The sequence below is a fragment of the Rhipicephalus microplus genome, unplaced genomic scaffold, assembly GCF_043290135.1.
Source record: "Rhipicephalus microplus isolate Deutch F79 unplaced genomic scaffold, USDA_Rmic scaffold_186, whole genome shotgun sequence".
NCBI lineage: Eukaryota > Metazoa > Arthropoda > Arachnida > Ixodida > Ixodidae > Rhipicephalus > Rhipicephalus microplus.
This window is the reverse complement of record NW_027464757.1, coordinates 85542-157630: the sequence shown is the minus strand read 5'-3', so window position 1 is coordinate 157630 and position 72089 is coordinate 85542. Positions and strand designations below refer to the sequence as shown.

The 72089-nt window shown below is 45.0% G+C and overlaps 1 long non-coding RNA gene and 1 pseudogene across 1 annotated transcript; both read left to right on the top strand.

The window, feature by feature from the left end:
• Window positions 1–44652: 44652 nt before the first annotated feature.
• On the top strand, window positions 44653–45547 carry LOC142791751 (uncharacterized; annotated as a pseudogene).
• A 409-nt stretch (window positions 45548–45956) lies between these two features.
• LOC119169784 (uncharacterized) lies at window positions 45957–46889 on the top strand. The gene is made up of 3 exons (XR_012890388.1): window positions 45957–46149; window positions 46219–46685; window positions 46760–46889. It is a non-coding gene; the product is annotated as an uncharacterized LOC119169784 (long non-coding RNA).
• The last annotated feature ends 25200 nt before the right edge of the window (window positions 46890–72089 follow it).

The following is a 72089-nucleotide window of genomic DNA, read 5'->3' as shown; positions in this document are numbered from 1 at the left end:
GAGAAAACCGCAAGTGGACATGGAGGAGCCCTAATGGCGTAAATAAGAACGAAATAGACTTTATAATGACTGCACACCCAGGAGTCGTGCAGGATGTGGAAGTGGTTGGCAAGGTAAGATGCAGTGACCATAGATTGGTACGGGCTCAAATCCGCCTAGACTTGAAGAAGGAACGACAGAAACTGATACGCCAGAATCCAATCAATGAGCTAGCACTGAGAGGGAACGTACAGGAATTCAGAGTGTCACTGCAGAACAGGTACTCTGCTCTTAGCGAGGAAACCAACCTTAGCGTAGATACAATGAATGATAATCTGACGAGTATCATCACGGAGTGTGCAGTGGAAGTTGGAGGCAGGGTAGCTAGACAGGACACCGGCAAGCTTTCCCAGGAAACGAAGAACCTAATTAAGAAGCGTCAAATCATGAAAGTGTCAAGTACAACAGACAAAGTAGAAGTGGCAGAGCTTTCGAAGTTGATTAATAGACGTAAAGTATGCGATGTAAGAAGGTATAACATGGAGAGAATTGAGCACGCTCTGAAAAACGGAGGAAGCATCAAAGCAGTGAAGAGAAAACTTGGGATAGGCAAAAGGCGGATGTATGCACTAAGGGACAAAGAAGGCAAAATAACTACCAATATGGATAGTATAGTTAAAATAGCGGAGGAGTTCTACAGAGATCTGTACAGTAGCCGAGACAACCACGACCTTAATACTATAAGAACTAGCAGTAACCCAGACGACACCCCAGCGGTAATGATAGAAGAAGTCAGGAAAGCTTTGGAGAGCATGCACAGAGGCAAAGCTGCCGGTGAGGATCGGGTAACATCAGATCTGCTGAAAGATGGAGGACAGATTGTGTTAGAAAAACTATCCACTCTATTTACGAGGTGTCTCCTGACGGGAAAAGTACCAGAGTCTTGGAAGAACGCTAACATCATCTTAATACATAAGAAAGGAGATGACAAGGACTTGAAGAATTACAGGCCGATCAGCTTGCTCTCTGTAGTATACAAGCTATTTACAAAGGTAATTGCTAGCAGAGTAAAGGAAACATTAGAATTCAATCAACCAAAGGAACAAGCAGGATTTAGAACAGGCTACTCAACAATTGACCACATTCATACTATCAATCAGGTAATAGAGAAATGCTCGGAGTATAACCAACCACTATATTCAACCAACCTTCATAGATTACGAGAAGGCGTTTGATTCAGTGGAAATATCAGCCGTCATGCAGAAACTACGGAATCAGGGCGTAGATGAAATATATATAAACATTCTGGAAGAAATCTACAGGGGTTCAACTGCTACCATAGTGCTTCATAAAGAAAGCAACAGAATACCAATAAAGAAGGGTGTAAGGCAGGGGGACACAATCTCCCCAATGCTATTCACTGCGTGCTTACAGGACGTTTTCAGAAGCCTAGAATGGGAACAGTTAGGGATAATAGTTAATGGAGAGTACCTCAGTAACCTGCGCTTCGCCGATGACATTCCAATGGTGAGTAACTCAGGGGACGAATTGCAACTCATGATTACGGAGTTAGACAAGGAGAGCAGAAAGGTGGGTCTTAAAATTAATCTGCAGAAAACGAAAGTAATGTACAACAACCTCGGAAAGGAGCAGCACTTTGCGATAGGTAATAGTGCACTTGAAGTTGTAAAAGACTCTGTCTACTTAGGGCTGGTAATAACCGCAGAGCCTAACCATGAGATTGAAGTAACTAGAAGAGTAAGAATGGGGTGGAGCACATTCGGCAGGCACTCTCAAATTATGACAAGTAGATTGCCACTGTCCCTCAAGAGGAAGGTATATAACAGCTGTATCTTGCCGGTACTTAGTTACGGAGCAGAAACCTGGAGACTCACAAAGAGGGTTCAACTTAAATTGAGGACGACGTAGCGAGCAATGGAAAGAAAAATGGTAGGTGTAACCTTAAGAGACAAGAAGAGAGCAGAGTGGATTAGGGGACAAACGGGAGTTAAGGATATAGCTGCAATAAAGAAGAGGAAATGGACATGGGCCGGGCATGTAGCACGTAGACAGGATAACCGCTGGTCATTAAGGGTCACCAACTGGATTCCCAGAGAAGGGAAGCGGGGTAGGGGGAGACAGAAGGTTAGGTGGGCAGATGAGTTTAAGAAGTTTGCGGGTATAAACTCGCAACAGCAAGCACAGGACCGGGTTAACTGGCGGAACATGGGAGAGGCCTTTCTACTGCAGTGGAAGTAGACAGGCTGATGATGATGATGATGATGCCGTCAAATTGAAGACTAGGTTGTATTTCTTGTTGACATGCTAGCTGTCAAAATGATCAAGAACACTGCCATTTCTATATGGCAACATGCTGTCAAATTGACGACTGGGTTGTATTTCATATATACATGGAAGACGTCAAAACTAAAAAAATACACCGTAATTTAGAAATGACTAACTGCAGTCACATTGACGTTCAAATGCTTGGAAATAGAGCTGCCAAGATTTTCCCGTCATTTTGACGAGATTTTTTAACAGTGTGCCACCGAAGCTTCTCTTCCCGGAAACCTCGCCTATTCAATTGGCCGCTCTCCAAGCACCAAACTTCTTCGCTGGCAGCACGTCGGCTTCCCATCTGTTGCCTTTGTCTCACATTATTCTTCTGCTGGTAGCACCAGCCTTCACCCTTCAGGCTGACGCCCTCTTCATCGCCCGTTTTGTCCCTGACGACAAAAGCGTTCACCGACACGGCGAAATGACCCTACGCACACTTGTGAAAACTTCTTTTTCTCCTGCCCACGCACACTGGCATAAACTGTCATCTACTGATTTCCCTTCTCCGCTGCTCGCTTAAATACCTTTCCCGCTAGAATTTAAATAACTAATTGTTTCGTCCGCGCGATGCACAGCCAAGGCTGGGGAAAGAGCGAGACGTTTCGAGGACTGTCTGCGACTCGTGACGCAACTCTACATCACCACGCCCCTTTCCACCCAGATATTACCAGGGCTTGCTTGGCGGTCGATGTGAAGAGTTTGGTCGACGAAACTACGCTTTCGAGGGGGAGAGACAGCGCGCCCAGGGAGTCTGGATGCTTGTTCTTTCTTCTCTAGCACCAACCACAAGGCGTCTCTCCGGCGCCCGGCACCATCACTGTCGCCAGAACTCGCGGTGCGCTCTTTTCTGAGCGCTCGTTTGTGACACTACCCCCCCCCTTACGAATATTATCTCATAATATGCAGAACCACACAAACGAGTGCAAATGGTCACCACACAATAAAAAGTGCGTAACACAGACCATCGCTCGAGGCGCGTTACATTCACAGCAGAACACTCGATTGAATGTACATTGTAATGCAATTTTACAGCACATGTAATATAACCACAGGTACCTAAATACACTCCATCACACATTTCAAACAACTCAGACATACAAAGGTTTGTCTCTACAACAATTGTACAATCATATCAATAACATCACGTCACCGACACAAACACTGACACTTGTGACACTGGATAACAACAATAATAACACAACCTATTGCACTCAACACTGCCAAACACATTTCGATTCGACCTCAACACCTATCTTGTGTATTTCGAGCTTCGCTTGCGCCCTTTGTTGCGATGCTCGCTCGATCTTTGTTTCTGTTTCGACGAGCCCTTTCAGACGAAGGTATCTGGGGCGGCATCTGAGCCATCGTTGACACTTTATACACCGTTAAAGGGTCATAACGTTCAAGCGATCTTATCTGGGTATTCACCAGCTTGTTCACGTCCTGACATTGGGCCTGGTTTGCCGACTCCACCGCGTAATTATTGTTGGTCGGTTGAGGTCGTTCCACCGCAATTTCAGCTGCACGGCACGTTCTCTGGTTCAACATGATTATCTCCTGATTCCCTTTCTTTTGCACCGCGGCTTCACCTTGAGCTTGGGTATAATCCTTCGCGGGTTGCTCTTTCACTGTATCTCACGGTCCCTGTGCCGGCGATTGCTCCATCTTCGGGTCTTCCCCCAGATCAATCGCTCGGCCCTCGCGGCCCGTAAATGTTACCGATGATGAGGTCGTACAGAGGGGTCGTTATACATAAGGCGGCAACCTTCCCGCTGAAGTAAGAGGTTTAAACCTCAATCTTTGCTTTGGAAAACATCCAAACCGTGTACTGTCAATTACGCAAACCGCTTTAGTTTTGCCTGTTAGTTCGCTTTCCCGCACCGAGTTTCTCTGCACGAGAACAGTTGAGCTACCAGTGTCTCTTAACACTGTAATTTCCTTGCCCACAATTTTTTAGTTTTGTCTGTTAGTTCGCTTTCCCGCACCAAGTTTCTCTGCACGATAACAGTGGAGCTACCAGTGTCTCTTAACACTGTAATTTCCTTGCCCACAATTTTTCAGGTAGAGTTGGCATTCCCTTCGTAACACCGGTTGGCCGATTTGTCAAAACAACACGCACAATAGGTAGTTTCTCCCCATTTTTCAACTACACGAATCCGTCGGTGACGTCATCATCATCGGCTTTCGGTGCCGCTTGCACACAGGCTTCTTGGTGAGTTTGAGTCGCCTCGTTACGACATGCGTGTGCCTTGTGCCCGGTGTGACCACATTTGAATCATTTTACAACCGTAGCGCTCGAGAAGTTAGTTCGACAGCTGTTAGCGCGATGACCCACTTATTTACACAGAAAACATCGCACAACACTCTCCGGTGCAGGCTTTTTCTGTTAGGGTGCCAATTTCATCGAATATTCGGGAGATTCCTTCTTAATTTTGGGCAGATTTGTGCCACCTTTTTCTTGCAAGAATTGATCAGCCAATTCAAGCATGTCTTCAAGTGACTTAGCTCTCCTTTTTTTCAAGTACAGTGACAGGCTTGGGTGGCAATTGGTAAGAAATTGCTCTCCGATAAAGAGCTCTTTCAGCTCATTGTACTTCTGTGCTGTCCCTGAAAGTTCGATCCATCTGTCGAAATAATGGCCAAGCCGGGCGGCGTACTGTGTAGCCGTCGCACCATCAGCTGGTTTTTCTGTCCGAAGTCTGTCCCGGAAACCTTCAACAGTAAATCTAAATCACTTCAGTAAAACAGCTTTCACCTTTGTATAGTTGGCTGCATTGGTCGGTGTCAGCCTTCAGTACATGCTGAGCGCTTCGCCAATCAAGCAAGTACTCAAAGCAGTTGCCTATTGATGTTCCGGCAAATTTTGGCTTCTTGCAATCGTCTCCAATCGGTGAAGGTACGCGTCAAGGTTGTCTTTCTATTCGTCAAACGCTGATTGATTGATATGTGGGGTTTAACGTCCCAAAACCACCATATGATTATGAGAGACGCCGTAGTGAAAGGCTCCGGAAATTTCGATCACCTTGGGTTCTTTAAGGTGCACCCAAATCTGAGCACACGAGCCTACAACATTTCTGCCTCCTTCGTCAAACGCTACGAGCAGCTTGCTTGGGTTCAAGCGGAAGCCATGATCTTCCCTTTCGCTGCTTTGAACTCTAGCCTGCAAGGCAGTTTCACTTCGCTGTCAAACGGAGCCGCTCGAGTTCCATCTCGTGCTGCCACTGCCTTTCCCTTTCAGCCATCTCCGCTTCTTTTTCTTCTTTCAGCTATCACTCCTAAGCCTCTCTTTCTTTTTTCACCCTCTCTGCTGCCAACCTCTCTCTCTCCAACTCAGCTGCTTTTTCTTCCTTGGTCCTCTCGGCTGCCAACCTCTCTCTCTCTCTCAAGCTCTGCTGTTTCTTCCGCTTTGGCTCTTTCAACCGCCAACCTTTATTTTTTCAGCTCAGCTGCGTTTTGTTATTTGGCCCTCTTAATTCTTTCTTATTTCTTCTGGCTCACCCACTTCCGTAGTTCGGTGCTAGAAAAACCTATCTTCTCACCAAGAGCTACCAACTTCACGAGATCTATGGTGTCTGGTAAATAAAACCTTGCCGCGTGCACAACACATCTGCCTAAAGCAGTCTATCGAAACACTCTCTGCACACTCGTTAACGAGAACACTGAGCTACACACAACAATTGTTCTGATATCACAATAAATGACTCGAGGCTTTTTTCACTACTTTGGACACACTGTGCACTAAAAAGGAGTGCTGTTTCGGACGCCAGAATAATTGTCACAGATCCCATTATTGGGGAGGCGATCACCGGGCTAATGCCAAGGGCCGAAGTATCCCCCCTGAACTGTACCACGAAAGCGCAGACAATTCAGAAGTGGTCCTATTTGGTGTGCCAGCGGATGGCGGTTGTGGGCCAATTAACGAGCCAGAGCTGAGAGTTGATAAACAAAACAAGATTATATTCTCAAGTTTGGCCTATCAAACGATACACAATCATGTACACTCGGCAATAGTACATTACAAAAGTCTACCAATCAAACAATGGACTACCCAATACAACCAGCTACACTCGAAACAACGGACACAACCAACAACAAGCGCTGCAATGCAAACGCATGCATCAAACCACCAAGACACCTAAAGAGTAAAGAGTTCGAAAACTTATTCAGTCCAAAGTCCTAGGAACAAAGTGTGAGTTTCTTTATTAGAAAAGACTTACTCAACGTACAGCGCGGTTGTCGATCCGCTGCCCCCGAAGTTTCTCTTCCAGGAAACCTCGCGTCTCCAATTGGCCGCTACCCAACCACCAAACTTCTTCGCGGGTAACACGTCGGCTTCCCACGCGTTGCGAAATCAGGACGCGCCTTCACTCTCTGGCGGTAGTCTCACACTATTCTGCTGGCAGCACCAGCCTTCACTCTTCAGGCGGAAACCCTCTTCATCACCTGCTTTGTCACTGACGGGAAAAGCCTTCGCCGACGACACAGCGGAATAACCTTACGCATACTTGTGCTAACTTCCGTTTCCTGCTTGCGCACACTGGCGTAAACTGTCTTCATCTCCTGGTTTCCCTTCTCCGCTGCACGCTTAAATACCTTTCGCGCTAGATTCCAGAAAATTTTAATCGTTTCGTCGGCGCGATACACAGACAAAGCTGGGGAAAGAGCGAGACGTTTCCAGAACTGTCCGTGACTCTTGACACCGCTCTACATCACCACGCCTCTTTCCTTCCAGATATGGGGGCGGAAATGTTGTAGGCCCGCGTGCTCAGATTTGGGTGCACGTTAAAGAACCCCAGGTGGTCTCAATTTCCGGAGCCCTCCACTACGGCGTCTCTCATAGTCATATAGTGGTTTTGGGACGTTATACCCCACATATAACCATCAATCATTCCTTCCAGATCTTTCCAAGGCTTGCTCAGGGGCCGATGTGAGATGGTTGGTAGGTGAAACTACGCTTTTGAGGGGGAGAGATAGCACGCTGGAGGAGTCTGGATGCTTGTTTTTTCTTCTCTAGCGCCGACCCCGAGGCGTCTCTCTGGTTCCCGGCACAGTCACTGTCGCCAGAACTCGGCGGGGCGCTCTTTTCTGAGCGCACGTCTGCAACAACGGAAAAAGCGCACAAAGTTCTTCCGCGAAAGGGCTGTGCATGCAACGGCATTGTGCTAAAAAAACACGCGAAAAAACTCCTCAGGAGGAGCATGGCCGCCATGCCAAGGTATGCGCAAAAGAGCCAAAAGTGCTCCCGCGAATGAGCTGCGTACGCTGCGGCATAGCACTCGAAAAACACGCCAAAAAACTCTTCCTGAGAACCACACACCAAAAAATAACGACTAAAAAGGGTGTCTTTCTGTCCCACAACAATAATCATCATCAGGCTTGCGTGCGCTTCCTTTCTTGAAAACTCGGCGCTGACCACTTTCCTATCGATAATGCAATGTAACCCTGATAATGAACCTGTCGATTGTGACCAGAATGTACCGGGCGTGGGGCAATAGCGCAAGGATGGAACACATTTTAGATGTCCATTATTGTTGTGGGACGAAAAGACACTCTTTTTACTCGCTCTTTTTTAGAGTGCATGACTGCCATGGCACGGTTTGCGAAAAAACACCAAAAGTGCTCCCGCGAAAGATCCGTGGACGCTGCGACATAGCGCTCGAAAAACACGAGAAAAAACTCCTCCGGAGGGGCATAGCCGCCATGCCACGGTATGCGCAAAAACGCCAAAAGTGCTCCCGCAAAATAGCTGCGGACGCTGCGACCTAGGGCTCGAAAAACATGCTCATTCCTCCTGAAGAGCGTGGACTCTGTGGCGTGGTACGCGGAAAAAGTGCGAAATGCGGTTCTACGAAACGGCCGCAGAGGCTACAACGTAGGGCTCGAAAAACTCGCTAAAAAGCTGCTTCCAGGAAGCACGGATGCTCAGGCACGGTACATGAAGAAAGCGCCAAAAGAGCTGCTACGAAGGAGCCGCGGACGCTGTGACATAGGGCAAGAAAAACGCGCTAAGAAGCTGCTCCCTAAGACCATAGATGCTTTAGCACGGTGCGGAAAAAAAGCGCCAAAAGAGCTCCTGATACGACGTAGCGCACGCAAAACACTCATTTCCTGTCGAGGAGCTGTGGTGCAGTGCTACGGTACGCACAGAACACACTAAAACCCATTTCCTTCGTAGCAGCCACCAACACGGAGACATGACACATGAAAAAGCTGCAGCCATTCCCAAATGACGCCATAAATCATTGTTTATTGATGCGACTGCCAGGTACAATCAAAGAACCCTTCTTCAAAAAATTTTTTAATAACTTGCCACTACGATGGGGCTTTTAGGTCTGCTCTTCCTCCGAGAATCCGGTCGAACAGCTGGGAATAATAAAGCTGAAGAACTTGTTCATTGCTTACTTAATTTATTAAATCAAGTCATCACTACGCAAAATCAAACAAAACCATGGGCGCTCCACTGCACTGCCAAATTTTGCCCACCGGAAAACAGAAGAAACATTTGTTTCCAAAGAGCGTGTGCGCAAAAGTTGATCACAACAAAGAAAAGGCCATAAAGTTACTTCTCTGTTAAAAAAACCAAGAAGCGGTTTTCCTGGTTTTATAAATCATCAATTGTTTTTGACCTTCATCGACTAAATCAGATGCTATTATGACGCCCGTGGTTTCCAGAGCCGTCTTCCATTTTGTGTATACTTTGCGCTGCCATGACTCCTTCAATCTAGATATAGTATATCAAAGTGCATGTTTTGAATGTATGCGGAACAAGGACAATTGGAGTCAGAGTATACAAGGCAAGTGGTCCAAGTGACCTCGTGTTTTCAAGCTCGAGTCCTCATGAACTTCTTGTCAAGCTCTTAGTGCAAGCTGGATTACAGTAAATGCTCATTATTTCGACTCGCCAAAATAGGGAAAATCAGAGGGTTGGATGTGCACTTTGTAAGCGGAAGTCTTGTGCATATTTAGTGGCACTAAACTCAGTTTTGTTGATTTGCTACGATCCTCAAAGCATTCGGCTTGTGAGCCGGCACAAATGTGAACACTAGCAGCAAAAGCAGCGTTCTCGGATAGCCTAAATTGCCGCAGGCTTACGGAAAGGTGAGGTCGCCAACTACAAGTGCGTAGTGGCACGTGATAAGGTTTGGGTTCAAATCAAGTTTTGAAGTAGAACACGAGGGCTCCTATTGTTCACGAAGAAGTGAATCACGAAAATCAACACGTTTGCTCTGCTCTTATACAAAATAGTTACTGGACATACGTCTTTCTCAACAAAATTGGAGAACATTTATGTATTACAAATTCCTTGTTTTCATTCCACTATCGGTTTTTCAGCACTTGGTCAACTTGTAAAGTTCTTCCAGTCTTCCAAATTATGAAGTAGCAACATTTTATCGCACACCAAGAAAAGAAAAAGGCGTCCTTCGGCTAATATTTTAATAATGTTAGACTCGCATGTATGGCTCTCTTTAGAGAGGCACACCGACTCTCTTGAGTAAATAATCACGCACTGAGTTTTTTTTGACGGCCGTGTTTTCTACAATTTTTCTAGAGAGAGTCGACGTGCTTTTCTAAACATATACACATGCAGCTCTGACATGTATAAAAATTGCCCGCAGCTTCCCTCGGGGGAACACTGAGGAGGATGCGGAGCATATAATTGGTTAACGGGGTGTTAAAGTGCGACTTACTTGGGTCGATGTCTAAATTGGTTAACGTGGTTGTGAAATGGGGTGTTAAATTGCGACTTACTTGGGTCCTTGGCTAAATTGGTTAACGTGGTTGTAGGAGGGGGTGTTAAATGAGTGAACACGTACACACGTATGCGAAAGGGCGGCGCTGGTCGAAGGGACGTAGATCATTGTGTTTGTGGATTCGTTTGAATTCATTTCACCGCGACCTTGGACGTCGACGCCCCGTACAAACCAACCGACGAGCGGCAACTGAGCGAGCGAGCGCCGACTTTGAGTATATATACAGCGCGACGGCGCATGCACTGTCAGCTGTCGAATGTTCGAGAAGGGGGAGAAGCGCAACGGCGCATGCGCGCGCGTCAGCTTCCGATGTTCTCGAAGTGCAACGGCGCATGCGCGCGCGTCAGCTGCCGATGTTCTCGAAGCGTGACGGCGCATGCGCGCTACATTACACAGCTAGCGAATGTTCGTGAAGAGGAGAAGCGCACGCGGTGTGTAGAGGAGGAAGGGTGCACAGATGGTGGAGGAATGAAGCGCGCGCGGTGTGTAGAGGAGGAAGGGATGCACAGATGGTGGAAAAAGGAGGAGGAAGCTTGCGGACGGCGCCGCACTACAAGCCTCGAGTATTAGATGCTCCGCATCTAAAAGATAGTGAAAGTTCTAAAAGTGTATAACCAATCTCTAATGTGTGTGTAAGGGCTGTAGAAGCTTACGACAACGTACAGACAGTGCTCCGCCCTAGTCTTCCCCGTGCTGAAGTTTTTGTTCATTCTGAAACCATAAGTACGTTCTCCGCACTTGGCTCAACTTTCCAGCATGCTAAGAGTCCCATGAATTCACGTGTGCAGAGACGACTTTGCTTCCCCGACGATGTTGTATCTTACTGGCATCGGCCATTTTTCGTGCTTACTGGCGGAAACGTTTTTACTGCCGTGAGCATACAAGAACTTCTGGTTCTCACAAAAAAAAGAAAAAAAACTTTTGGAAAGCATAGCAACTGCTTATATGGCAATGCATGGCAACATACAAAGTATATTGCGTGCAAAGCTGAAATTCACCAATAGAGCGACAACTACCTTTTTTGATAAGTGTGTAAAGAGGTTTATTGGGCGAACCAAACAGGCAGGTGGAAGATTCGAGATAGTGACAGGACGAGGAAGATGGAGGAGCTAGAGCGCCGATCTCGTGATGCCTTACTTTTCAATGATGCTTGTTGTTCCCTTTTGTTGTCATCATTCCTTCATTATAATTGCCCCCGTCGAGAAAGATGAAGCCATCCTGGCGATCTAACAGGTGGGAACGAGCAGGTGCAAGTACCGCTTCAAGCGGTCCACATGAACAATATCGTGTCCACGCCGACGATGGTCACCGAGTGGCGTAAGTGGTTCAATGGCGTAATTGACGGGCCATGTGCGCTCTACCACGTGGTATGGACCATGATAATTTGAAAGTAGCTAGGTAGACAAACCAGGTGCACAGGGTGGTACATACAGCCATACAAGGGTTCCAGGGGAGAACTCTGTGGCAAGAGGGTGGTCGTCATCGCGGGCCTTTTTCTGGCGTTGCTGGTCAGCCGTAGTAAACTGCTTCGCTAGTTGGCGGCATTCTTCGGCGTGACGGGCGGCTTCAGACACGGTCGTGCACTCAGATACATCTGGTGCGTATGGCAGCAAAGTGTCAATTGTGTGCGATGGTTGACGTCCGCATAGAAGGTAGAATGGGGAAAAGCCGGTGGTGACTTGGGAAGCGGTGTTGTACGCGTAGGTCGCAAACGGAAGAATCAGGTCCCAGTTCGTTTGGTCAGATGCCACATGCGTCGCGAGCATGTCATCCATGGTCCGATTAAACCGCTCAGTCAGGCCAATCGTCTGAGGGTGGTAAGCAGTACTCATCCGGTGTACAATATGGCACTGACGGAGAAGTGCTTGGACTACGTCGGATAGAAATACACAGCCCCGGTCACTGAGGAGCTCGCGAAGAGAGCCGTGACGCAACACAAACCGATGGAGGATGAAAGATGCGACGTCCTGAGCGGTCGCCGTAGGAAGAGCAGCGGTTTCGGCGTACCGTGTCAGGTGATCTACAGCAACGATAGTCCACCGGTTACCTGCTGTGGTCAATGGCAGTGGTTCATAAAGGTCGATTCCGACGCGATCGAATGGGCGGTCAGGGCACGCAAGCGGCTGTAGTGGAGCTGCTCCTGCATTCGGTGGCTGTTTTCGTCGCTGACACTCGTGGCAGCCGTGAATAAACTGTCGAACAAAAGTAAACATCCCACGCCAGTAGTAGCGCTTCCTTAAATGTTCGTAGGTCTTGAAGTCCGGCGTGAGCACATTGCGGGCTGGAGTGAAATGATGCACAGATTGTAGAGCGCAGTTTTCGGGGAATAACGAGCAGCCACTTCCTGCCTTCTGGTGAGTAATTGCGTCGGTACAAGAGGCCACCTCGAATGGTGAAGTGCGAAGCCTGGCGTCGCATTGCTCGAGTGGTGGGATGTGTCCGTACCCCAGATAAGACGTCCAGAAGCAAAGTTATCCATGGATCGTCCCGCTGTGCAGAGGTCATTGTGTCGATGTCAAGAGCGGACAGCGCGTGTTCTATAGAAGATATAGAGGCAACCTCAGCGGACAGTGGTGATCGTGAGAGCGCATCAGCATCGGAATGTTGGCGACTGGAACGGTACACGACGCGGATGTCATACTCTTGAAGTCGCAGAGCCCAACGAGCAAGACGACCTGATGGATCCTTCAGCGACGACAACCAACATAAAGCATGATGGTCTGTAACTACAGCAAAGTTGCGGCCATATAAGTATGGGCGAAATTTTACAATCGCGCAAAGTATGGCTAAGCACTCTTTTTCGGTAACACTGTAGTTTACCTCAGCCTTGTTGTGCTCTGCTGGCGTAGGCGACGACATACTCAGGAGATCCAGGCTTGCGTTGAGCGAGAACTGCACCGAGACCGACACCGCTGGCGTCTGTATGGATTTCAATTGCAGCCGTGGGATCACAGTGGCGCAATATAGGCGGTGATGTCACAAGACGGCGAAGAGTGGTAAATGCGTGATCATATTCGGAAGACCACGATGAGATGTTGGCACTGCTTGAAAATTTAGTCAAAAGGGCAATTATGGAGGCAAAGTTGCGCACAAAGCGATGAAAGTAGGAGCACAATCCTACGAAGCTGCTCAACTGTTTTAAAGTCGTCGGTTTGGGGAATTCAGCGACAGCGCGTAGTTTAGCCGGGTCGAGAATAACGCCATTCTTTGATGCGGCGTGACCGAGAATGGTGAGCGTCCGAGCGGCGAAGTGGCAGTTCTTGAGATTCAGTTGGAGCTGTGCATTCTTCAGGCACGTGAGGACATGTTTCAGGCGTACAAGATGTGTTGTGAAATTGGGTGCAAAGACGACGATATTGTCGAGGTAGCAGAGGCATATGTTCTATTTCAAACCCCGCAGAACCGAGTCCATCATGCGCTCGAATGTGGCCGGAGCATTGCAGAGGTCGAAAGGCATGAAATTGAACTCATATAGTCCGTCCGGCGTCACGAAGGCTGTTGTTGGACGATCACCATCTGCTAAGGGCACCTTCCAATACCCCGAACGCAAATCTAACGACGAAAAAAACTCGGCAGCAGGTAAGCAATCAAGGGCGTCATCAATCCTGGGAAAAGGGTACACGTCTTTGCGAGTGATCTTATTTAAGCGCCTGTAATCAACGCAGAAGCGAATTGTACCATCCTTCTTCTTAACGAGAACGACAGGTGATGCCCATGGACTTTGGGAAGGTCGGATAACGTCGCGCTTGAGCATATCGTCAACCTGTTCGGTGATAACCTGACTTTCCGTGGCGGAAACACGGTATGGTTGCTGTCGTACTGGCGCGTTGGAACCTGTGTTGATGAAGTGAAAAAAATGGGAGTTCGACCAAGGGTAGTTTGAGCAACGTCAAAGGATTCGCGAAGCTGGTAGAGCAGCTGAAGGAGCTCAGAGCGTTTAGATGGCGATAGTCCGTCGGCAATCGATGAATCAAAAAGCTCGCAAGGTGGTATATTGGAAGGGTTGAGGGTACTGATGGCGTCGTAGTCACCGGAACAATCTGGTAGCATAGTAAAAATTTGTTCGTTATCAATGGCATGCACGTGTCCAAGAGATTCACCTTGAAACAGTTCGACGGGATACGGAGGGGGATTGATGAGGCAAAGAGCACTGTTTCCTTCAGAAATACAGAGGGTTGAATAAGGCAGAAGAAGTGATCTTCGACTAAGGAAGAGGCTTGATGGCTCAAAGAATGCAGCTTCGTTCCTAATGCCGTCACAGAACACGGGGAGCAATACAGCTGCTGTCGGAGGAATTTCAGTGCCTTCTTTTTACGACGAGTTTGTGTACGGCGGGCTAAATGCGGCTGGTTGGTTGGTCGTAAAACGAGAAAAGTTCAAGCTCCGATCTTGCACAATCAATAACGGCATGGTTACGCGACAAAAAATCCCATCGGAGTATGATGTCGTGTGAGCATGACGAAAGGACAATAACCTATACAGTGTAGTGGTCCTTCGCGATCATCAGTCAGACAGTACAGGCGACTAAAGGCTGAACCGGGTCCCCATTCACTATTTGCAAGGACATCGTATTAAGAGGCGTCGTCACTTTTTGGAGCTTGCGCAAAGTTTAGCGTCTATCACGGAAACGGCAGCACCGGTATCCACTAAAGCATATGCTCGAGTACCTTCTACAAAAACTTCGACAATATTCGACGGCAATGTGCGAGGACTTGAGCATTTCAACAGCGCAGTTCTTGCCTCCTGAACTGTGGCGGTTAGTTTTTCTCGTGTTAAGGAGCTGGCCGACGACGCATGGGTGACTGGGAGCGACGGTGGGGTGAAGGTGAGCGACCAGACATAGTACGCGGACATTCCCATGAAGACGAGCTTGACTGAGAACAAGAATTTTCCAGACGAGAGGGAGGAAGGTCCATGAAACTGTTGTGTGTCCGGGCGTCTGTGTATCCTGGCACGCGACGACGGCAGTAACGGACGAAATGGCCAGGACCACCGCACGCAAAACAGATGGTCCGGTTATCGCGCGTTCTCCAAGTATTGGCGACGAGGGTAGCAGCCCATGCGGCAGACGGGTGAGTTAAGGCTGTGGTGGCAATGGGAGGAACCCAGGCGGTGGACGGCTGAGTTGGGGCTGAAGTATACGGCAGTCCCTGGAACAAGGGGGTGTGGCTGCCGCCGCTTTACTGTCTCAGCGTAAGTAAGAGGCGCGGTGACGGGGGGCTGCTGCAAGGGCATCGGCATAGCCTCGGAAATCCGCTCCTGGACCACATGTCGGAGCATGGGAGCCAATAGTGGTGGGTGTAGCAGTGGCTGTTGCTGCGAGAGCTCCTGGCGTTGAGCAAAAGGCAGCAGAGGAAGCTGCCGAGCCACTTCCTCTCGCACGAAGTCTTTCATTTGTACGAGAAGGTTTGTCTGGTCAGTCATAACGTCCAGTGCGGTCACTGGTTGGATTGTCTGGAATGAGCATCGCGTGTGAGCTCGTTGCCTCCGCAATTCATCATAGATTCGGCACAAAGTCACTACTTCTGCCACAGTGCTAAGAGACTTCGTGAGAAGCATCTGGAAAACGTCATCGTCAACGCCCTTCATAATGTGCTGTATCTTCGCACTCTCGCTCTAGGAAGTGTCGACGCGCCGGCAGAGATCGATCACATTTTCTATATATGATGTGAAAGTTTCACCTGGCTGCTGTGCCCGCGTGCGCAGACGTTGTTCGGCGCGTAGCTTCCGTAAGGCAGGATGACCAAAAACGGTACATATTGCCTTTGAAGGCGAATCAATTCGCGAACTCGGTCTCGTGATTCGTATACCACAGCTTGGCCACGTCGGTGAGGTAAAAATTGACAGTGCCTAACTTAGCAACGTCATGCCACCTGTTGGGTCAACTGACTTTCTCGTATGACGACAGCGAGTCCTCGACGTCCTGGTCTTCGGTGCCCGCGAAGATCGGGGGGTCTTGCTGATGAACCGGGCCGGGACAACTAGCGGCCGCGAGAGGTATTGTTTGTTGGGCAGCGTCCACTTGCATGGTCGACGGCAAGGTGCGGTATCGGAGTTCCAGGTTGTAGGCGACGTGGTTACCCAGCACGATCCACCAAATGTAAAGAGGTTTATTGGGCGAACCAAACGAGCAGGTGGAAGATTCGAGATAGCAACAGGACGAGGAAGATGGAGGAGCTCGAGCGCCGATCTCGTGGTGCCTTACTTTTCGATGATGCTTGTTGTTTCCTTTTGTTGTCGATATTATTTTATTATAAGTGTAGCAATCAATTCATTTGATTGATATGTCGCGCTTAACGTCTCAAAACTATCATATGATTATGGGAGGCGCCGTAATGGAGGGTTCCCGAGATTTCGACCACCTGAGGTTCTTCAACGTGCACGCACATCTGAGCACATGGGCCTACAGCATTTTCTACTCCATCAAAAATACAGCTGCCGCAGCCGGAATTTGATCCCGCGACCTGCGGGTCAGCAGCCGAGTACCTTAGCCACTATACCATCGTGGAAAGGCAGGTGTAGAAATCGAGTCAAGGATGATTAGAAGCACACTTGTGCTTTTTTACGTATGGGTGTTCAACCAGAATAATTGCAATTGTGTTCTCACATGTGCGGCTTCTGAAAAATCGAGCCCGTCTTGAAGGTGTGTTTCTGAAAGGTATTCAATCAGCACAGCAGACTACTTTTGCGATAGCGATAATCACACATGCATTGTTTTAGAGCTTGAGACGATACTATGTCGTGAAAATGTCTCATACTTTTCATGTTTTTGGGTTCGTTTTTCATGTACAGTGCTCGCAGATTGAAACATGGCTGTTTTTATTATAACGGCTATAATGAGCGATTGCTTGTGCTAATCGCATCATGTCGCTGCAAATTATCGCCGCTTAAGGTAAGGTTGGCTTTGATGTAAGCTCTTCTGTTCGAATTGAGCTGACATCGCACGACCTTTGAATATTGCAAACGAAAGCAGGGGCCCTCAATTATCGCGTTTCATTGCATATAACTTGTATTACGAAAAACCTTTCTTCAGTTTCCCCACTTCGCGGAATAACACAAAGGTGGGTTTTAATTACCGGCCGTGTAGACACAATCCTATAGAAGCCAACACTTACATGATGATGATGATGACGATGTGTTAGGTTCAAGGTCCAAAAACCACCGTATGATTATGAGAGACGCCGTAGTAGAGGGCTCCGTAAATTTCGACCACAAGGACTTTTTTAACATGCACTAAAATCTGACCACATGGGTGTACAGCATTTTCGCTTCCATCCGAAATTCCGCCGCCGCAGCCGGGCTTCGGTCCCGTGACCTGCGCGTTTGTAGCCGAGTAACTTAGCCACTAGAACACTGCGGCAGGGCAACAATACTTACATATTAAGGGTTTGTAAAGCTTTCAAATAAAATGCCAGTGGCTCTGAAAGCAGAAACAGGACAATTGTTAGAGAATGAAAATGGACAAAAGAACGAGCAACTAACCGTAATCGTCGCTCGAGAAAAAGGCGTTGATGAATCCGGAAATAGGCAGCGGACTGAGCAAAGTGCCAGTTGAAAGTAGCTCAAATTCCGCTTTGAGCGCGGTAAATATTATTTGCACTCGATAAAAAATATGAACCGCCAACATCAACGCGTACCGTAATTAACTTAACTTTTGTAAGCTAGCAAGACACCTAACTAAATCGCAGTGGTCAATATCGCATATACTCAGCGCGTAGTCAGAGAACGTCTCCACAGGATGCTGCGGCCATTTTTGAAAGGGTCTGTCGGTGCTCGAAAATTTTGAGCCAACTAAAAATGAGCCAAAGGTTAAAAAAAAGTCATTCAAGTTTACCTGCGCTGGCATTCAAAGCACTTGGGTGATCAACAACATTCGTCAACATTGTCCTGCTGATTAAACGTCAACGTCTCTAGTATGCCATATCCCAGGACTTGGGAGTTCCACAATGAATACGTTCATTGTGGGGGGGGGGGTATGAATGCGGATATCCAGAGTGGTAAATTAGAATTCAGCGTTAGCTTTAAGTTTTTACTAGTAGTGCAGGAGGGGGCCCTCCTGTTAAAATATTTTATCCCGAAATTGTCAGCGAAAGGAAGGCTGAATTCGGTGCTCAGTTTGAATATTCGGAAAAGTCATAAAAAAGAACAACAATAGGTCTAGGAGGTAAGATGCAGCGTTGGTCTCCAGATAAAACGGGGTTTCTTGAAGGTGCACCTAAATCAAAAGACTACGCTGGTGTTTCGGCATTTCGACCACAATGGGCTTCTGCTACGCTGGAACTCTTCTGTGGGGAAACATGCCGAGAAAGATAACCCTTGTTCGAGCTTGTCAACCACCTATTGCCAACACTGTGGGTTGATATGGGTGAGCCATTTGGTGATATTTCATGACGGTGTGTCACTGCAGTCGTTCATTCTACTTCATTCGCAGATAATTGATCGGTGATTTTGCGCAAATGTACTTGCCCCTCTTTAAAGAGCTTCCCTGTAGGCCTTTTTTTATACACCCTACCCCACCCCCACGGAGTACAGCGTCGTTCATAACGCAAAAGCTGTGTGCCAGTGATAGATATCACCGCAACTGATTTAGGCCAGTTCCTTTGTTTTTTTTTGCCACCATCATTACAATACGCCAAAACCACAGGTACAAAACTGTGGTGGCTCAGGCTGGCCTGCGACGAGACATGCAGAGTCCACTGTGCTTGCTAAGCAAAGACGAACCCAGAAAAGATTGCATGGTACGCCAGCCACCAAACAGTGGCATTCACGCATGTATTGCATCTTTGACCCAGCTGCGTACCATCATAGCGTTCAAAACTCCATTCGCCCTAACCAGAGTGATCCCGCTCTCAATAAGCAAAATGTGGATGACTTGGATAGCTTTAAATTGTCATTTTACGCAATGAAGTCACGTCTCGCTTTTAAGGCTTCGATATATTTCACTGTTTTCCTCTTAATATACATGTTTTTACCTATATATGGGCCATTATCAAATTGATGGGCCGCCATATTTTCATACTGCTACCACTCATTTCGACAAGGCATGGCGCACACAAGCTTGAACACAGGTGGTGTGTGCTTCGCTTAATTGCATTGTGACCGTCCTCCTTCGAGTAGCAACACATACACTTTGCATGTTGGGTAAGTAACGCTTGTTGCATGGTCTCGCCGGTACTTCGTAAAAAGTCCTCGAAGCTCTGTGTTTCACGTGCAACCTTTGTTGCCAGCACTAGTGCACTTTCCCGTCGGCGTTCTAGCCTTCCATTCGTAAAAGTTTATGTGTTGTTGGCGTTACTGAGTCCTCATGAAAGTGGTGGCTCTGCGGACTAAACGCTTATATTTGTACTGTACGTGGCATCGTCATCAATGGACGATCTCCGCCGCTTTCCTCACTGAGGCCACAAATCTCAACAGCTGACTTTCATAACAAGCCATTACTTCAACATTTGTCCTTATACGCTATATGTCTTCGCAGTTAATTACAACTCTTTCGGCGACAGGAATGAAAATCATATGACCTGTCTGCGGCACTTCACAAACCTTTCTCCTCCCACAGCTATTTCGCGAAACACTTCAATTTGCACTCTTCAATACCAGGTGACTCAAGTCGAGCTTGATTGACTCTCTTGCTGGTTATGACTCTTCGTCACTGCACGGATGTAAAAATATTTTTCCAACAAAAGGCTCACATTTCGTGCTTGCTTAGGTGCAGCCATGTAGCCCTTAAACCAATGCTTATGCACAAGCGGAACGTGGGTTGTCTATCTCATCGTGTCGTCTATTCATCTTGCATTCGGAAGCGTACATGTCACAATTACAATTTTCAATTATCCCGCTTCAGTGGCCACTAACCATAAGGCTTCTCGTCTCTCTAAAATGCGACCCAAACAAAATCAATTCGTTGATGGCAGAGACGAACACCACGCCGATACAAAACTTCCTTAACAATTTTGTTTGAGAAGGACGGGGGCTCGGGACATCAACTGCCCTCCTGTTTTGCGAAAAAGTTGTTGTCTGGGCCGCAGGAACGCTTTGTTCACGTAAGCAGCGAAATCTCTTTTCGTCTTTCCACTGACGCTCGCAAGAAAATGTGGCGTCATGACCGTCCACCAATTCACGCGAGGTAAGGTGAAACTTTTTGTCATTATGGTCATGGCACGTGACCGGCCTTAATTCGTCGTCACTGTTACACCCACCGTCAAAGCTCTTCTGAATTACAAGGCGACAGGGAACACGAAATTTCGCCTTAGATTATCCGAGTTCTTCCTGGTCGAGGCTGTGGCGGCTGCATTTCCGATGGAGGCGGAAATGTTGTTGGCCCGTCTACTCAGATTTGGGTGCACGTTAAAGAACCCCAGGTGGTCGAAATTTCCGGAGCCCTTCACTACGGCGTCTCTCATAATCATATGGTGGTTTTGGGACGTTAAGCCCCACAAATCAATCGTTCTTCCTGGTCAATGGTCGCACTCGGCACACCCCGCTCGAATGCGCGGCTAATCGAACAGTTTGGCTGCACATCATATTGCAATTCGTCAATTGTTTTTTTTTTCTTTTTGTTTTGTAACTGCCAGGAGCTTCTTTTGCTAAAACGGTCTTACTCTGAGCCATTCACTTATTTGGCACATGCCGTGCCTTGGTGTAAGTAATCATTCCAAAAAGAGTTTGTTGTTTCTTGACTCATTTGACTTCCGACAACAAAAATATGTTTGTTCAATCTCAATCCTAGCGAGCATCCGAAATTATGCTGAAATGAGTTGCGCACATGCGTCAGTGAAGTCACACGCTGGTTCAGGTTTCGGGCGACCAACGAATCCGCTCTGTTTGTATACGCTGAAGTACACAACGTAAGTGCATACTTGTGGCCTCATTTCAAATGGTAAAAATATCACCGTGATACTACTTCTGGTGCACGCTGATGTATTCGTGAAAGAAGGTGGGCATGCCACTTCGGTCGCATAGTACATGCAGGCTAGCCTTCACGCAAAGTGACACATTCACTGGAAGTGACAATCTTAAAATGTGGTTCCTCGGCCACTGGACTTGTTAACGTAACTACGTCGCAGTATGGTGTCCTAGTATTCTCCCTCTAGTTACTGAAAAAGAAAGCCTCATTCATCAACTCGGTACTGTCAATCAGTCCAGCTCGAGCACTTACAAGCCGTCCGTATTTTCCGAAACCCAAACCCGTCCATTGCATGAGATGGGCCACCTTCTATATTAAAGTTTCAAATGCTTACGACAATAAAAAAAAAACAGTCGGCATTCGCTATCTTTTGCGCGACTGTTATGAAAACTACAATACCGACACAGTAGGCTGCCTCGGCAAACAATCTTCTTTACCGTCGATGGAGTGATGCCATCAGCTTGCCCACGTCTGTGAACGTTATCGCATTTTTCTGAGTACTATCTCGCCAGTGATAACTTGAATTCCTTAACATGCCCACCTGACCTCCATTGCCGTAAATGGGACATTGTGCAAAACTACCGAAATAAACGTAATACTGGGAGTCGTTCATCCTCACTGCTCTTCTCACAACAGTACTGTTCCTTCGTAACATAAGGCAAAATTGGTAATTTTTTATCTTCAGCACGTCGTGTCGCTGCCTCAAGCGTACACACACATGCTACCAGTGACGACGGCTCAAAAAAGCATCCGGTTTTCGTTAGGCGTGGTTCTTGCGATGCGCAAAGCAAAGGCACCAAAACCCATTCTTGCCAGTCAGCGTTAACACTAAATCTTGGGCAAATGGCACTCGTCCAAGTTACCACTCATCGTATCCGCGTTAGCCAATCCCTAACAGAGAGAAGAAACAAGAGGAACATTGAATTAGTATAACCAGGCCGACTAACAATTACAAACGCTCCTTGATAACAGACAGGCCTTACCTCGCAGCGTTCGTAACGGTCGAGTTCCAGATATGTCTGTCGCTGCTGTGCGCAACACTGTGCGAGCGGAACTGGCTCAAGCTGTTATCAACAGCGATCAATTCGTCGGGCCAGCCTCGCATGATGCGCCGCGTAATCGTCGCGAGCTTGCTCGGCGACGAGGTGGCACCAAAGCGCATGCGCATGAATGCATGGCCAGAAGAATACGGTTGGGGCCGATGACGTAGTGGTACAAATTGCCATAGGACGTGTTTCTGCTCCCGTGGAGACAAATCGTGCCGAGGGCGGACCACATTCACGGCGACGCCTTGACGCAAGATCGTGCACCATCCCATTTGGGCAGGAAGGCCGCAACGAGCGCAACCCCAATGTGCAAGAGGGAGCGTTCGAGCACATTCAACATTTCTACTGGTAAAAAAATTAAAAATATATTGCAAAAATCACAGCATATTCACGGAGTGAATGCTGAGAAGTGGGTCGAAGCATCCATTCGTCTGTCTGCCTGTCTGTCCGTCTGTGCGTGTGTCTCTGTCTGTCTGTGCGTGTCTCTGTCTTTCCATGTGTGTCTCTCCGTCAGTACGTGTGTCTGTCTGTCCGTCTTTCTTTCTGTCCCTCTGTGCGTCCATCTGTCCGTCTGGCTGGTTAGGCCTGACGCAGGGGAAGGTTAGACTAAGAGGAGCTTCGCCCGCAAAAGGCGACGCGATCTCCGTCCCCTGAATGTCCCAGGTTTGTTTGGGAAAGCAAGCGTCGTCATGAAAGATAGGTAGTTTAGACACTAATAAAATAAGGGCAAATCTCCAAGGTGGTCTAGTGGCTAAGGTACCCGGCTGCGGACCCACATGTCGTCGGATGGAATCGCGGTCGCGACAGCCGCGTTTTCGAATGAGGCGAGAATGCTTGACGCTCGTGTTCTTATACTTTGGTGCACGACAAAGAATGTCAGGAGGTCAAAATTTCCACAGCCTTCCACTATGACGTCTTTCTTTATGATGACTTTATTTTGGGTCTTAAAGCACAACAATTGTTAATGTATGTGCACAAACATTCAATGCTCACTTTCGTTACTATAGCAAAACGCTGGTGTTTATGAAAAAGTGTGCGTACGTGTGTGCGTGTATTTGTGTGCATGAGTTAAATGTACCATGTGCGTGGGTTGTTCACACAAAATAGTACCGCAAAAAAAAATTTTCCTGAGCTTGTTGCTTGCCGCACGTGAAACACAAACCCATGCCTGCTGTGAAAGCTGAACAGGCAAGATGTCACGCTGCTAAATACCAGGGCGTGGATTTCCCTAGTGTCGTTTGTTGAGCTCAGCGCGCACGCCTACATTCGAACTATTCTTTCCTCACACTTTCTTTTTGGCATCGTTTCATCCGTGCATCTTTTGCTAAGTGTATCACGTGTTGCTTGTTTTTTTTTATTTTGACTGCCGTATTCTTTTGTTAGCGCTCTTGTGAAATGTGATACGTGAAAACTTTTTTTGTTTGTACAAGAAATGTCTATTGGTGGCGAGCTTCAAGTGCACTGGCTTTTCTCAGGCATTGAGAATTATTATGCGCAGTTTAACGTCCCAAAACCACCATATGAATATGAGAGATGCCGTAGTGGAGGTCTCCAGCAATTTCGATCACCTGGGGTTCTTTACATGCACCAAAATCTCAGCACACGGGCCTACAAAATTTCTGCCTCCATCGGAAATGCAGCCGCTGCAGCCGGGATTCGATCCTACAACCAGCGGGTCAGCAGCTGAGTGCCATAGCTACTGACCCACTACGGTTGGGCTCTTCTCGGGCCTATTTAATGCCGGTTTGCTGGGTTTCTTTTTGTTGTATTCCAAGAAATAAAATATACTACTACTACTACTACTACTACTACTACGACTACTACTACTACTATTGCTACCGATACTAGCACTACTACTACAACTACTAAAAGTGATATAGCTTGGGGCTCTCCGTCCTATGAGCGCAATTAATTTATGAAATAAAAGCTCCTATATAAACTGACTTCTAAAATTTTGAGCAAACTGGGTAGCTGTAATCACCTGAACCAAACGATTGGGAAAATTTGTGCTACATTTCAACACAATTGTATTATTACTTCGTGAGTGTTGATTTGAGTAGGCATTAAACTTGGATACGTTAAGCGCCTTGCATTATCTAAGTCAAAACATTCTGCGAACAACCCATTTCGTAACTTCCTATTCACCTCTCCGCTCTAAAGTTGAAACATATTCAATCAACGTTATTAAATAATGAGCAGTTGTAGTAACAAAGAAATACTGCCGATTCCGATTGATTGCGGAATTTAATGAATAGGGTTAGTTTGCCCCATTTCTGGCTAATCCCAGCGAGTTGCTATGTTTCAATGTATACGTCGTAATCAACACCATCACCTCTTTTTCTTAGAACTTCTAGGAAAATGAATCCCTTGTAACGGCATCATTACAAACCTGAACGTTATCAGTGGCACGTGGAAGGAGTCAAATTTTTGTTTCTCTTCTGCGCACTTCCGGTCGACAAGTATATACGCTTGACTATTTTTACCCCGTGCTTTCGGTTTCATCGATTTTCATTAAACGTGTTTTCAAAAATAGAACTGGCACGTAATCGACTGTTCGAATTACAGTTAGAAGTTATACTTGACGCACGCATTTGATAGTGGATCACATGTTTAATTTTGATAAAGACTAGTCAGGTATCAATATATAATGAAAATTGATCGATTGAGCCGGAACAAATGCAGTACCTCGTGGTGCATAATTCAACAGGAAGTTTTTTTCTACGCTGCTCTTGGTATTCGCTTCAGCAGTGTAAAAGAAACATGGGCTTCCAGAGCACGGCATTCCGCTTTCCCATAGTAGAGTTTCTAGTACTCTAAATCGTTAACTACTTTTTCTAAACACAATTCAAGGTGTAGTTCAGGGATCTAGTACCACAAACGGACAAGTAAAGCATTCCTCCAGTTCTCGAAAGCGGGGGTGGGAGCCCGTGTGAATGTTTGTGCGCATAAATGTATGTGTTCACGTGTATGGTCACGCATACTTCTCCCTCCGTTTTATGGGACGGGTCTGTCACGAAAACAATGTAGCTATATCGGCGAGTTCGCAGAGCTTCGTCATAAAACAGCGCAAGTACACGAAGATGAAAAAGAAACAAACGACAAGAATGCTGATTATCGATTTAAATTTTAGGAGCGAAGCTCCTTATGGCGTGGCTTGGCGTCCCTCGTATGTAACCACCAGTGGCACATACCCGAAATAGGTATAACACTTGACCTCCAAGGTGGTGCCAGTGAGATATTTCTTCTGTGCGTTGTTTAACAATAAAAAATAGTGCTCACTGTACATGCCAATGGCTGCTAATGGAGAAAGAGAGACATGAGCATTCGGCTTTTAGTCAACGCGCACGCTGCCATCCCCATTAGCAGCCATTGGCATGTACATTGAGCACTATCGGACAAGAAAGGGATGCTACATTATACTCGCTGGGTGTAACCTCCTTAGCTTTAGAAAGGTTTAGCGAGCGTTGAGCCGCAGTGCCATGAATACAATGAACTTGTATATACCATGAATGAACTCAAGGTGGTTAAAAATGAGAAGTAGATACGAAGCGCAAGCCGTAAGAAAGTAAAAGCCGAGTTCTCCTGTCTCTCATTTCTCATTAGCAGCCATTGGCATGTAAATTGAGCCCTATCTTACAGGGAAAGGTTGCTACGTTATACTCGCTGGGCGTAACCTCCTTGGTTTTCGAAAGGTTTATCGAGCGTTTGGTCGCAGTGCCATGAATACAGTGAACTAGAATATACCATGAACTCGAGGTGGTTAAAGGTGGGAAGTGGACCCAAAGCGCAGGTCTTAAGAAAGTGTGCGTGTGCCACCCTTCGTTTAGTCCTTGGAATGTCCGCTGGATGGCGGTGCTTCTATATGGGGAATGTATGATAAAAAGATGCGAGATGGTGGAACTTGGAGTGTTGAATAGATGAATGAACGGACACACAAACAGATGCATGGATGGACGCATGAACGGACGCAAGGGCGGATGCACGAAAGAACGCAGGGACGGGCGCACAAACAGACGCATGGACGGTCACACAGACGGATGCATAGACGGAAGAATGCTTCGCTCCACTCTCCATCATTCACTCCGTGGATATGCTGCCATTTTTTTAATCAACACAGCAACATAAATCGATTTATAAGATAATCTCCTAAATAAACTTCTGCGTAGCTAAGGTAAAGACTAGTGCCAATAAAATAAAAGTTGCTGCTTAACGAGTTGAATAATACTTCCGAGAAAACAATGGTGGCTGGCAAGCTAGACAAAGTCAATGCCTCCTGCGTCCTTGTATAATTTTTTCGTAGCCATATTTTATTGCTAGCGACGGTATACTAAATGAAAGCAAGCATAGTCGATAATGGTTGCCGTGCTTGTTTGCTTGCTTGTTCCTATATGTCTTGGCTCGTACCAACCACGATGGATTGGCCAATAAACCAGCCAATGACTGCAACAATAACAGGCTGAAAGCAGTCTCTTCACACTTCATAGTTGTCTTGCACAGACCAGTACAATCTATTGACCTGTGACACAACTCCACTGCTGCCTTGTAAGACTATATAGGCAATCATAATCGTCTTTGAATGCTTGCTTTCTTCATGAAAGTTTTGATTATTTCTGACATGGTGGGTACCTTATACATATGTACTTGTACAACTTGCCACGTACCTTGATCCCACGCATCTTGATAATCCCGCGTACTTTGATAACATCCGACGTACCTTAATAATCCACGTTATGTGAAGCATGCAGGTGGAAGGACGTTAGCTACACAGACTACATGCAGTCACGCACTATATACCAGCATCAGCTGTGGTAGGATGAAATGTTTTATTATCACAGGATGGTGGTTACGTGAGCCCACATTGCGAATACGAGTACATCTGTGAGGTGTCTGTAGCTTCCATGCGTTGACGGGTGATTAATAGGCGCGTCCACTTGGTTGGTGTCACCTCTTTACCTTGGGCAACTCACTGTGAAATGCCAGCACCATAAGCAAAAGTATAACTATTCCTTTTATCCTCCGTTAATGCGGAGATTAGGAGCCTATGTACACAGAAGCATGCGTACAGTCTAGCTGACTGAAATTGTTAATATCCGTTATGAAGAAGTGGTCGATGACACATCTGTTCCTAGTCGTGGGCCCGAGATCTTGGCAGGCTCTCTTTAAGCAGAAAATGTATTTCATGTATTGTGCGAACCAGGTCTAGTTGTGTTTTGAATCATGTACATTCAAGTCGCCAATGATAAGCAATAAGCAGATATGTAGCGCTTGTGCCAGCGAGGACAGCAGAGTAGGACACTGCTATATAAGTGAGCTTCAGTAGATGGCGCTTGACTTCAGCTGTTAACTCGACGTGACAGCTGCATGATAGGAGTACGTGTGTATTGTTTATAAGATTGGATAGCCAGCACGGCAACCACAATTGACGTTTCACGAATATTACTGTCTACCTTAAACTCAGTTTTAAGACCCGCCGTGGCTTTCTGGTAGAATACTTGAATGCCACGCAAAATGATGTAGATTGATTCCTGCTGGGACCATGTCTTGTATTTCATGCGTTATTTGGGTCAACGCTGCCGGTGCCAGCTTTTATGGGTGAACCTCGTAAGTGGCGACCGACCTAGTTGGCCCCCATCACGCCCTACGAAACACAAACTGAAAGCGAAGACTTGCACAACAAAAAAATCACAGCATATCCACGGAATGAATTATGATGAGTGGGGCGAAGCGTCTGTCACTCCGTCCGTGCGTACGTCCGTCCGTACGTGCGCCCGTTCTTGTGTCCATTCGTGTGTTCATCCGTCCGTGCGTCAGTCCATCCGTATACGAGTGCCCGTTCGTGCGTCCCTTCATGCGTCGTTCCGTGTGTTGGTCTGTTCGTCTGTTCGTCCGTGCGTCCATTCTTCCATCTAATGAACACTTCAAGTACTGCCATCTCGCTTCTTTTTATCATATAATATTCATTTACAAGTACCGTCATCCAGCGGACAATCCAAGGAATAAACGAGAGTACGTACCACTTTCTGCTGTCAGCGCTTTGATAACACCGACAGCGTGATAACAACGCCGTGCTACGTTTTAGGGGCGAAGCTTCTTAAGGCATGGGTTTGTACATCCTACAATGTCGTGCGTAACCACCGGTGGCACAAACCCGCTCTAGAGTGGGTATGTGCCACAGGGGATGCGAGATGGAAGATGTCGGTACTTTGAGTGTTCACTAGGTTGGGTTGAGCATGGACGGATGGACAGACCGACTACCAGATGGATGAATGGAAGGACGGACGCGCGGAGTGGGTATGTGCCACAAGGGATGCGATATGGTGGTACTTGGAGTGTTTACTAGATAGACGCACGGACAGACGGACAGGCAAACAGAAGACGGACGGACAGATGGATAGACGCCTGGACGTACGGATGGATGGACGTACGAACGGACGAACATACGAATTGACAGACTAACGGACGGACGCATGAGCAGACATGCGGGTGTATGGATGGACGCACGAATGGTCGCGCGGATGGATGGTAGCATGGACGGGCTGACAGGTGCTTGCCCCACTCATCAACATTCACTCCGTGGATATGCTGTGAATTTTTCGTAACAAATGAACATGCGTGTATGTGCCCGAAGGTGGATGTGCCACTGGCATGCGTGTATGTGCCACAGGTTACTCACAAGCCACGCCATAAGAAGTTTAGCCACTAAAAACAAAAAAAAAATTTTGAACAACTTATTTTCCGTGTAAGCAACTATATAACAGTTCCATACGTGACCATCCGTGCCATCTGTTCATCCATCCATCCGTCCATCCATCTGTTCATGCGTATGTGTCTTCGTCTGCTCATTCGTGGGTTCAACTGTGCACGCAACCACACATACAACCACCTGACCATCTCTCCACGAGCCTGTTCTTTCTTCTGTCCGTCCTTTATACTAGTCGGTGACTTCAACGTAAACATTATGGGCCTTATATTCTATAGCTTCCCCCCTCATCATCATTACCATCTTGGATATGCCCTGATTTTCTCAACACTCTTGAAATAAAATTTCCAACGTCTCTTCACGCCGTTCTTTGGTTGATTTCAACCTTCAATCACTTTCAGTGCATTGCGCTTAACTACAGTAGGTCTTGACCCAATGTCAAGGCTCTGTCATTGGAATAAATATGTATAGCTTATAAAATCGAACAGCCGCCACGGGATCCCTAACTGACGCTTCACAATAATCACGGTCTATTTGGAAAGCAGTTCTGAAGCCTAGCCTGGCTCTGTGATAGAATACTTGGTTGTGACACAGAATGCTGCTTTTAATTCCTGCTGAGACTGAGTGCAAATGACTAAGGCGCACAATACATTTCGTGAAATGGGGAGACCAGGAAAAAATAAAGAACATCGCCAACTACCAACTGCTTGATGAGAGTCTAAGGAACTCATAGGAAAAAAAGAAGTCAATTCCACGCTTGCATACACAGCCAACAAACTTCGTACAGCGTCATAGTCAAGGCAATAAGCTATTGAAAAACCTGAACTTCGGAGAAATACAACATTATAGATGCATCACTGACACAATGGGTCCCTTTCTTTTTTATATAAAAAGCTCCCAAGAGCTCTCTAGCTGTTTGGTTGCTATTCCAACCAGGAATAACCGTATGCTCAGAGGAAGCCACCCGTTTAAACGTTTCACAGTGCACAGCAAGATGCGCATGATCACTTTTGTCCAAAGTACAAGCATGCTCCCTCAATCTGTCTTTGCTGCAACGTCCCGTTTGACCGATGTAGGACTTGCCACAGCTTAGTGGCGTCTCATATAAGACTTCTTGTGCCCAGTGCCTAAAAATTTCAGTGTGCTGCTTCTGGCGTCCCGTTGGCTCATCGCATGTGCGGCCACAGTTGAGCCAGCTTGTTGGGAGCTAACAAAAGGGCTGGGAAACCGTAATGGGTAGCAACCTCCTTGAGGTTATGGCTTCAACGGTAGAAAAGGAGTGGGTTGAACCAGAGGTGGTCTCTTATGTTCCCCATGAGAGCCACAGACAGACAAACAGACGTACGGACGGACGGACGGACCGACCGATCGACTGACCGACCGACCAACTGACCGACCGACCGACCGACCGACCAACTGACCGACCGACCGACCGACCGACCGACCGACCGACCGACCGACCGACCGACCGACCGACCGACCGACCGACAGACCGACAGACCGACCGACAGACAGACAGACAGACAGACAGACAGACAGACAGACAGACAGACAGACAGACAGACAGCTAGATAGATAGATAGATAGATAGATAGATAGATAGATAGATAGATAGATAGATAGATAGATAGATAGATAGATAGATAGATAGATAGATAGATGGTAAAGAGTGCTATCAGTAGGCAAAGAAATGCTTCACATTTAATAGCGTAAATATTTATGCGTCTGCTTATCCTACTTTAAGGCAGTGCCGCTGCAGCTCGAAATAATTCGAGCATTGAGCATGTGGGAAAATGCACAAGGACGAATCAGTAGCACTTTCACCCGTCGCGTTTCTCACGTAGATCACATGCGTAAATCAAAAACACTGTTGTTACGCTCATGATACGGCTACAAATATTCTGATTACTGTTCAGAATACAACAAAGGAACGGCAAAGATGGGTAGCGGGTACCACTTTGACAGATATGCGCAATCAATTTTTTTGTGTTTTGAGTGAGATGAATGACTCTCTGAAAGAGTAATCGTTTGCTAAGTGTATATATAGCAACTGACGTTCTTACTAGGCGAGAAAGACGCCCCGTTCAACGAAAAAGAACCTGGAGAAAATTCACCATCACAAAGACATAAGTTCTATACAGTAATGCCCGCGCACCACCCTCATACGTACAGTATAAAGCCCCTCTAATGACGGGCTTCCGGCACATCCTGATCCACGATAACTTTACTGAGTTCATAAAGCTCACTCGACTTGAAGTCAGACTGTAAACTTACAGCGATAGTTTATGCAGTGCAATGCAAAAAAGCCGGAAGCGATTCACATCAATATAGCAGATAACAAACATTGAATGTTTGCACGTGCATAAATGGTCGTCTGCGAAATCCACTAAGTTTGTTTCGCTCTTAGACATTTTTATTTTTGATTACAACACTGCTGCTCTCTTTCGAGAGAGTGGCAGTTCGGCAATGCAATGATTATTCACAAAAAAATTATAAAAGAAACATAGTTCGAAGAAAACACTTACAAGCATAACAAGAGGACATGAATATCCTCCGTACAATCGAAAAATGCAGGGGTTGAATAATAGTAATACTGAGCCCAGGCTTCGGGTAGGCTTGAATAGAATACGCGTAGCTATAAACGTTTTTCCTTGTCACAATAAATCCGTTTTTCAAAAATCCGAATGGAAGGCAATACTAAAGGCAGCGTCAGGTGTTCCATTTTTCATATTAAATGGAACAATTCGTACTAAATCTGTTTGAAAATTAAGATACGATAGTTATTTCCTGATGCACAGATAACTGGTATCCTCCACTGAAATTAAGGCCTATCTGAAACTGAAACATCTGGATTACGAAAATGACCGCGACTGTTTCAGGGTCTTTATGATGTTGAAGAGCGAGAATGTGCACCTATTCTACCCAGATAAAAAGTGAAATGCACAAAATTTTTCACCCTGAAATGTAACATGAGAACAAAGCCGTGCATGGCTTAATCGCTTTCGGTCTCTACGTTGTCTTTTTTTCTTTTAATTACCTAAACTTAAAAGTTGTCACTTCGCTGGAAAAAACTAATCTGCCGCAGCTTCGCGGCACTTCTAATGCTATGCAGAAGTTGGGTAAATGTGCGAAAGATTATCATAACTTCAAATTATTAGGCGTTGCTCGTCGTTAGAATTTTCATTAGGATGATGAGTACGCAGCCAAAACGGCTCCGAGTGATACGCTGAATTTTTTCGTTTTCCCTTTCTGAGTTGGCGCTCCCAAGTTTTCACGCTGCATTTAAACTCCTCTTGGTGGCTGTTTCCGTCATTGCGTTGAAGAATTCATGTTCGCCGAACCAAGGCTCCCGTGTTTCATATCTGTAGCAGTATGCAGCAGTTACTTTTTATTCGGGTCGTGCACAATGTCCTTGCAGTAGAATTTTTTTCCCACATGAACGGCTACACCTGGCTATAAGTAGGCCTCTAACTGTCGGTGCACTCATCATAACAGCAGCCCCGCCGTGGTGGTCTAGTGGCTAAGGTACTCGGCTGCTGACCCGCAGGTCGCGGGTTCGAATCCCGGCTGCGGCGGCTGCATTTCCGATGAAGGTGGAAATGTTGTGGGTCCGTGTGCTCAGATTTGGGTGCACGTTAAAGAACCCCAGGTGGTCGAAATTTCCGGAGCCCTCCACTACGGCGTCTCTCATAATCATATGGTGGTTTTGGGACGTTAAACCCCACATATCAATCAATCAATCTTCATAAAAGCAAGGTCACATCAAAACTTCCAAGCCATACAGTGAAGTGCGGGACCATTTATATTAAAGGTACATTGATATGAGACAGCACGCCAGAATAATGCAACAGTTAAAGAAAAACAAGTTCAGAAATGGTGATTTGGAGGAACTAGATTGTATCTATGATATCCTAAAAAAAGTTATACTCTAACTTCCCCAACGGGCAACCATGGTGGGGTGCAACAGCATCGCGGAGGGTGCGCATCGAATTTACGTTACTCTTATGTTACTTATATTACGGTGGTTGTCAAGGCGTTTCAATTACCGCTTGTCGACGCTGACGTTTACGTTTGGCTCCCCTGATACCTAGTGGTGGCGCTGCCGCTGTAACAAGAGGAGACGTTGACGTTGTTCATGGTGTTTCGCACTCTGTTGCAGAAAGAGAGAGAAAGAACGACGGAAGCGCCGCGAACGCGCGCTTTTGCAGCCGCGATGCTTCGAGGTTCACTTGCCGGCGTTGCCGATTACGTTCTGGTTTTCGAGCTTCCATGGCACTGTTGTGAAGGAGAGTAACAGGAGCGAGGTAGTACCGGCTTATATCGGAGTGCACAGATGTGGCGTATAGAGAGAAATGGGAAATGAAAAACGAAGTGGAGGCAGCAATCAAGCAAGCTGCTCTACCCTCCTGGAGCGCGAAGGAAGGGGAAGATTTGGAGCATGCGCAGTACGGGTGCGGCCGCCGCAGAACGGACACCACCCCTAGTATGGGATGATTTTGCATCTAAAAAATAGAGATACTTGGAAGCCATTTTATCAACGCAATATTTTCCTTCTGGCAATGCCACTTTCTGAGTGTATACTGCGAGTTCACAAATATTCATACAGCAGTGCACTCCTACGTACTATTATGATATAATGAATCATCAGTTATGTGCAATGATGAAACACGATGCCGCCAGTTTTAAAGTGCTTGCGTCGTAGATGGCAGCAAAAGGAAACATAGAAAAATCCTAATTGATCACTTATGCAAATCACGAATACAAACCAACTATCGAGTGTTTTGACGGTTGTAAGCCGTGATGCTTCTTTATATTTATTCAACTTAAGCTATCCTCAATATGAATTGCATTAGCGGACCCGTAATATAATTTGCTTCGAGAGAAACAAACAAACACACTGTCAAAACTTGCGAGTTCACGCGGAGAAAAGAAACAGTAAATATAAGTGCTGTTAGCTCCAGTTTGGGTTTGTTATGCGAAGCCTGAAGATTGTCCACCGTCGAAACGAGAAATTTTCCCAATGGCAATTTGAAAGTGGTCCTAAGCACTTTTAATGGAAGCTGGGCAATTTTTACTCAGATATTGAAAGGATGGTGCCACCGACCACTTTAACAATAATTTCGTTCTTTCCAAACATGCCATCATTTGCAATAGACATATTTTGCATGCCCTTTGTATACATTAAAGTAGACAGACGCTCATTTCACAATTTTCATTCATGGTGTGTTTAGTTTTGGTAGCCTTCTGCTGTTTGTCGTGGCAGCATGCTGACAATATAATCATATGCTTTCTGTTCGAACCAAGGCTTATTTGAGAAACAGAGGCGTGCGTATTCTTTCGCAATATAACCTAACATGACAAGCGAATCTCCTCAGCACCGATTAAAACAAACAGCTAATCTGAAGATAAGAACTCTTTGGGAAATGGTTTCCGCAATGCACGGGACAATGTAGGTATGAATACGGAATGTAATGAAACCTTCCACGCCCCATCGTTTACCACGCAGACGCATTATGCCTAATCACTAAGTGGCGGGACCCAGCAATCAAATTGATTGCACGATGATTGTCCGGATGTTTCGTCTAAGCCGAAAACATTGGTACAATTTATCAAAGACAATGAGAGGTTAGAGACCATTTGCGACTCATCTGACGTTAAGTGCAGTACGATACATGAGTTGCGTTTGTTAAACGCTGATAACGCATTTACCTTGAACGTCGTCCCGCGAAGCACATTATTCCAGTCTATAACAAAACTTGCGTATTACGTATGCTTGAAAATTTATGATAAGTGTCTTGGTTATTTGGCGTACTTGATGATTCAATCATTAGCACAGTGTAAATCATGTTTACTTTGTGCATACCATGCAAGGCTAATACAGCGGGGCAGTGTGTAGTTATTTCCGCGTGAAATAATGCTACAACTCAGATGCCTAGCCAAATAAACTAAGCTATAAGCAAGTTCTTTCACATTACTCAGCCCAGTGATCACAAGTATTACGTAAGCTGGTGTTTATTTCGAATCGCCAAAATATTCTGCGGATCCTTCCTAAGAGGCGACAAATTTTGTTTACTATGCTATAGGTAAAGTACAAATATTTATTATTGAATATTTAAAATGATAAATCCACAAAAAAAGCTTTCTAGCGCCATATGAGAATGTTGCAGATGGTTTCTTGGTAGGCTCGTTCGACGCACGCACAGGGTGGGTGCTTACAGAAAAATTCTTGAATTCATATTTATATTTTGTTTTAAATGCCTGTGAATCGTTGTTGCTTTAAATGATCTTTCGTTTTAAATGCCTGTTTTTTGTGTGTTAAAATCAGTAAAGGAAATAAAATGCCCTATGTAGCTATGCAATATTAGCAAAAAAACTAAACATCACTCGAACGTGATATAGTTCACAATAGTAAAACAGGAGGACCTGACCCGCTGAATTGAAGATGGACTGCGCGTTGGCGTGAACATGTGGCTTGATGAGGTCATTTTTACATGTTGTTGCTTCCGCTAAGACTTTTGGCAGTCACATTGTGACTTTGACTGGCACGAACAGAAACTTTGGTCATTTTGCGTTGTTCTGCACCAGCTAGAGAAATATTACCTACAACTGTTCAGTGCAGCCAGAACGCCGTCCGTTACTGGTCGGGCCGTTATCCTCACTTGGCTCAGCGCTACTTTTCCAAATCTACGCTGATGGCATTTAGGAGCAGCGCGCAAAGTGGCAGTTAGTACCACGACCACTAATCTTCGGGTAACTTTGCAACACGTGTGTTTCAGTGTGTCTCATCGTGTAATTGTAACAATCACGTTTATCAACACATTATTATTAGGCAGTGTGTAGAGGAAGTATACTGGAAAGTGTTGTATGTCTATAACAAGCATCAATGATTAATACGTAAGTGTTGTTTCGAGAAACTTTGTACATGTGTGGGATTGATTTTTTGGTATTAACGTAATTCATAATGTCAGAATAACCGTTGTCAGTGTGACGACATAATTTATTGAGTAGCGTACCCTCTTCAATGTATTGCAAGTTTTTGCTGACACAAATGATGAGGACACGAAATGGGAAAATAAATGCTTTGCTGTATTTTTTTACATAGTGCTAACATAAAAACATGCAAAATATTTAGCTATCTCACGAAGTTTTTTCACTAAGTGAAATAGCTTAGTGCTTAGTCCATTGTCCAAGGGGCTCCCATACAATTGAAGAGGATTGCCTGAAGCACCAACGTACTCTGATTTCGTTGCTCATACCAAAATCAAAGAGCTGGAAATCAATTTGAAAGGGCGAGCCTAGTACTGCACAATCATTAAAATTGGCAATCTGTTGCTGTTAAAATCTTTTTGTGAGCGCACTCTTGTGGTTCGTATAGCAGCAAAAGTTAGCATAGAGTTATCAAACACACTCAGTACTTTCAGGCGTAGTTTACGGCGTTCGCGGTATCTCTGCGTGCTAGTTGCATCAGTTAGCCAAGCTTGCGAATTTTATCGTTACTAAGCAGCTATAAAAGGGAAGTTAGCATTGGGATTATGATTGACGTGAAATCGCCATTACGCTGGCATCACAGGTTTACACGTGTAGCGTTTATTGCTTTGTTATAGCATTAAATTTCCTCAACTATAACCACATTTGGAGTTGCACTGGCTTTCGCCTGCATGTTGCTTTCTTGAAAGCAGATTGATGATCTTGCATGGCTCTATGGTAGAAGAGCTGATTACCACGTAAAATGCTTAGGGTCTATTCCGGCTGAAATCTTAGTTTTTATGGCGAGTGCCGTTATGAGATCACAAGGATCGCGAGCGCCGTAGTAGTCCGTCACCACCGCCGGTGTCCTTAACCACTATCGCGCGAAATAGGAAAAAGACAAAAAATTGGCAGATCCCACGTATAGTGGTAATCGATGATATGCAGAAGCACGAATGAGGAAGCTTTATATGTCAGTTTAAAATCAGAACAACGTTACGAGGTGGAGGTAAATTATGCCGTACATAACTTTCAAGTCATAATTATTATGTTTGGACGTGTCAATTAGCTTCATCGTCTATTCACGCCACATGATACCAAATTCGGTATATGTGGAGCGAGCGAAACGGCCGCGAGCGTGCTATGAGCGTAGCATGTAGTCATGTTTTACATGACAGGAATATAATGATTATCTTGTTCAGGTGAGTCATTTAACTTCGCCGTGTATTAACGACACGCAATACCAATTTGGTATATTTGAAGCGAGAGAAACGACCGCGAGCGCATAATGAGCGTGCCATGTGGTCGTGTTGTTACAAGACACGCATCTCATGATTATCATGTTTGCACGAATCACATACCTTCGTAGTCTATTCACGTCCCGTAATACCAAACATGGAATATGTAAAGCTAGCGAAACGGCTGGGAGAGAGTCATGAAGGGCCCAATATACTGCGACGTAACGTTGACGAGTTCACGCTGGGCGCAGCGACGCTACGCTAGCAAAACGCGAACACTCTATAGTCTGACGCCAGAGGCAACCAGCGTTTGTCGGCACAGCCGGAGGGCAACCGGTGCGAAATGCGACATGCTGCATATCGCACCAACCACGTTTTTCAGAATACACCACGTCTGCCTAGCTTCGTGACGAAGGAACGCCGGGTGTGCTCGAACGCGCATGCGTCCAAGCAACGCAGTGCGGCGCGTGCCTGCGAGTATATGCCAGGCAGATCGGCGCTTGGCGTGGCATCACCGGCATGATGCGACGAAACGAACGCTGGAGCACACGTGCACCGGGTCACGTCTAAGTGTATTAACGCCTTGAGTGTGGCATGTAGTCATGCTCTTACATGACACGCATCTCATAATTATGGTTGCACCAGTCAAATACCTTCGTCATCCATTCACGTGACGTAATACCAAATTTGGCATATATGAATCTAGCGAAATGGCCCCGAGCGCATCATGTGTGCGGCATGTAGTCATGTTGTTGTATGACACGCATGTCATGATTATCATGTTTGAACATGTCATTTACATATGTTCGCGTCACGTACCACTGAATTCTGTGCATGTAAAGCTAGCGAGATGGCCGCGAGCATATCATGAGCGTAGCATGCAGTCATGTTGTTACATGACACGCATCAAATGATTATCCTTCTTGCACCGGTCACATACCTTTTTCGTCCATTCACGTCCCGTAATACCAAATTTCGTGTATGTGAAGCTAGCAAAACGGCTGCAAGGGCATCGTGAGCGTGGGTTGTAGTCATAATGTCACATGACACGCATATGATTATCATGTTTGCACCAGTCACCAACCTTCGTCATCCATTCGCATCACGTAACGCCGAATTCGGTATATGTGAAGCTAGCGAGACGGCTGCGAGCGCATCTTGAGCGTGGCGTGTATTCATGACTCATGACTTACATGGCATGCATGTCATGATTTCATGTTAGGGTCTGTCGCCTGTGTTCTCCATGCAATCACGTCTTAGCATACCAGTTTCGCAACATGTCATGTAAACGAGACCACCGCAAGAGCAGCGAGACCATGAAACGTAAATTATGACATTCATGACATACATATCATAATTTTCATGTTACAACTAGTCAAATATGTTCGTCATACAGTCATGTTATGCCATATCAAGATTGCTATCGATACCATCATCCAAACGGCCAGGAGAGCTAAAAGTCGTAGGCGACTAGATATTTATATATATATATATATATATATAGATAGATAGATAGATAGATAGATAGATAGATAGATAGATAGATAGATAGATAGATAGATAGATAGACAGACAGACAGACAGACAGACAGACAGACAGATAGATAGATAGATAGATAGATAGATAGATAGATAGATAGATAGATAGATAGATAGATAGATAGATAGATAGATAGATAGATAGATAGATAGATAGATAGATAGATAGATAGATAGATAGATAGATAGATAGATAGATAGATAGATAGATAGACAGGCATGCTCAAAGTCGCCGAAGCTCGCTAAGAAATGCTTCGCGATTAAAACTAAATGCCAACTTATATTGACTCAAAGAAATTCGAACTTGAGTTTCATGCGTGCCAGCCCAGTATTCTACCAGACATACATGCCCATGCTTGAAATTTCATCGTAAACTAGCCTTAGGCAGATTTGACGTCGGGAAAGGAATGGTGTTATTTTGAGTAATAAAGGGTTTCAGAGCAGAAAAGTAACAATTTGGCGTCAAAAATTGCGAATTGCTTGACGAGTGTCCTCATCGAATGCTACAACCTATTACAAAAGCTCCAGGCATAATTTTTCTTCTAAGTCAGCCACAGCATAATAAACTGCGCAAAACTTTTTGCAAGTATGTAGCGGGTACCATGCTTCTTCGAAAAATGACGAAGGTTGGCAATGACGAAGGCAATGACGAAAAATGACGAAGGAGTGCTTTCCTACCCCTATAATATTACGATTCCTGGTGTAGTGGGTTTCCTGCAGAGCTTTTAGCAATCACTTGAAGAGTGTTTTAGATACGACAAAGGCCGCTCGCTGTACAATATTTTGCTGTGAGTGTGCGGTGCGTTCTGCGGAGGCCTGGTGGTTTTTTTTTAACATGAATGTGTTTTATGCCGGGGTCCACAAAGGCTCTGCTGACGTATTTTCCTCACGGATATTCATCATGGTACGAACAGTATAGACACTAGCGCTAAAGAAATCTGTTCTGTTCTAGTCTTGAGGAAGACAAGTCTGCTTGTGGAAAGGTCGGCTCGACACTACCTGTTTACGTGTTTTTCTTCGCAAACATTCATCTTTCCTTTCTACCATATTTTTTTAGATTGCGCTAAAGCGTTCGGCGCTGTTTCGCGTACTCTCTTACTTTTGAAAGGAAGCAAGCTCAGTATGGATCCTTATTTTAGACTGCATTCACTGTTTTTAACCAACAGTCTACAGAACGGTAACACAGTAATAATAATAACTTTCAAACAATTACTGTTACATTAGACTTTATCTGTAAGTTCTGTATTGGCCACATTACTTTTCCTTATTCATATATTGATTTATTTCTTGGTATTAAACCAAGCATAAAGTCTTTCGCTGATGATTGCGTGTATTATCCTGCCCTGTATAACCCACATGAGGTTTCTGCTTTTCAAATTATTACATTGACACTGTTTCCGAGTGATGCGACAAGTGACTCGTGAAAGTAAACAATAATAATTGTGGATTTATCACATGAATGCATCAAAACAGAGGTATTGAAGACCTTCCCTATAACCTTAACAGTTCCACTGTTAACCTTTTTACTGGTTACTATTACTTTTGTGAGTATATAAACTACAACGTTTCTTAGAACGTGCACGTTATACTTCTAAATAATTGACACCAATTGCGTAATTTGATTTTGAAACCGTTATTTTTCATGTATTCTCTAGATTTGAAACACAAATTGCTGGTTAGATCTAAATTTAAATATGCTTATTTTATTTCGGATCCACCTAGCTCCAAACTAACTGCAGCCCACGAATCCTTTGAGAAGCGCGAAGATGGTTTTGTAATCTCTAATTGCTCCCGCTTCTTGAGAGTTTATTCTATGAAAGCTATTTTAAGTGTACCGCCGCTTAAGACACGCCACAAGTACTTCCGGCGAAGCCTATATTTTACAAAAGTTTTCTCACAAATCCAACACACAAAAACAATCGTCTCCTTCTCCCTAAGGTTACTTATCTCCATGGTTCACTCATGATAATAAACTTCCAATTCCCTTATGCCTCCACAACACTTGTTGCTTCGTTTTTTTTTTTCCACAAACAAGTAGGGACTAGAGCCACCTTCCACCGTCCGTTTTAGCAACACAAGAACTTGCCACCTACAAAATTGTTAGATGATATACTGTTATACCATTCGTCTTTGAAATACCAGTGCCTTCACGACTTAAGAGCACGAAAATAAATAAATATATAAATAAATACTTTTGCGTCTTGAAATGAACTGGATGGTTATACCTGTTTTTATTTTTTATTCTAATGAAGTAAAGCATTCTGAGAGCCGAAAAGCTCGTGCTTGCTAGATACATATCAGAAAAAAATATATAATAGCAACTGACGAGGACAAAACTTATATTAGCTGCCATGCGTTATGTGCTTGTTCCTTCTGTAGCGTAACCAAATAATACGGTATGTGACTACGACGTATTTAGTTGTGCAAGATAGCGAAAACAGAAAAAAATCGCAGAATGTGACACGTGACTAATGCCATAGCCATCGCGAAAGCCCGGCTCGCTCAAGATTGATGTATACCCTTATCAATCTTTGAATAACAGTCGCCAAACACTCTTGTGATCTGAGAAGTCTAGCTCTTTGGAGTAACGCCCACCGCCTTTCACAGTATCATTCAGCTGTGCCGTATTCTGCGCCCTGCAATTTCCAGCGGTAAAACAAGGAGATGACGTGTTGGTCGTGAGAGGGATGGCTTTCTGAGTTCCATTCCTAATGACAGCGGAGTCAGCAATCCCACAGTGAGACCATATATGTAAAAAAGTATAAAAGAGCACATCACTCTGCGTCCTCTGATATAGGGTATTAGTTTGGAGTGCTCTTCGCATTTGCATGCAGTTCCAGGATATTGGAAGCTTTTTAAGCTGCACGGGAAAAGCTATAAGTTCTGTCTGTTGCATCGCCATTTATTTTGCTACTTTTTTCTTTAATATATTCATGTGTCATTTCTTTTGACTTTTCGAACATTGTTGGGTTTGTGGGGATAATGTATCGTTGTTTTTCATTTACGGACCCGCTCTGGCTGGACTTTTTTTTTCTTAAGGGCTGAATGTGAAACATCTTTGTCAACACCTATTACTTCTCATTCTGCATTAAATATGTAGTCAACTTATTTGCCCCTAACCTCGTTTATTCACTTGTGAGATGCCAACACGCATCTTTGTTTTACGTTGCTTTTTTTCTTTCGGCTGTTCAGCAGTGTATCTTTTTTTTAAAATTTCATGAAACAAAGTTAGATATAAATATTTTTTACTATTATGAAAGTGATTGGTGTCATTTGAAAACACAGAGGTATGGACAAATTTTTTAAAACTAAATGGAAGAAGGCAATTCACGACCACCAGGCATTTTGAACAAAGTACGGAAGTGCATAAGGAAGATACTAGTGATGTGTCGTGTAGGATACATAACTTTTCGGCAACATAACAGCTTGAGCAGCTGTGGCTCTTACATCATTCTTGTGTATTTTTTAATTTCAAGGTGCCTCCAAAAAGGCCATATTCTAAATGACGCTAATTGCTTTTGACTCGGCGATTACAGCTTGCTCCACGCACACAAATAAAGAATTTTCGGAACATTTATTCTGCAAAATATTCAGCCACCAGACATAACGACTATTATAGAGTGGATCATTTTTGTCCCTTGTATAAGAGTAGCTCAAAATGATTGTTATTTAGTCTATAGAAATCACCTAAAATCAGGGTGAGTCACCCAGCATAGGGGCATGATTAATATTCTCTAATTTGGTCCCTATATATGTTCAAATAAAAAACACGAAGTGTTCACTTGTGTTTAGAAAAAAAGTTGTTCACGATTTAGAGTACTTGGTACTTCACCCATTCCATTACATGTGTGCACTACCAAGTACCAGAGTACTTGGTACTTCACACATGTAATTCACACATTCGCTGCTCGTGTGGTTTCTCACTTGAACGACAATACCATATGGTTGCACTATACAGCACTCTAAAATCAACAGGTTACGCGATATTCCATTTCCGTCCACGTTGGCTTTGTGAAACATGCAAACGATAGTCTAAAGTTGCCTTCAGACTGGCGCAAGTTAAATCAGCAAACATATATATGTGACGTTGTGCATAATACATTATTAGGTAAGCTGTACGGACACACTACCTCTGAAGCATACGAAACACGCTGCGACGCCACAACAAGACGAGCTTTAGAGCACGAAAAAAACTTATATTATATTCAAAGTGACAAGCGTGCCATATTTACTGAGCAAAATCTAAATTTAGAGGCAACAAGTCAACGCTATAATAGATGTTCTAGCGCTTCACGCTGTTGCGGTGTGTTAGCTTGTAGTTCTTTTGCTCGCAACATGCTGCGTGACACTGGTGTCAGAGTTTAAAGGGCAAACTTCAAAGTAAACACGCATTGCGGAGTGCTTACAAAAGGCTGGAGAAAAATAGAAGCAATGCATCCTACGTGGCACCGCTTCGACAGGGATTACGCTGACCTCTCTGAAGCATCGCATGTGACATTTTACCTCGCGGAATTCGCTCTTATAGGCTTCCTCTATACGAGCAACGTAAGGGAGAATATCAAAAACGAAAGATTGATTTTGTGGGAGCCGGCAGGCGGGCCTTGACTCCCGTGAGAAAAAGTCAATTCTGCTAGGCTTCCTCACGACAACGACCGAGAATCATGTGCGTGTAGGTTGATGCATTACATACTACTGCTGCTCTGGAATTCTTTTGTTGGAAAATTGCCTCGTAGTGAAGGTAGCTGTAAAGCATGCGACAAAGAGCAGAATTGTGGCGTTTGATGTGAACGAATGCGCCAACATGATGCTGCTAGTCATCAGTTATTTGTGAATTTGTTCGTTAGGTTGACGATGAGCTCGATAAAGAAGACATTGCATATTTTAACCATGGTAATTGTTCAATACCCAGCGTTAATAATGCAGCAGCTATGCTCAAACTCAAATAAAATATCACGAATCCCCTAAAAAATGCACAAAAATGTCCCTTTTGCTCCTACATTTTTGTTATAGCTTATGTTGAGCAAAGCCCCGCTGCGGTGGTGTAATAGGCTTAAGTGCTCGGCTGCTGACCCGCAGGTAGCGGGATCAAACCCCGGCTGTGGAGACTGCATTTTCGATGGAGGCGAAAATGCTGTAGGCCCGTGTGCTCATATTTCTGTGCGCGTTAAAAAACCTGACGTGGTTAAATATTCCGGACCCTTCCATTTGGTGGTTTTGGTACGTTAAACCCTACATAGAAATCAATCTTGTGTTCAGCAGAAAGTTTACATTTTATTCGTTGCGTTTATCTGCGTCCCTTCTTAGAAAAAGAACGGAAGATGAAAGCTTGCCTTTCGTTAGATGAAGCAAGCCGTCACCACAGTCCCTTAATACCGTTCTGGTCACGAAACTTCTCCGTCACTCTATGGGAGAGCTTGATATGGTGCCAAGAGCGGCCGCTACGCGGCGCGAGCAGTCCTAGGGGGGCCATCGCCCCGCTGCGCCGGGCGGAATGCACTAGCCGCGGCGGCATCCCGAAGGCGTTGTGTGGTGGCAGCTCGCGGTTTCTGCATCAGCGAAACGCGAACTTCATGTGCCAGTGCACCGTGCTCAAGGTGGACGGCATGAAAATTCGAATGAACAATGCCTAAGACGTGCTGTGTGACGGGTTGCAGCTCCGGATACCGAAGCAACAAAGAAAAGGCGTCGCTCTTCTGTTTCCCAAGTAGCGCCGAACTCCGAGAGAAATGGAAGCGAGCTATACCGCGGTTGGGAGCTGGCGGTTTCAGCTTCGAAAGTAAGAACGTTCGGGTGTGCGAAAAGCATTTTGATGCTAGCGACGTTGTGAGAACCGACGAGCACATCGTGAACGGGGTGGTCGTGTCGCTTCAGCGAGAGAGACCGAGGCTTCGCACGAGCGCCGTTCCAAGAATTTTCGACGGGCTCCCGGCGTACCTGACAAAGCCGAAACCGCGTTCACGGCCTGCGACTCAGAGGCAACCAGCGAAGAGGCGGCGCGAATTGTCACCGGAATGCGCAGCAGTGGAATGCCAAAATGTCAACACCGACCCGGCAGGAGAAGCCAGTGACGGTAAGCTCTTGAGCCGGTTTAGTCGCGACGTTACTTTGTTCCCTCAGTCGCATGACCCTGTGTTAGCGGCTGGTGGCATTGAGGTGCTTCTGAACAGTGTTATTGAATTGTATTACAGATGCAGCAGCCAGCGATAGCGGACACGCAGATCAGGCCTGCCAAACGGAACAGGCAGTGTGTTCGTTTCTTGAAGTGCAGGCGCTAAAGGCGCAGCTTTCGAGTACGCGGCAACGACTCGAACGGTGTCAGAAGCAGCTTGCGAAGATGAGAGTCCTGGACAACAAAAATGCAAGACTCTTGCAAAACCTGGACAAGCTATCTACCCGCGAGAAGCTTATTTACGATCAGTGCATCATGAAGGCAAACGCGAAATCTCCGAAAGCTGCCAGGTAATCTTCAGTTGCACATAACTGACACGAAGCTATGAATATAATCGCACATCTTTTTCGTGCCACTGTCTTGTGCATATTTTTTAAGAGCAGTGCACGCTAGCATTGCATGTCAGAGTAATCCTAAATTGCCCGCTTTGCATGATCGCACAATGCAAGCTGTCTGTTGCTCTCGTACTGGAGTAGGGGTGCATGTTAATGTTGAAAATGACAAGGCATTTTTAAACGCGGTGGTTGTGTATTGCGGTATGAGGAAAGATGGTGTGATGCATGTCGTGCATCTTCTTTTTTCTGCTTGCTGTGGTTATGCACTTGCACTGTTCGCTCACCAGCCTCGGTTTACCTGAATGCACAACGAGCCTGCACTCTCTTTAGGTACAAAAAAGCATGGATTTATGACTGCCTGCTACTGAAGATTAAGTCGACAGCGGTCTATACATTCCTTCACGAGAATGAGTACCTTCCCTTGCCCAACCTTCGCACCCTCTACACGTACCTGAGGAGCCTCAAGGCTGACTTTGGTTTTGACAGCAGTCTATTCACCGTTCTCAAAGACAAGCTGCAAGTACTTCCTGAGCGAGAGCGTCGAGGTTCGGAACAATGCACAAACTTACTACTGCATTCTATGACTTCATATCTCATATGTAATGTATGTCTAATAAGATGTATTTTTTTACAGGTGTCCTGATGTTCGATGAAATGAGCGTAAGAAAGAGTGTGCACATTAGGGAGTCAGACATGGCTCTTCTCGGAAAAGTTAACTTCGCTGAGCACACAAGACCCTCGGACTGTGAGAAAGATGGCGACCACGTCCTGGTCTTTCTCTTCCGACCATTTCTTGGAGGGTGGTCGCAGACTGTTTGGACCTTTTTTTCCTCCGGTGCAGCCCCTGGTTCAATAGTAGCGAAGTTGTTGCTCCAGTGCATTGTGCACCTTTCGAACGCTGGCGCTATTGTCGATGCTGTTACATGCGACAATTCAACACCAAATCGTTGAGCTTTAAGGAGCTTGGGTTAGTATCTGGGGACACGAGTTAAATTTGTCAAATTAAGAATTGAACACTACTAACTGCATTGATGTGTTCTTTTCAGGGATAAACAGTTACCAGAAACAGCTGCAAACTTCATTCCATCATCCATGTTACCCTTCACGGACAGTGCAGGCACTAATTGATCCACCGCATGTCTTCAAATGCATAAGGAACAATCTTCAGAAGGTTGGAAAGTTTCTGGTAAGCAGTAATTCGTATCTACGTCAGGTTACTCCCTTTGCGAGGAGTGGCTTCACCTTTTTATCGCAGCTACCGGAAGGACATGAGGTCCATCACTTCCACTACTCTGCCCTGCTGGAGTACGAGGAGCAACAGGCTGGCCTTCGGGCTGTCCCGAAGCTCACAAGGGCTCACATCTTCCCGAACGCCTTCCAGAAGATGAGTGTCCGGCTTGCTGTTCAGGCGAGTAACCACTCCTAGTAATTAGTAAGGCTACTTACAGGCGAACTAATGACACAAAACTTTGCTGATGATTTGTCAAAAAAGAAAAATTTCAATGCAAGCTCTTTCGTTCAACAACAGTGTGCCATCATTTTCAGCTTTTCAGCGGAAGCACGGCGTCTGCAATGGAGTTTTATAGCAAGCAAGAAGGCTGCCAAAAGCTACATAACTCCGCAGGTACATACAACTTCACGAAGCAGATGAACGATCTCTTTGACTGCCTCAACTCAAGAAGACCACAGGACGTGCAATACAACGAAGCCGAGCACATCGCGGTGAGCGAGTAAATCGCACCCAAATATGTTTTTCTTTTATAGTGTACTCAAGGTTAATATTTCTTGCATTGCAGACATTGAAGGCGAACATAAAGTGGCTGGAGGATTGCTGCACATACATAGAGAGCCTGCCGAAGCAGAGGCAGGTGTGCTTCCTTAGCAAACCAACTTGTGGTGCACTGAGGATAACGCTGCACAGCACGGTGGCCCTTATTGATCGACTGATGAAGTCTGGCTTCCGTTATGTTCTAGTTGGAAACCTCGGCCAAGACCCTTTAGAGGTAGTTCAGGTACTTTTTGGCACGGTGTGTTGGTACAGATACCTTTCTTTTTCCCTGTCCAGCACTTCTTTGGGATAGCCAGGCATGTTGCAGGAGACAGGGGCCAACCAACTGTTCAGCAGTTTTTGTTTATATACCGGATGCTGTCGGTGAACAACCTCATGCGGCCACCTAAGCGAGCTTCAGTTGACGGAAGCGGGCCACAACTGCTTCTCACTCTGCAAGGACTTTTGACAAGGAAAAGCCCTCTACGACTCAGGTATTTTGCAATTTGTGTCCTGTATGTGTCCTGAAGTTTCCTTTTTATTACCTTGAAAATTCAGGAAGTTGTGCACATTTCAGGTGGACACACTAGCTGTTCTGCTGGACGACGTCCTGCTGGAGCCAACAACAGACTGCGTGGAGGACATTGGCCCCCTTTCGACCAAAGACTCCATTTTGGATTACCTCGGCGGATATGTGGCCAAGAAGTTTTCTACTTTGGATTGCTTAGGCTGCATCGATACGATGTTGAGCACAACACGTCAGCCATCTGCATTGATCCAAACAAAATCGAGGGGCTATTTGAAAGTACCTAGCAGCCGTCTTCTTGCTCTACTGAAAATTGTTGAAGAACATGTAGAGACGTACACGGTGCAAAACGTTGCATGCGGTGACGTGTACGCGAGGATTGTTGAGGGCATTTTGCTCGACAGCCGCACAGCGTCGGCAAGTGTAGGTTGTCTGTTGCACTTTTTAGGCACAACAGCTGAGGTTGTACACTTTTTTTTGAGATGTAGATTACATTTCTTCACTCGAGCAGAAAACAAAGCCTCGCGGGTAACTGTGCGCAGTTCATGCCCTGCAAGTGGTGGGCGGAAGCCACAGTGTTAAGCATAATGGCTATGTATGTGAGCACGCCTTCCCATTTGTATATAGTGTTGTATATCTTGTATACATTACACTGTTATATTTTCGCACTATTCATATTTATCTGCATATAGTGTAAATAGTGTATATTCAAATACAGTTTATTTTAGGCAGTGAGCTAAGGCAGAGTGCAGCTGTTAATGAAACGAAATACACATTGTACAGTAGAGTCACAGATTGTGTAACATTGCTCAGAACAGCTGCAATAGTTTCTAGTGCTTTTCTTCTCCAAAGTGTTGTTCTCAGTGTATTTTGTGTAAATAAATGTTTTCCAACTTTCTCCCCATTACATGCACCATATGTGAATCTCCCATTCATAAGTACACACCTGACTGCTAGGCGGCGTATCATTAGCACCAAATTTAAGATTTATTGCATGCCTTAAATCATAACCGCCCTTCCCCCCCTCCCACCAAAAAAATAAAAACAAATGTGTGATGAGGTACCTCGGTAGTGGCAGAGGCGGCCAAGCGGCTAGCACTGGCATCAAAAGAAACTTGCGGATTAGGCTGCTGTACTTCCGTTCCCGGAGAAATCATGGGTTGTCGGCAGGTAAATAATAATGCCCTAAACATTAAACACAATGAAACCTCAAGCGGCGGGTGTCCCGTGTAAACTGCGTGGAAAGAAGTGATCAATCAAATGTTGGCGGCACGTTTAGAGCGGTCGCGAAAGCTCTCGGCATCGAAAGTCCCCGCGTCAAAAAAGCGATCGGCGCTCACAAACGTGTGTCCAAAACAACTGCGCATTTGGGTATAAACTCAATTGAAAGGAAATAAAACTTCTGGCTCAACCATTCAGTTCATTTGAATACGTGGGTAGTAGCGCGCGAGAGGCGAGCCGGATATAAACCAATGTGATTGCTCCTGTACTACGCAGTCGCGTTTCATTTCGTTCACCTTCCTCCCCTATTAGCGGCCCTACCAGAATATAAAGCTCACCTACCGCATAAACGTAATCGCCCTTTGGCCGGGCGCAACCATTATTTAAAACGTACTGTATGTCGCCGCCTGTCAGCATGGGTTTCGTAAGTCATTCTCATGCGAAACACAGCTAGCAACATTTTGCAATGATCTTCACGCATTTCTAGACAATGGATTTACAGTAGACTGCATATTTTTAGATTTCGCCAAGGCTTTTGACCGCGTCAGTCACCGCTTACTCTTATTTAAACTCAGCCAGTTAAACATTGATCCCCTGGTTTTCAATTGGATTCGAGAGTTTCTATCCAACCGAACGCAATATGTCAGCATTAATGATAAAAACTCTCCTGAAGTACCGGTTGACTCAGGCGTACCTCAGGGCTCTGTTTTAGCACCATTACTTTTTTTAATATACATCAATGATCTTCCTAACCAAATCACAAGTTCCATCTGTTTATTTGCCGATGATTGTGTTTTATATCGCAAGATTGAAGGCCCTAATGATACCCTAACACTGCAGAATGATCTTAATAACATTTCAACATGGTGTAAGCTCTGGGTTATGGACCTTAACACGTCTAAATGCAAAACAATGAGAATTTCCCGTAGTATTTCAGCATGCCCTACTTATTTACTGAATAATACTTCACTTGATCAAGTAATATCCTATAAATATCTTGGTGTGCATATTACTAACAATCTCTCATGGAAAAGACACATAGAATACATTACATCGAAAGCTAACCGCATGCTTGGTTATTTAAAACGTAATTTTTCCTTAGCTCCCCCGAAGTTAAAGCAACAGCTGTACATTACTTATGTTAGGTCTAACCTTGAATACGCATGCTCCATATGGGATCCTGGTCATGCTAGTCTGACAAACATAATTGAAAATGTGCAAAATCGAGCGGTCCGTTTCATCCTTCACAACTACCATCGAACTGCCAGTGTCACTGACATGAAACGAACACTTGGCATTCCCCTTCTTTCTTCTCGTAGGAGGTTATCCCGTCTTTGCCTTTTTCATAAAATATATTATCATAACAATGAGTTGAAGTCCCGATACATCACATCCGCATCCTATATCTCCCCACGTGTCGACCACCCTTTCAAAGTTCACGTACCATCACAGCGCACAGTCACCTACTCATATTCATTCTTGCCAAAAACATCTTATGAATGGAATCTCTTGCCTGCGTCACTAGTCGCAATCAGAGACCCTGACCGTTTCCGGAAAGCATTAACGAACACGCTATAAAGCTGCATCACGCTCACAAATGCATTTACAACACACTGAAACTGCAATTTATTTCTTTACCACCTATCTCTGTACAGGTCTTTATCTCAACATTTTTTTTTTTTTTCCTTGCACTGATGTTTTCTTTTTGTGTGTGTAACTCGATAAATTTGTTTTTTCATGTATCATTTTTTTTTTTTTTGAACATGTGTATTGAAAAGGCATCAGTCGATTATTTTTTGTGCAGCATGCACTGACATTCACTGTGATTGCGACGTCAAAGTGTATTTTTTCGTCCTATTTTCTTTTGTTAGTTCATGTATAAACTTATCTAGTTTATTTCCTTTTGTGCTCTATCTCTTAGTGCCACTTTTATTATTTTTTTTTTTTCCCTTCGATGTTACAATTTTTTGACTAAGTTTCTTTTTCTGTGTATTCCTTATAGTGTTTTCATTTACTTCAGCCCCTCCCCTCTACAATGCTTCTTGTAAGCCCTGAGGGTACCAATAAATAAATAAATAAATAAATAAATACAAACATGTTGTCGAGCAGATCAAGCAGTAGCTGCTCGCATCAAGAACATGAAGCATAAGCATCGTCTTTCAACACTATAGCTCGCAAGTACCGCTTCGAGGCATCTTAAGTATGCATATAATTGGGCTATGAGACAATTATTGACACAATGCGTTATCGCGCGGTGTGAGAACACTTTTAATGCGCTGCTATTTATAAGGTGGGCCCGCACTTCCAAGTAAACTACGCGTGCGTTCCAAAGTAAACAGCTCTCATTCGTCGTCGACACTGGATCCCATTTCAACTTATTTATCTGGTGGCATTGATGCGTTCAGATACGTTTAAAAAAAAGGTAACAGGAAGAACAGCATGCACATAATAACGTCGAAACGTCGGCCGCAGTGCGCATACAAGCCCAGCAGTGGCGGCGGCTTGTGGCCCCCATACGACGGGTGGCGCCTCTAGCGACAGATTTTGTCCCTATATCAACCTTCGGGCGGAGTTTCGTGACCAGAAAAGCATTGAAGGACTCTGCCGTCACTAAGGTGAAACCAGAGTCCTTCAATGGGACTGTGGTGAAGCGAAGAAGTACTTATGTCGCCGCCTGTCGGAAGATCAGCAAAGCGTCTGGTCTGGGAGGACTGGGTTGTGTTTTGAGGGAAAAAAACAACTCCTTATATAAGTGGTCACAGCTGGGCACCGCACGGCTTCTGTCCCAAATGTAGTTGCGACTGAATACTGTCCTCTTCGAAAAAAAATTTTTTTAGTGTCGATTGTGCACCGATTAGCATGCGCGACATGGCATGCTTTCAATGAAACAAAAACATTATTATTTGTTTGCATTTTTAGCGTTCCTGCCTGCTTCACAGATTATAAACGCACGATGAAACTAATATTAGGATATTTTGGTAGTCCTGGTCAGCTTGACAATTTTTATTTGCACTGGGAATGCACACGTTGAGAGACTCTGCTGGGGCATGTCTCCGCCTAAGAGCCAAAACAAAGCCTGAAAAAAAGAAACTCACACTGTTCTTTTTTTCCTTTTTTTAGGGACGAATTTTTTTAAACCCCATCTTTGTCATCCGATGTGCTCGCGGTATAGAATCGTTGCTATAGTCGCAACATATGTGAGACAGAAAAAAATTCCGCCATATCCACGAAGTGAATTATGATGAGTGGGCGAAGCTCCGGAGGTAAACCTGGTAAACCAAGAATCTTCTGTACATTTTGCCCACTCGATTTTATTACATCGCTCCCCCTAGCGTACGTCGCCGCACTAAATCGAACGATTGCCTTCAACCAATGACACGCGCCATGTGTGACATCATTCCTATTTTATAAGATCTCGCGTCTTTCATCAACTACAAGTACCGCTTTCTAGTTTATAACATCTTGCATCTTTTCATCATCAGCTACAAGTACCACCATCTAGTAAACACTACAAGAACTAAACGAGAGGTGGCTACATACAGGAGACGGTACCGCCATCTAGTGAACACTGCAAGACCTAAACTAGAGGTGGTTACATACAGGGGACGGTATCGCCATCTAGTGAACACTGCAAGAACTAAACTAGAGGTGGCTACATACAGGCTACAGGGGACGCACAGCCCACGCACTAAGGAGCTTCGCCCCTAAAACAGGTTTTACAAGTAACTTCAACGTAGACATTCGCTAACTACAAGGTAACAGATTCCCGGTGAAAATAACCTATCGAGAACAGTACTGATGACTTGATCCTTCCTAAAACGCGCCTAAATGTGCAGGCTTCTGAAGGATACCCTTTACACAAAGGCACAAGTCCAGCATTATGTGTCGCAGCACACTACTCATTTAAAAATGATATCTTGCCTCCGGTATGATTCCTGCTTCTTGAGTTTTTTTTTGAGGCATATGCTTCAGTCCATCAATTTTTCCGATTCCTAACACAGGCAGGGCGACTAGCGGTGCGGCCGGCACAACGAAATGTTTAGGGTTAAGGCCACTTCTAACACATTGCAATACGCACCCCTACATCTGGACGGTGATTCGTAAATCGGCTTTTTCAGTATACTGCATTATCCGATCGAGAGCGATGCCCAAGTGATCCGTGTATAACTATTGTGTCTTTTTTTGTGAATTCAGATTTATATACCAATGCTGATATAAAAGTTGAAATTATGCTCGTATATGGTTTTCGCCTTTCTACTGCTACTTCATCAAGACATATAGCGTTCTGTACACTCCCAGCACATCAAACGTTCCCTTCGTGCCTCAAAGTTTACTGAACGGTCCATACATGTGAGAAAAGAAAAGCAAGATAGCCTGTGTTTCAAATATGGCACACGTGCCAGTTAAGAGTAGTACAAGGGGAGTAGTTAGTTCCTCGTTTCTTTCAAAACCAGCCATTTTAGCCGAGGACGTATTTATGTATAAATAGTTTGTGTTCTTCAAAAATATTGTTGTTGAAGTAAGCGAATTTTGAAGTCGTTCACACGTTCTTTTCCACTATAGCAATGAATGTATTTACGTGCTTAGTTCCCCAACATGCCCTAGAAATCGCAATGCTTGTTTTTTTGTTAGACACATCCTAATGAAACCAACATAAAATAAAGTCAAGGGAGGTATGCGGAACATGATTTGTGAAAACAGTACTTGTGGCATAAAAGGAGTGAAAGCTGCCAAGAAAGCAAAATTCGTTGCAGTTATGAACCAAGCCGGCAATTTAAGGACAACGTGACCTACGCTTCCCCAGTTGAGCTACTGTGGTTCTCTTTCCAGTGAGCTTCATTGAGCACTCCTGTTCATGTATTTCTGCGTGTGTTAACGGTCATTGCAACTCATGTAGCTGGATTTGTTGTAATCACCCGTGCAAGGCAAAACTACACGAGTGCAGTTTTCAACAATTGAGGAAGCGAAGTACATTTCTATAAGTATGGAACTTTCCACATCACTTGGCAAGCCGTAAAGTTATGGCGAGCGCACAAAAATGCACTTAGGCCACTGCGCAGTCGAAGATTTTTACGTCTGTTTTAATAGGTGTTACGATGAACCGAAGTGATGCCTTGAAGATTTCATTTCCTTTACTCGCAATACTGGGGGCCTAGTCACTTTTAAGAAATTAAGGTGATTGTTGTTGGGCTCTGCGTAATGCTTCTTTTCTCAGACTGTGATGCATAAATCATGTTTAACTATTGCGATAAAAATAAGTGCAGCAGTACACATACGTGCACAATGCAAATTAAGTCATATAAATATTTCACGTACTCTGCAAATTGCACGCTCTAACTTGTAAACCAGCGAAAACGTTGCGGCTACGAAATGGAGCCCGCTTGGAAAACATAACAATAGTGAAGTGCATTTGATTCGTTGGCGAGCCCAGAAATAAAAAGAATGTTTAACAAATAAGCCTAAATTATGGGTACCACACCTGAGTCTTAAGAGTGTGCGAATAGTGAATTCGGTACCTAATTGCATTCAAATCAAATACGAATAGTAATTGAACAATGTTCGAGTGGTTTTTGAATAGTGAGCCAAACGTTTTTTCAAAAATTTTCAAAGAGTTCAAGAACTTTACTACATTTTGTTCGACACAAAACTTTTCGATTTTCACCAAACGACATTACGGTTACATTTATTTCACTGACAATAGATCAATTTTAAAGCTAAGGCACGCTTGTTTACACTAGAGAACAGAGCCTCGAGGTGTTTTGTAACGGTATTTTAAAACACCGCAGTTACCACTTCATCGGTGGGAGGTTTTGTGACTTCATTTGAAATAAAATTGGGCCCCATAAACCAAACAAATTTGAACAAAACACCGCAGTTAAGGTGAAGGTGCAATGAAACAGATCAAGCTGTCATTGGAGCATGGGGCTTGGCAGCGAAAGCATGCATTCATCAGTTTTCGAAGCTATATCTGCGAAACAATTTACGCAAACGCAACACTTGCGCCTATTCTTAGGCATAAATACGCTACCCTTCACACTTTCTTTACTACAAGTTGAAGACTGGAACTGAATAATGCCTACAACTTCCGCACATTTAAAAGTGCACGGCCAAGTGCGAAGCTTTTCAGAAATACGCCTCCATCCGGCAATCCATGAGTATTTGCTCTCGGTTCGTATATGTTTGGGCTTCATACAGACTAATTTATGGATTAAAAGAGAAGAAATCAGCATTAGCTCTTTCAAGGTTTTCTCTGGGGGTTCTGCCATTGGTGCTGCTTATTCAAAAACTACTTAAAAAAACAATATTTCACAATTTCACTATTCAATTCCTCAACATAATCGAATAGAGTGCTCTTCAATTTGGTACTGGAATCGAATAGCTATCAAATCGAGTATCATCAGGTAGCATTCGCATAATCAAAATGAGTATCAATCGATTAGCACTTGCTCCCATTATACATGATGAGATAATGTTTAAAATTTATATGATTAGCTTTCTATGAATGGACTGACGCTACGCGTGAAGGCCCCCAATAAAGCTAGTCTCTATGAGGTGGTACTGTACACAGGCTCTATCTTGTGTACTGTACGTCGCAAACGAAGGCTGGGCAGGTGCTCCTGCGCTTTCTGTGTTCAAATTGTCTTTGATCATAATCTGATCGATTGGAACGCCCTGCACCTTTATGCATGTGGAGTCTTTCTTTTGTTTTATCTGTTTTATACATATCTCTTGCTATCCTAGCTATTTTTGACCCTTACTTTCACGCTCTGTTCAGGGTAGCTAACCGGTGTTTCTACCAGCTTCATTTCCAATCCATTTCTCTCTCTTCTTTTCCTTCTTCTTTGTGTCATTTTGCAACTACGAATAGCGACAGCCTCGTCTCTCTCATCTCCATGTTCATTATTTAAGATTATTTCTCGAGCTTTACCCCGCATCCCCCTCTTGTTTGTTGTTTTTGGCGTAATGTTCAAGCCATGTCCATTTATGTAACAATACGAATCAATAAATTCCTTTACCTTAATTCCTTTTTGACAACATTTTTAATGCCTTCCGAGGAGCGCCTCTTGCAGCAGGCATACTAGTAACATAATAGTAACAACAGCTCATGTGAGTACAACTGTATGGTGTAACAAAATGACCTCAGTGGAATGTGCCACCGAGATAGCGTAAGCAGGATGTAACTGACAGCACTGCAACAAAACACTGATCAATGAAGGAAAAAAAAGGAAAAAGAACACAGAAAGTCACAAAGCTTGAACGGAATGCCATCTTGTTTAGGAGGACAATAACCAATATTTTTCTGCCAGTGACTTTTAAAATGGGAGTAGAAAAAACTTAATATATGCTCAGAAAAAGTGACGCGTTTTGAGAAATAATTGTCACAGATGTGAATACCATTTTCACAGAACATTATCTTGTTAGACATACGTTTGCGATAGTGGTGTTCAAAATAAGTGGTTAACAATTTCAAGTACATCGTACACAACTACGGTACCGATATAAATTTACAGAGAAAGCGGTTAACAATACTCGGTACTCTACTATGAGAGAGCTGAAAACCATCCTGTGGGCCTCACACTTGATGAGGTGGCATAAAAAATGACGGTACGTGTTTCCAGGTAGTTTTCACAATTTCGAGTACTCCGGGTGTTTAGAAAAAGTTGGTAACGATTTAGAGTAATGTATACTTTACAACGTTTGTTCTCTACTATGGTAGAGCATAAAGCGGTCCCTTCGGCCTCACACTTGATCAGGTCTTGGTAAGTGTGTTTAGAAAAAGTTGTTAACAATGTGAAGTATTTGGTACGCTACTATGGGAGAGAATAAAGCCGTCCCGTTGAGCGATCATAACACAGTTCACACCCGTGTGTTGATAAATAGTTGTTAACAGTTTAGAGTACGATGTACTTCACTGTGGAAAAGCACAAAGCCGTCCCTTACCACTGATAGGAACTGCAGACAAAAGATGTTTCGAACAAGTTTGTACAAAATCGTCTTCATCAAAGCGAATCGACGAGGTGTTCTGTTAAAGTACAACGCTCACAACTTCACAACTGCATTTATGCTTTGTTTCGTTTTACCTCAATAGTATCGTTGTTTTCACTCGTTAAATTCTAGGTACTATTAGGAATATTTCCTCGTCACACGAAATATTTAGTCACCATTTTAGCTAGTTTCGCAATTCAAGGTGAAAAAAGCATACTTCTTATGCAATTTACACCACTTTAGAAAAATTTTCCAAGTATTGCACAAGGAGGATTAAAAAAATTACTGGAGTGGAAGATCCTACAATTCCATGCCAGCAGAAGCGAAGCAATCTTTTTCCACTACCAAAATGGCATAAACATCCTCTTTTCTGATAGTGCCCACTTAAAAATGAAGTGGCTTTGATATGTTAGTGTTAATTCTAAACTAGTTCTACATTAGTAGACAGTTGTTCCCGGCGAGATAAGACACAAAAACGAGCATGGGTGACTGATTATTCAAAAGGCTTTGCCTCCGATTGGAGGCTCACTAAGAAAAACTAGTAACTGTAAGACGCACTTGGAGCACTATGTGACCCTAAAAAGTTTAAACATTCCACTCGTTGGGCGTGCGAGTGAAATGCTCCGTTCCTAATTACTGAACGGTGATTATTTATCATGCCTATAGTAAGGTGGCCGCTGCAGTCGCCATCTTGCCAGAGGCACGGCTTCACTCCTAGGCTACGATCTCCACTCCAGCAATTTTTTAAATCCTCCTTGGTATTGGACAAGAACTGGGGACAAAATTTTAGGTGCGAAGCTCTTTAAGACGTGGGTCGTGCGTCCGCGTTGTATGTAGTAGTAGTAGTAGTAGTAGTCATTGTCGTAGTAGTGGGTAGCCACCTCTCATTTAGTCCGTGAAATGTGCGCTGTATGGCGTAACTTCTGTATGATGAGTATATAATGAAAAGATGGGATATGTTGGTACTTGAAGTGTTCACTAGATGGACGGAAAAATGGACACACCGACGGACAGACATACAAGCAGATGGACGAATGAATGGGTGAGCGAACGGATGGACGTAGAGACAGACATGCATGGACAGACGTATGGACAGACACACATAAAGACGCACGAATGGACGGGTGGACGCTCGGACGGGCACCCGGGCGAATGCAGGGACGAACGCACTGATGGGCGCATGGATGGGCGCACGAACGAATGGACGGGTGGACGGACGGATGGACGCACGGACTGTCGCACTGATAGAAGCGCGGATGTACTGATGGACGCTTTGCCCAACTCATCATCATTCACTCCGTGGATATACTGTGAATTGGGGGGGGGGGGGTTGGAATGCCGCACTATGCACTTTTATGTTTTGTATGATGAATTGATGAACTAACCAAATAAAGACCATGAAAAAAGTACTGCTTTGATTTTGTTGAGATTTTGCACATTTAGATAAATAGAACAGACAACAACGCGTGCGAATTTTGGTAGAGGTTTATCAGTTTTCGCAGATGTTATGACACTCTACAATAGCAAGTACACTGGTCTCTCGAGATAGCAATAGGAAACCTGGTGAGAGAGAGAGAGAGAGATAAAGATGCAAGGAAAGGCAGGGAGGTTAACCAGACGCACATCCGGTTTGCTACCCTGCACTGGAAAAGGAATGAAGGGGAGAAAAGAGGTTGCAGAGAGATAAAGATCGCCTGTAGACTGTGTGCTCCCCCGAGCACACTCGGGGGAGCACACAGTCTACAGGCGATCGCTCAGGTTTGTTGACTTTAAGTAAAGTATGAGTGCTTTAGTCGCTTTCTGCGCAACTGAGGCAGATGCCCAAGGTCCTAGAATCTTCTGCATACAAAAGGGTCTGCAGTCAAGTTGATTCAAAACCATCCGGAGCTGGCATCGCTGTGTGTCGTAGCAAGCGCAGCTGCACAGGACGTGTTCAATGGTCTCTTCAGCTCCGCATTAGTCGCATGTAGAGGTGTCTGCCATGCCAATGCAAAAGGAGTACACCTTTGTGAATGCAACACCCAACCAAAGGCAGCATAACAGTGTCGCATCGATGCGGGAAAGTTGTGATGGTAGCTTTATCTTGAGCGAAGGATCCAGTTCTTATAATTGACACTTTTGGAAGCTGGTAGACGACCAGAACGTGCGTGTAAGATCTCGAGCCAGCAGGTAAAGTTGTCTTGCTGCATCAATCCTTGATAAAGGAATCGGGACCACACGGGTTCCTTCATGGGCTGAGCGGGCTGCATCATCGGCTAATTGATTTCCGGTAATACCGATATGTCCAGGCAGCCATTGATATATAATATCATGCCCTCATGCTAGAGCCTCACGATGGCAATGTCTCATTTCATGTACCAATTGTTCATGGTTCCTCCTACGCATGGCAGACTGCAAACTCTGAAGCGCTGCCTTTGAGTCACAGATTATGGCTGATTTTCCTGGACGCTCTTGAACGAGATATTGTAAAGCAGCCCTTATAGCAGCAAGCTCTGATGCCGTAGATTTAGTCATATGCGACAACTTAAATTTGATTGTCATTGCTGCAGCCGGAATTACAGTGGCACCTGATGAGCTGCTGGACGAGACGGACCCATCGGTGTGTATCTGCGTTCGGTTCATGTACAACTCATGTAATAATAGCAGTGTTGCTTACTTCAATGGTACTATGGAGTGATTGCTTTTATTTTTGATACCCAGAATTTCTAGACGTACTTGTGGCTGGTCGAGGCACCACAAAGGACATGCCATTCTCGTAGCTGGCGTATATCCTGATGAAATGCTGTTTAGGTGCTTGGCTATGACGTCTGAAAACATAGCACGTGATCTTCCGTAGTGTAGAAGGGCCAAGTGGTGGTTGGGGACACGGCTAGCATGTCGAATGTGCGCTCTAAGGCAATCCACAACTCTATATGTCCTGACTGAATGGTCTTTGGCAAGCACAATTGTGGCATAAGTAGAAGCTCATCGGGGCAGTCCTAGGCAGATACGCAGCGCCTGACCCTGCAAACTCTCAAATGAATGAGTATTAGATTTCCAAGTGTTAGTCAGTACCGGCAAGCTGTAGCGCAATAGACCCAGAAATAGGGCCCTGTACAGCTGTAGCATGGAGACCACAGAAGTTCCCCATGCTTCCCGCACATGAATTTCATTATATGCACAATAGATAGCAGTCTATTTTTCAAGTACACACAATGCGGGCACCACGAAAGACTTCTGTCGATTATTAAGCCCTGGAAACGGTGCGTCCGTGCATACTTGACACTCTGCCCATTGATGTAAACAGGGTATGGCGTCATTGGTTTGCATGTAAACGCCATTAATGCGCACTTCACAGTTGATATAGTTAGGCCTTGTTTCTGAAGGTAGGCTGTTGTGAGGGTTGCTGCCCGCTGTATTCGTGCACGCACCTGAGGGCGAGTAACTGCAGCACTCCAGAGGCAAATATCATTGGCGTATATGGATAGACACACCGACTTTGGCAGAACCTTCCCCAGATCAATGAGGGCAACATTGAACAATGTGGGGCTTAAAACACCTCCCTCAGGTACTCCGCCGTAGGTGTAATGTTCAGCAGTTTTACCCTCATCTGTTTGCACAAAGAAACCCCTGCACGTTATATAATCTTTTATGCATTGAAACATTCATCCACCAATGCCCATTGCTGCAAGAGAAGTGAGGATGGTATCGTGAGCTACATTATCATAAGCACCCTTCACGTCAAGAAAGAGTGCCACTGATATACGCTTGCGACTTTTTTCTTGCTGAACAAATGTTGATAAGTCAAAGACACAGTCGATGCAGGAGCGGCCCCGACGAAAGCCTGCCATGCAGGAAGAGTATTTTGTGTATCGTTCCAAGTACCACTCGAGACGAAATAGAACCATTCTTTCTATCAATTTTCCAAGGCAGCTTGCGAGAGCAATAGGGCGATACGCTGTCAAGTCTAATTGTGATTTTCCTGATTTTAGAAGTGGTAATAATCAACTTATTTTCCATTCTCCGGGAACACTGCCGCTGATCCAGGAATTCTTGAAGCATGCTAAAAGTTTTCTTCTGGCTTTTTGTCCAAGGTGTCCTAACGCACTATAACTAATACCATCAGGACCTGGCGATGACGTGCGTTTAGAAGCGACTAACGCACCTTCCAGTTCTTCTATGGTGAATGGAATGTCCACTTCTGGTAATCGCGTCTCAGGAACGATCACGGCGTCAATGCGCTCGTTCATAATATTCCCGGCAAGTCTCAGGCTAAATTCTTCAGCCACCTAAAGTTCTGTTTTTCTATGATGGAGTGCCAAAGCTTTAAAAGGGTGCCGTTGTTGCGGAGAGAAGAATGCTTTCCAGCGTTCACTCTCCAGCTTGTCAATGCGTCGTTGAATCTTTTTCTCGAGCCGTCTTGCTTCCCTCAGGTCGTAAATTGATCTTGTGCGTCTGTATCGTCGTTCAGCACGCCTTCGTATAGCTCGTAATCGTTCCAGTTCGATGTCAAACTGTGTTATTTTAGACAAAATTGGTAATTTACATTTGAACGCTTGCATAGCTTCCGCAATGGTATTTTCCAGGCTGCATGCAAGGCCTTCTTGGCAAGCGTCCTCAATACGCGATGTAAACATCGACCAGTCAGTGGCAATTACAACACCGGAAGAGAAATTTTTTATGATACCATCAATCTTCACGTAGGTGGGTTTGTGATCACTCCCTTGAGTCTCAATATCACAAAACCATTGAACTTTGTGAGGGAAGCCCCATGACACCAATGTCAGGTCAAGGCAACTGCCATACGTGAGACCCCGCAGATATTTTGGGTACCATAGTTCACGACGGAAAGGTCGTAGTCGGAAGCAAATGTAACAATGTTCCGGCCCCTGGTATTCATCCTAGCACTCCCCCAAAGCACGTGATGGGCTTTGAAGTCACCGGTGATGATCCAAGGCCCATCGGTCCTCATTAGGATGTCTTTTAATCTGTCGCAGTCAAATCGCGATGACGGAGATATAGATCCACCATTAAGCGTAAACTAAACTGCATTTTTCTTTACGCGAAGACACACGTACTGATTGTCGTCACTTGAACCTATAGGGCGCGAAAGGTAAGTCAAGTCCGTGCGAATGTAAACAATTACTTTGCTTCGTTCTTCGCAAGCGGCTGAACAAAAAGCTCCATAACTGGACAATGTATAAGGCGTTCATACGTTTGGTTCGCATGTGACAAGTATAGGGAATTGATTGGCCCGAACAAATTGGCGAAAGTCCGAGATACGGGACTTCATGCCTCTGGCATTCCACTGAAAAATCGACGCACTTTTAACTTCAGTGCGGAAGATGAGATTTTGTTGAGCCATTGTGCTTATACGAAGTTAGCAAGAACTGGATTCAGTGCATCCAGTATTTGCAGTGCACTCTTAGCAAACGGAGATTGTATGCTGCTCAGTAGCGCGCGAATCGTGGCAATGAATGATTGCACGATTGCAGCCACTTGCCTGTCTTGGTTGGAAAGATCTCGAACCGGGATCACGGGCTGGCCGTCATGTAACTCCTTCGGTTCGCTTGATGCTGCTTCCCTTTGAAGTGCAGGCCACTCTGTCGCAGTTAAGGTATGCTCACTGGCTTTGTCCTTTACAGCTTTTCGCACAGCATGTGGTCTGGGAGGTAAAGGAGGTGGTACTGATGAGGGATCACGCAAACGCATCGAGGAGGTAGCGGGCGTCCTTGAAGACCGACGTCGACGTGAACGACGCCTTCTGACTTTAGCTGCGGCTTCTCGATGGGATGAGTGATTGTGCATCATCTCTTTCAACATGGCAATTTCCTTCTGAATCCGCGGGCAGTCTTTCGATGTGGCTTCATGGGATCCATTGCAATTAGAGCATTTCTTGACAGTAGCGACGCACTTATCCGCTGCATGGGGCTCGGCGCAGCGGCGGCACACCACCGAATTCTCGCAGACGCTGCTCACATGTCCAAGTTATATGCATTTACGGCACTGGAGAGGCTTTGGAATGAATAGCCGCACAGCATGTCTGAAGTACCGCACCTTCACATGAGAAGGGAAGGATGTGCTCTTAAACGCAATCTTCACACAGCGAGGCTTGCCTAGCCGGGTGAGATCAACCACTGGAGTATCATTTGTTGACTTGACAAGAAATTGTACGTCATTATTGAAAGTAACCTCGTCTATGTCGTAGATCACGCCGGTTACTACATCACATCCCAAGGGAACATCAGAGCGCACCTGATTGCCGTCCAAGCCAGTTACACTGCGCAGAACACCCAATGCGTTTGCGTGCAAAACGTCAACAGCCGGCATATTTTTTTCTGGTGTTCACTCTTATGTCCGTGATTTCATTTGGCATGAGCGCTTCCAGAGACCTCGACACAGGCTGTCTGTTAGAGCGTTTCATGCTGACGGTAGAAAGTGCAGGCAGAAACAGGATGGTATAAGTGTTCGACTTTGGCGCTTCACTTACAGTTTGAATACTTGAGGATGAGGATGTCCTCATATTCCTCCTCTTCGCCTTGTGGCTCAGCACAGGTTGGAAACCGTCATCTGAAATGTAGTCATTGCTGAGATAGTAAGCATGAGTATCTTCACTGTTGCTGTCACTCGCTTGTCCAATCCGCTTCCTGGAGGCGGCCGCCGCTGACGCCGCTGGTGCCAGCAGGCGCCCGGGCTGGTCTGCATCCATCCCCTTCAAGGGAGCAGCGAAAACCGATCAACAGACTTAAATTGCCACTGAAGTACGCCGGAGTTAGCAGAAGTAGCTCCTATTCAAAACACACTTTTTCGTCTTCATCCAGAAAACCTGGTGAGATGCCAGAATAGAAATTACGCTAGGTCCTTGCCAAACGAATACAGTAGTCATCACGACTCATACAGCTCATAGAAGTACCGACCTTTTATGGAACGCCTAACGTCAGGCTTTGTACAACACTATTTCAGTGTTGGTGATGGTGTAGTGGTTAAAGCATCCGCCTCACATGCAAGAGGTCCGTGGTTCAAATCCCGGTGCTGCGCAGTTCCCAACCGGATTAAAAAAATCCGCGTGTTGATGGAACTGCATTAAGAGGCCTGGGGTGCGGCCTCACCGGTAACCACCGCCGGGAACGCACTCCCTCACCAGAGAAGGATTGGCCACCCTGGTGCAGTATCTGGCCACTACCTCTAACATGCATACATACGTCAAAAAACTCATGGCCCTCAGTCCCCAGCAGCTGCGAAGCAACTGATCACGGCGGCTGTCAGATCTGCAACGCAGCAGAGGGTGCTAAGAATCTCTGGATCTGGACAGGCCACCATTGTAACCTGAACTTGGCAACGTTTAACGCTATAACATTATCTAGTGAGGGAAGTCTAGCTGTACTATTCGAGGAGCTAGAGGGTGTTAAATGGGATATAATATGGCTCAGTTAGGTTAGGCTGACAGATGAGGCCTATACGGTGCTGCAGAATGGGCACGTCCTTTGCTATCAGTGCTTGGCAGACAGAAGAGAACTGGGAGTGGGGCTCCTAATTCACAGAAACCTAGCTGGCAACATAGAGGAATACGATAGCAATATTGAAAGGGTGGTAGTTATCGTAAATAAACTGAGTAAAAGATACAAACTTAAGGTAGTACAGGCTTACGCGCCTACATCCAGCCATGATGACGCTTCAAATGAAAGCTTCTATGAAGACGTGGAATCGGCAATAAGGTAAAGACACAGTATACTATTGTGATGGGTGCCTTTAATGCAAAGGTAGGGAAGAAGCAGGCTGGAGCCCAGGCAGTAGGAGATTATGGCATCGGTACTAGAAAGGCCAGAGGAGAGCCACTTGTAGAATTCGCAGAACGCAATAATTTACGGATTTTGAATACCTTCTACCGAAAACGAGAAAACCGCAAGTGGACACGGAGGAGCCCTAATGGCGAAAATAAGAACGAAATAGACTTTTTAATGAGTGCACACCAAGGAATCGTGCAGGATGTGGAAGTGGTTGGCAAAATACGATGCAGTGACAATAGAATGGTACGGTCTCGAATTCACCTAGACTTGAAGAAGAAACGACATAAACTGATACGCAAGAAGCCAATCAATGAGCTAGCACTGAGAGGGAAAGTACAGAAATTCAGAGTGTCGCTGCAGAACAGGTACTCGGCTCTCAGTGAGGAAACTAACCTTAGCGTAGATACAATGAATGATAATCTGACGAGTATCATTACGGAGTGTGCAATGGAAGTTGGAGGCTGGGTAGTTAGACAGGACACTGGCAAGCTTCCCCAGGAAACGAAGAACCTAATTAAGAAGCGTCAAATTATGAAAGTGTCAAGTACAACAGACAAAATAGAACTGGCACAGCTTTCGAAGTTGATTAATAGACGTAAGGTTTGCGATGTAAGAAGGTATAACATGGAGAGAATTGAACACGCTCTGAAAAACGGAGGAAGGGTCAAAGCAGTGAAGAGGAAACTAGGGATAGGCAAAAGTCGGATGTGTGCACTAAGGGACAAAGAAGGCAAAATAACTACCAATATGGATAGGATAGTTAAAATAGCGGAGGAGTTTTACAGAGATCTGTACAGTAGCCCAGACAACCACGACCTTAATACTATAAGAACTAGCAGTAACCCAGATGACACCCCACCAATAATGATAGAAGTCAGAAAAGCTTTGGAGAGCATGCAAAAAGGCAAAGCTTCTGGTGAGGATCGGGTAACATCAGTTCTGCTGAAAGATGGAGCACAGATTGTGTTAGAAAAACTAGCCATCCTGTTTACAAGGTGTCTCCTGACAGGAAGAGTACCAGAGTCTTGGAAGAACTCTAACATCATCTTAATACATAAGAAAGGAGATGACAAGGACTTGAAGAATTACAGGCCGATCAGCTTGCTCTCTGTAGCATACAAGCTAATTACAAAGATAATTGCTAACAGAGTAAAGAAAACATTAGAATTCAATCAACCAAAGGAACAAGCAGGATTTCGAACAGGCTATTCAACAATTGACCACTTTCATACTATCAATCAGGTAATAGAGAAATGCTCAGAGTATAACCAAACACTATACATAGCCTTCATAGATTACGAGAAGGCAATTGATTCAGTAGAAATATCAGTCGTCTTGGAAACACTGCGGAATCAGGGCGTAGATGAAGTATATATAAACATTCTGGAAGAAATATACAGGGGATCAACTGCTAACATAGTCCTCCATAAAGAAAGCAACAGAATACCAATCAAGAAGGGTGTAAAGCAAGGGGACACAATCTCCCCATTGCTATTTACCGCGTGCTTACAGGAGGTTTTCAGAGGCTTAGAATTGGAACATTTACGTATAAGAGTTAATGGAAAATACCTTAGTAACCTGCGCTTCGCCGATGACATTGCATTGGTGAGTAACTCAGGGGACGAATTGCAACTTTTGATTACGCAGTTAGACAAGGAGAGCAGAAAGGTGGGTCTTAAAATTAATCTGCAGGAAACGAAAGTAATGTACAACAACCTCGAAAAGGAGCAGCGCTTCGAGATAGGTAATAGCGCACTTGAAGTTGTAAAATACCATGTCTACTTAGGGCAGGTAATAACCGCAGAGCCGAACCACGAGATTGAAGTAATTAGAAGAATAAGAATGGGGTGGAGCACATTCGGCAAGCACTCTCAAATTATGACAGGTAGATTGCCACTATCTTTCAAGAGGAAGGTATATAACAGCTGTATCTTGCCGGTACTTAGCTACGGAGCAGAAACCTGGAGACTTAAAAAGAGGGCTCAGCTGAAACTGAGGACTACACAGCGAGCAATGGAAAGTGGAAAGATAAATGGTAGGTGTAACCTTAAGAGACAAGAAAAGAGCAGAGTGGATTAGGGGACAAACGGGGGTTAAGAATATCATAGTTGAAATAAAGAAGAGGAAATGAACATGGGCCGGGCATGTAGCGCGTAGACAGGATAACCACTGGTTATTAATGGTAACTAACTGGATTCCCAGAGTATGCTTCAGCTTTAGCTCACCTAACGTTGCACTTTGTACAGCGCAAGTACTTCACGTATAATAAAGAACTGAGACAGTCAGAACAGTTATTCGCGACCAGGTAGAAGCGTAGGCCTAGCCAGCTAAATCAGCGACAACGTCCGGGCCAAGCGTCTCAAGCTTAGCACTGACAATGTGTTTGCCGAGCTTTTCATGACCCACTACCTTCATGATTACATATTTCCCCTCGCTGAAGATGGTGCCAAGTAAGTGTTCTAAGGTGTCGTGAGGACAAGTGGTTCGTGATACGGTTTAAGGCGATCCACAGGTACGATTTCGCGGCCTCGGCGACGCAGGTCCACAGTGGCCGTGAGGAGTTCGATGAGGTAATTAACAGTGGGAGTTTGTTCTATAACGCGATAAGGTTCATGGTACCTGCTGACACACGGTGTAATCACTGATTAACCTTGACAGCACCGCTTCATACTTCTCACCCACTGTTACCATTGTATTACCCTGTCATCTCGAAGCATGGAAGGATTGTCGGCTGCGAGAAGTATAGCGTAGTGGTCATGTATGGTAGACGAATAAATAACGCAAAATAGACGCAATCACATAACACCTCTCTTTAGATAAGGTGCGTGATAACTCAATTCGGCAAAGATGATTCGCCTGGAAATTAGAATTAACTTTCTACACTTGTTTAAACAGTGAAGTGGACACGTGATCTAAAGTGTCTACCACTGCGTCAATGCTGATAAATATTTATTGCCTGGCGGAAAAGTAGAACTGCATTCACATTACGATTGCTTTTATTAACATCCCATATACTTTCCTGACAGTATTGTCTAGTAGCTCTGAATGATATTGTACCTGACAGAGAAAACAAACCCTTAAATTTGCGCGTCTTCATTTGGTTTATTAGCCAGAGCTGAATAGTTCGGTTGTTTTGTTTTTCGTTGAACACACGGGCGAGCAGATATTATGCACTTTATAGGACGTAGCAATGTTGCTTTCGCTTAGGCCTCTACGACACCACTCAAAAGCATCTCATTAACCTTTAGATGTACTGTTCTGCAGACATGGTAAAAGGAGGTCTTTGTTCGAATGATAAAAATCAAGAAATTTCGAGCTGCCTGGTGTTTATAATCAAAACGGCGCACATTGCTTTTAGCTTATCGTGCTATCAAATTTGGATATTTCTTCTTTTTATTTTTAGTAAGCAGCTCAAGGCATTACATAAAAGGTTCTTTGTGAGGTTCAATTGAATGGCTGTGTTACTTTCTTCAACATAGCTTGAATAATGTGGGGCTGGAGTACGAATTTCAAAGAAAATTGATTTCTTGAAGTAAAGATGGACTTCATTTTACAGTTACCTTTTTAAACAAATGATGCAGTGTAGATGAAGAATGATTGAAATTCATTGAAAATGGCTTTGAGCAAACGCAGTGTGCTTTAAAAGCATAAACATTTTAATGGCACTTTAAGAAAACTACATGTGCTGTAGCGCTCGCACTAGGTCATTGGTATGCATGCTCTAAAGATTTCGTCGGGCCACCCTATTCCTGTACATTGCTGCACATTCCTGTTTGTTCCTGTTTCACCTGAAGACATGCGTCCGTCCATCTGTCTGTCTGTCTGTCTGTCTGTCTGTCTTGTTGTCTGTCTGTCTGTCTGTCTGTCAATCTGTTTGTCTGTCTGTCTGTCCATACGTTTGTCTTTCTGTCTGTCTGTATGTCTGTCCGTCCGTCCGTTTATCTAGTGAATACACTAACGCCATCTCACATCTTTTTATCATATTTCATTATATACAAGTACCAACATCCAGCGGACAATCTAAGGACCAAACGGGAGGGGGCTACCTACTACTACTATATACATCGAGGAAGCATGGCCCACGGTTGAGGGAGCTTCGCCACTCAAAAACAAGATGCTAGGCCATGTTTCTCCGATGATATTGCACATGCCTAATGGTAGGGCTGTTTCCATCCTACGGAAATTAAGCAACATTAGTCAGCAGAATGGTGGTGGTGGTGAACATTTATTGTACTAATAGTGGAGTTTCAAGGGAAACCAGCGCCAACTGACTCAGCCACTTTACAGCCAGCGGGAAACGCGTGCGATGGATGTTCTCTGCCACTTTCTACGACTCGCCGAACATCGCAGCCCCTAGGCAGTAGAAAAGTGTCCGGCACTGAACTGCTTGTTGCACACACGACTCCTAGCCGATTGCTGCTTGCCCGCCATTAACTTACAACCGAAGCTTCAAGCTCTTTCTTGTCTCACTGGTACCGGAGCAGGCTGACACCAGGCTGACTTGCGTAAGAACAGCACTGTTGCATCGAGCTGTAGAACAGCATGTTCTTCACCTTCAGAGGCAGCCACTCATATAACAATGGGTTAGATGATGTTCACATTGTGAGAAAACCTCAGCATTCGAGAAAACCGCAGCGCAGGTGGAACTTCAAACTCGTTTGCGACGTGCACGGCTGCGCTCCTTATATAAGCAGCTCATGCGGCCGCTGAGACCACGTGATCCCTCCGAGCACATCAGGCCGATGATGGCGTGGGCGGTTTCAGTGGCGGACATCGCACCAATGAAGAAGCAACACCTTTTTAGTTGCCGCTTTTTTGCAGATTGACAACAGCAATGCGCCGAATTCTTGAGGTCGATGAACTGACATCAACAGTCAACTGTTAGCCTAAGCAACTTGCGACTTATTATTTGCTATAGATATTGTCTGCTTTGCTATGCCGACAATTTGCTCTCTGGTGCCCAAAAAACATGCCACAACAAAAAATCTTTGGTGAAGGCTTTACTAGTGCGTTTTGCCGTCATATTGCAACGAAAAAAAAACTGTCAGTGAACGCGATATGGCGCACAACTAAAATTATAGACGAGCGCCTTGCGACCTGGGGAATTTCGTGCTCTAACGCGGAAGCTTAATCTTTGTCACTTTCTGCGCGGCGATCGAAAAGCGAGGGCGCTTCCGGTTGCTGTCCCCCGAGGCATCTCGCTGTCGGAAGTTTGCGCGCTTTTTCGTTGACCGATGGGCAGGGGGTATGACTTTGTGAACACGCGTAATGAGTCAGCATCAGGATATCCCAGGCCGCTGCCCTCGTCGTAGGCACGTTGACAGATAAAACTTTCAGGATGTGAAGGGAGAAATGAAGGTGGTAATAAACTCAACCGTTGATGCGGAGTATCCCTAGTATGTATCGCACGTGGCACGTTCACTTCTTCGAGTCATACTTACGCATTCCGCGATTGATCTATCGCACGTAGGAAGTAAGTGCTGCATTATACAGAGAACAGTACAGTCGACGAATCTGCCTTCTTCGCTGTTATTATGGCAAACATACTTCGCGCTCATTCTTCATTGGTAAGGCGTACGCTTCCCTGCAAATCTGTCGCACCGGAACATCTCAAACTTCTACTTTGATCGGGTCAAATCGTTTTCTACACGAGTGGTTATGTCGTTGTCGCTGCTTTTAAAATGATCCACGCTCACCAGACTGCATTGCAAAGTTTTTGATGAAGTAAAAACAAAACATCTTCGCATAGCTACGGTTTTCTTCCAGGGTACGAAAAAGCCTGATCTGATCATCTGATCGCGAACGCTGGTTCTTGTAGCAGCCGGTGTGGTGGGAGGGATGTATGAGCTGCAGAGACTGAAATAATGGGCCATATTTTTTCAAGTGCTGCATGAAATTGCGCTGCTTCCTGGAGCTATTGTAGGTTATTTGGAAGTGGATCTTTCGACTTGAACAGTCACACGTGTTTATTATTGATGTAGCGTGTGGCACGCACATTGCTGGGAAGACGGCAAAAGAACCAACTGCAAAACAAATCGCTACGTTGACATACTTACATCTTGAAAATAAATCTGGAAATATTATTTAGGAAGTCTAGTTCATCTTTCACTGCGACTAGGTTCCATACTGTTGTTATAGCACAATGAATTTTCCTATATGCAGGTCTACTGTCGCAAGAGGTACCACAAAGGAAGGAGTGACTCCCTGTCAGAGTTTCCGTTCTGAGTCGTCATTTATTGCTTAAACAAAATAATTGACGAGTTTCTGGCAAAATAAGCCACCCTAGCTGTTGCAGGACTGTCAATATTTAAAAGCGGCATTATTTAAGTATGGACGAGAAAGCAGAGTTCCCCCTTGAAGCACAACATAGGATTTTTTGCGAAATACAAGGTTTTAAGAAGCGCCCAAACTTCTTCTGAAATTATACATGCTTCATTCCAATGTTTAACAAAAATATTGAATAAGTTGTCCACTTTACTAAATACTGGCAGATAAAGAATTCTGAGACTATCGCCCTCCATGTTGTACCTTTTAAATGTGGTGAATATTTGACCCGAGGACATACCATGACGCTACCTACGTGTGGACGTCTTTCATAAGATGCCGGTTTGACTTTGTCGGCTAGAACACCACATTTCTCCCGCTTTTTATGTGGACACCGTGCGTGTTTTCCTTTGTTTTGAAGTTCAGTGCATAAAAAAGTGGTAAGATCTCATAATACGGGCAAGCAAACTGAACGAATCGGTACCCCCGGTGGCATTCTCATGTCTAATTTGCATCGTAAAGTGGCGACGAAGAATCGGTGCAGCCATGGGGAACAATTCAGGTGTCGCGAAAGGAAAGCTACTATATTTAACTACTACTATCCTATCTGTGACGTCAAAACTATCGCAGTGCTAGCCTGTCTAGTCGAGGTCCTCGCGGCCAATATGAACTGAAAACCTACCAGTGAAACTTTCCATGGTCCTTTTGTCATGTCTTTGTTGGTCCATCTGGGGCTCCGGTTGTTACTAAGGTGGCAGAATCTTTTTTGTCCGCTGAACCTAATTTCATTGTCTATCTGAGATTTGCATACTGCCTGATCCGTAGCTTTGACGGGCACACTAGGTTTTCTGCTCTACACTTTTTCTTCGTTCGCAAGAAGCTTTGCGGACTTTTCATGACAAAGATAACGCCACGCATGGAAATAAGAAAAGGTGGGAGTAGACACTATTGTACTATTTTCAGCTTCAGCCATGCTCCTGATTTTTCTGCTGTTCACATTGATTGCTGGCTACTGTCTTGTGAGCGTTCTTGATTTACATGGTTTTCTCTGCAACTGCTGCATCGCTATATAAAACCTCCGAGAGCCACAGCTGTGGGGTTACTATAAGAGACAGCTCCTATAGAATAAATGAAAGCGCCGATGGCTACATCTGTCGCGCGTGGACAGCTGTCGCTTTCTTCCCGTGGTAGTACCCCTGCGTAAGCTACTGTGGCTCTTTGGCTTTCCAACTTCACCACCTCACTGCTTTCGCAGCAAGCAGCTTATTGCAAAACGGAATGAAAGCACACACAGCTTTCCTTTACTTTAAGGTTTATCATTGCACCCAAGTGTCCTGCGTGGAACGAGGCAAGACAGTTCTACCTAGCAACCATGATCATCGCTTTCTTTATAACACTGTCATTAACGATCAATGTATCTTACAAAGCAGTACACCACACAAAACAACATTGGTATGAGCCACAATACCATAAGATTTAGATGCTCTTGTGCGAAAACCAGTAAGTCTGTGAGGCAGCCAAGAAACAGGTCCTCCCAGATTTTCAAAGGTCGCTCTAGGCCCCGACCACTAATTTGCTGGCGTTCTCAACAAACT